General features: G+C 42.2%; 1 protein-coding gene across 2 annotated transcripts; it reads left to right on the forward strand.

Annotated features, from left to right (window-relative positions):
• The first annotated feature begins 1,917 nt into the window (after positions 1-1,917).
• LOC106575067 (nuclear factor erythroid 2-related factor 2) lies at positions 1,918-55,169 on the forward strand. 2 transcript variants are annotated; one of them, XM_014151214.2, is made up of 5 exons: positions 1,918-2,198; positions 38,358-38,627; positions 43,406-43,501; positions 43,611-43,832; positions 53,620-55,169. In XM_014151214.2, exons 1-5 carry the CDS (start codon positions 2,157-2,159, stop codon positions 54,823-54,825), a joined length of 1,836 nt encoding a protein of 611 aa, XP_014006689.1. In that variant the 5' UTR covers positions 1,918-2,156; the 3' UTR covers positions 54,826-55,169. The 2 variants fall into 2 exon arrangements, with proteins under 2 accessions (XP_014006689.1, XP_014006690.1); XM_014151215.2 differs by having other exon boundaries at positions 53,623-55,169.
• The last annotated feature ends 16,920 nt before the right edge of the window (positions 55,170-72,089 follow it).

Below are 72,089 nucleotides of genomic sequence, written 5' to 3' on the forward strand. Positions count from 1 at the left end.
CTTTATGATGGTGTTGGAGTCATGCTTGGCCATTCAGTCGTGGGAAAATAGGGTTTACAGGAGGGAACTAAGCACTCACCCCTGAGGGGTCCCGGTGTTGAGGATCAGCGTGGCAGATGTGTTGTTGCCTACCCTTACCACCTGGGTGCGGCCCGTCAGGAAGTCCAGGATCCAGTTGCAGAGGGGGGTGTTTAGTTCTAGGGTCCTTAGCTTAGTGATGAGCTTTGTGGGCACTATGGTGTTGAACACTGAGCTGTAGTCAATTAACAGCATTCTCACATATATATTTTTTTGTCCAGGGCAGTGTGGAGTGCGATTGAGATTGCGTGATCTGTTGGGGCAGTATGCGAATTGAAGTAGGTCTAGGGTTTCCGGGAACGATGTTGATGTGAGCCATGACCAGCCTTTTAAAGCACTTCATGCTACCGACGTGAGTGCTACGAGGCCATAGTCATTTAAGCAGATTACCTTCACTTTCTTGGGCACAGGGACTATGGTGGATTGCTTGAAACATGTAGGTATTCACTGTAGTGTTTTGCAGACTATAGTCCGTAACAGTGAATACTACAGTAAAGTCAGCAAAAACACTACAGTGGACTCACTCTGTATGCAATAATAGTGTTTAACATTCTTTTTGAATGACTACCTCATCTCCTTACCCAACACATACAATTATTGTATCTATAAGATCCCTCAGTTGAGCAGTGAATTTCAAACACAGATTCAACCACAAAGATCAGGGAGGTTTTCCAAAACCTCGCAAAGAAGGGCACCTATTGGTAGATGGGTAAACTCAGTTGCCAGAGAGGAAGGAAACTGCTCAGGGATTTTACCATGAGGCCAATGGTGACTTTAAAACAGTTACAGAGTTTAATGGCTGTGATAAGAGAAAATTGAGAATGGATCAACAACATTGTACAATAGTTACTCCACAATACTAACCTCATTGACAGAGTGAAAAGAAGGAAGCCAGTACAGAATAAAAATATTCCAACACAGTAGGCCTTCTGGAAAACCCTAGAAAGGTGTGCCAAAGATGAAGAACGGATCTTTAATGTCCTACGGCACATAGAACGCATTTACTCACAAATAAAATAAGCCCGCAGACCACCAGTTGGCCCTCTATTTATTTTTTACACCCCGTTTTTCACCCCAATTTCGTGGTATCCAATTAGTAGTTACAGTCTTGTCTCATCACTGCAACTCCTGTATGGACTCGGGAGAGGTGAAGGTCGAGAGCCGTGCGTCCTCCGAAACACAACCAAAACAAGCCACACTGCTTCTTGACACAATGGCCACTTAACACGGAAGCCAGCCGCACCAATGTGTCGGAGGAAACACCGTGCACCTGGCAACCGCCAATTTAGGCTACTTACATACAGGTGCATATGCTAATAATTGTGCATTCTGTAGGTTTAGATAGATTAGAAAACTTTTTTAAAATTACACCAAATGGAAAATTGCATTTGGCGCTCTGGCTTACATTAAAGGGATAAAAACAGACATAAAACATACACATTACACACATTGAGCATTTCCGTGTCAGATCATCAGTCTTATTTGGGATAAAATACTTTTTAGGCCATTCTTCCCGAGGGAGTGGCACCTTTAGTCTCTCACCAGATGGAAGCATTTGGAAGGATGCGTGAGGGGGGGGGGGGATGAGTTGTTGTTGGATACTTGGAAAGCTTTTTTGTGAGGTGTTGTTTGTACAGTTCATGAAGTGGTGTTGGCCTGATTTACAAAATTGTGTATTTATAAAAGTGTCTTAAACTAGGCCTATTTCGTTGTATTGCCTACAAGCTTATGGGATACAACTAATAGACTATACCCACTAGATGTCACTGAATGAAAAGGAAACATTCTGGGTGTATTTTTATGGTGAGCTCTCAGTGTCCAGACAGCGCCAGGGGCCGTTACCACCTTGTCAGTCAGGCTGCCGCTGCTAGTGGGCAGGGCCGTTTAGCGGCTGGGGTTTCTTTACGCTTTCATTATTTCTAGACCTCATTTTTTATTTCTATACAAGTGAACTATGTTCATATTCAGGACGCTGTTCGGTAAGATTTCATTTGATTTGTGTTAGTGTAAGGGACTTTAAAGATAATTGCGGCTCTGGGCGTTTAAGAGCAAATTCACAAGGGAATATCAACTGCGCAATGATGGAGGTAGAATTGTCAAGTGCACATCGAAGTCAACAGGTAAGAGAAGAGGCTGAATAACATGCTTCATAGGCGGCCTAACAAATTTGTTTCTGACTCAAGAGAAACGCTTAGACTATAGAAATTGTGTCATAAGCCATTGTTGTTATCCTGTGGTAGGCTACTTAAAATGTTGCAGTATAGGCAACAGTATAGTAGTTTGAGGAGGAGGCTAAGAAACTGCATCATAAAGTAGACTAGGCAAACTGGATTAGGCTATTTTGTGTTATATGGAACAAATGAAATGTAGCATAAATAAAGCCTAATAAATAAATGTGGATTGAAATGATTTCAATAGGCATAGAATCTCACCTTTTCCAACATTTACTTGTTGTGAACCGTTTCTCATACATCTGTAGAAAAATCTGCAAAGTCATTGGACAGCCTCATACTTGAGTTCTTTACCACAGCTGCAGCCTATAACACAGTTTCAACCTGTTTCATAAAGATTCAAATCCACGTTTAAGGTTGAATTTCGAAACCAGGATGTCTTTGAATTGGTCCGGAAAAGAAACATTTTATACATCTGATTCTTCCCCAAAAATAATGCCATCCAGTTTATTGTTTGTCGAGAGCCCCCTCCAGGACTGTGGTGGTACCCTGTAGCGTGTGATCTCTGTATCGATGGCATATCATCAGAGGCCACCTTCGCTCAGTCCACTAGGTCCACAATTGTAGGCAGTCTCATAGAGGAATGTTTGTTTGTAAAAGCTTATGTTTTGAAGTTCTATGAATTAAATATATTATAGGAAGAGATGGGCAAAGATAAATGTATCTTGATACAACTACAATATACTCCAAAGATGTATCAAACAAAAATATTTTAGCAAAGCATTGTATTCAGATAAACATTATCAGTGAAGGTAACAGACATGTTACTTGCTATAACTGTGATATATGTTTGAATGCACTGACTTTAAGTCACTCTACGTAAGTGTCTGCTAAAATGACCAAAATTAAATGTGAAAAAGAACCTGCAAAGCACAGTGGGTATTGTTATAATAAGGGGTGGAGCTCATAAGACTAGTGGCCAGTGTGCTTTGCAAGGGTTCATTTTAACGTTTACATTTTGGTCATTTAGCAGACAATCTTAATACAGCATAGTGCTATCAGATTTCTTATACCAAAGCAGCAAATTTGAGGTGAACCGCTATAAAATTGTGAACCGCTATAAAAAAATGGTATGGAAAAGTATTTTGTATTTTGAGAATACAAATTACAGCTCTGAACGTGTCTTGTTACAAAATACATTGGTTTGTAGTTCAGGCCAGCGAAATAGAAATGACAAACTACTCAAAAGTAATTGAAATACATCCAACATAAATACTGCCCATCTCTGATTATAGGCCTACTGCACTTTATCAAGCTGAGTTGTATGATGTAGTTGGACCTTGTAGGTGGATGAACAGCTCCCTTGTTATGATGGAATGTGTTGTTGTAAACACATCAATGAAGAGCACAGTAGTAAATATTACCCTCTTCATTTAAAGGGTGATATAACCTAGGATACTGATGGTGTGAATACAAAGCATATTTTATTATTTTCTATTCTACTTTATTCTATTCTAAGTCTTTGATCCCTCCTCATGCCATGGGGTGGGGGCTAATTAAAGGGGTATCCGCAGCGTCCTCCCAACCACTGTTTAGGTAAAAAGGTGAAGGATGGAGCTGGAGACATCTAACCACTCTCAAATGTATAGACAGAGCTATAGATGCAAGGACTGACCATCCATTATAATTTTAACCATGTTGTGAGGCTATACGGTGTTTGTTTACATTTACTTCATTTACAAACATTGGAGTAAAATAAGCTTATATTTTGGATTCTAATTCGGTACGACAGTTGAACTAAGCTCATGTCATGAGGCATTTCTAAGTTATATTCTTCAATAATCATTGGGTACAAAAAGTTGATGTAGCCTTTTTAATGTCCTGAGTATATAGATGGTTTGGGCAATAAGGTCAATTGAAATTAATTAATTAGGCCCTAATCTATGGATTTCACATGACTGGGAATACGTACACTAACGTTCTAAAGTTTGGACTCACTTACAAATGTCTGTCACGTCCTGACCATAGAAAGATGTTATTTTCTATGGTAGAGTGGGTCAGGGCGTGACAGTTTTTTTCTCCTCTATGTTTTCTATTTCTAGGTTGTCAGGTTCTAGTTTTGTATTTCTATGTTGGGGTTTTGTTTGGGATGATCTCCAATTAGAGGCAGCTGGTCCTCGTTGTCTCTAATTGGAGATCATACTTAAGTAGGGTTTTATTCCACCTGGGTTTGTGGGAGATTGTTTTTGAGTAGTGTATGGTTCACCTCTTCGTCAAGGTTTGTTGTTTTGTTCTTTAGTTTATGTTTATGTATTGCATAGTTTCACAGTGTCACGGTTGTTGTCGGTGAAGGAGGACCAATACGCAGCAGGTACATGTATGCTCATCTTGAGAATTTATTAACTTCAAAAAATGAACGTACAAAATCACAAAACAAAAAAAGAACGAACGAACAACTACAAACAGTCTGGCTAGCATATGCTCAACACAGAACAATCACCCACCAATCACAAACACAAACACACCCTAATATATGGGACTCTCAATCAAAGGCACCTGCCTTCAACTGAGAGTCCCAACCCCAATTAACCAAACATAGACATACACTCACTAGACTCCACATAGAACTACCTAGACATAAACCAAAACCCGGAAATACTAAACCAAACACCCTTTTAACAAACACACCACCCCGAACCACATAAAACAAATACCCTCTGCCACGCCCTGACCAAACTACAAAACAATTAACTTTATATACTGGCCAGGACGTGACAGTACCCCCCCCTTAAAGGTGCTACCCCGGAAGCACCTTAACAAAAAAAATAACCCCAAACAATACCCAAAAGAAAAATTCCCCCTTACTAAAGGGAGGGAAGGGAGGGTGGCTGCCGTCAACAACGGCACTGTGCTACACCCCCCCTCCCCAACCCACCTATTTTTTTGGAGGTGGCTCCGGCTCAGGCCGTTCCAGGCTGTCTGGGCAGTCTGGCAGCTCGGGACAGTCTGGGCAGTCTGGCAGCTCGGGACAGTCTGGGCAGTCTGGCAGCTCGGGACAGTCTGGGCAGTCTGGCAACTCGGGACAGTCTGGGCAGTCTGGCAACTCGGGACAGTCTGGGCAGTCTGGCAACTCGGGACAGTCTGGGCAGTCTGGCAGCTCGGGACAGTCTGGGCAGTCTGGCAGCTCGGGACAGTCTGGGCAGTCTGGCAACTCGGGACAGTCTGGGCAGTCTGGCAACTCGGGACAGTCTGGCAACTCGGGACCGTCTGGGCAGTCTGGCCACTCCGGCAGTTCAGGGCAGTCTGGCCACTCCGGCAGTTCAGGGCAGTCTGGCCACTCCGGCAGTTCAGGGCAGTCTGGCCAATCCGGCAGTTCAGGGCAGTCTGGCCACTCCGGCAGTTCAGGGCAGTCTGGCCACTCCGGCAGTTCAGCGCAGTCTGGCCACTCCGGCAGTTCAGCGCAGTCTGGCCACTCCGGCAGTTCAGCGCAGTCTGGCCACTCCGGCGACTGTTGACTGACGGGCAGCTCCGACGACTGTTGACTGACGGGCAGCTCCGACGACTGTTGACTGACGAGCAGCTCCGACGACTGTTGACTGACGGGCAGCTCCGACGACTGTTGACTGACGGGCAGCTTCGACGACTGTTGACTGGCGGGCAGCTCCGACGACTGTTGACTGGCGGGCAGCTCCGACGACTGTTGACTGGCGGGCAGCTCGCGACTGTTGACTGGCGGGCAGCTCCGACGACTGTTGACTGGCGGGCAGCTCTGATGATGACTGTTGACTGGCGGGCAGCTCTGATGATGACTGTTGACTGGCGAGGCTGGGTTTACGCACTTGCAGTTTAGTGCGGGGAGCGGGAACAGGACGAGTCGGACTGGGTGGACGCACTTCCGGGTCCGCACGAGAGACAGGAGCTGGAAACCCAGGGCTATGGAGGCGCACAGCCGGTCTAGATCTTACCTCCTGCACAACCCGCCTTGGCTGGATGGAACTAGTAGCCCTGTACGAGCGGGGTGCTCGTACAGGGCAGACTGGGCTGTGCAGGGGCCTGATGGTAGCCGTGCGTAGAGCGGGAGTTGGGTAGCCTGGTCCTCGGAGGCGTACCGGCGACCAGATGCGCTGCGCAGGCATCCTCCTACCAGGCTGGATGCCCGCCCTAGCACGGCACCTGCGAGGGGCTGGAATAACTCGCACCGGACTGTGCGTGCGTATGGGTGAGATAGTGCGCTTCTCAGCGAAACATAGCGCTCTCCACCCCATACGCTCCTCCATATAACCACGGGTAGCTGGCTTCCGGCTCTTCTTACGCCTAGCCAAACTACCCGTGTGCCCCCCCCCAACATTTTCTTGGGGGTGCCTCTCGTGCATCTCCTTCAGCGCGTCCACTCTGGCCTCGTACCACCGCCTCTCTGCCTTGGCTGCCTCAATTTCCCACTGCGGGCGGCGATAATCCCCAGCCTGATGCCAGGGTCCGGCCCCGTCCAGAACTTCCTCCCAAGTCCACTTCTCCCGCCAGTCCAACTCGAACTCCGTCTGCTCCTTCCTCTGCTGCTTGGTCCTTTGGTGGTGGGTGATTCTGTCACGGTTGTTGTCGGTGAAGGAGGACCAATACGCAGCAGGTACGTGTATGCTCATCTTGAGAATTTATTAACTTCAAAAAATGAACGTACAAAATCACAAAACAAAAAAAGAACGAACGAACAACTACAAACAGTCTGGCTAGCATAGGCTCAACACAGAACAATCACCCACCAATCACAAACACAAACACACCCTAATATATGGGACTCTCAATCAAAGGCAGATAGACAACACCTGCCTTCAACTGAGAGTCCCAACCCCAATTAACCAAACATAGACATACACTCACTAGACTCCACATAGAACTACCTAGACATAAACCAAAACCCGGAAATACTAAACCAAACACAATTTTAACAAACACACCACCCCGAACCACATAAAACAAATACCCTCTGCCACGCCCTGACCAAACTACAAAACAATTAACTTTATATACTGGCCAGGACGTGACACACAGTGTAAATAAAATGTGGAACGACACACACGCTGCACTTTGGTCTGCATCTCCTTCCTACAACAGCCGTGACAATGTCCTTGTTTTTGAAAGAAATGCAAATTTTTTGGTCCATTAAAATAACATCAAATTGATCAGAAATACAGTGTAGACATTGTTAATGTTGTAAATGACTATTATACCTTCATTTCAACAAGGAACACAGACTGAGACCAAGGTCTCTTTTACAGCTGGGCCCTGCGTATACGTTTACACATACAGTTTAGGTACAATGATTAAGAAACTACACAAGACAAACAAAACGATCACAGATAACACAAAAAAATACAGCAACAGATTACATTTACACATAGGTTATTCCCCTAACAGCACAAGAACTTGCATAACCCGAAACAGTTACAAGCAAAACAAAAATAAATATCCTCCAATAAATATTGGGCAAGAGGGACAAGAGGGATAAGAGTCTCAAGTTTAAGTTTAGTCTGCAGGCTATTCCATAGGCAAGGAGCATAACAGGAAAAGGCAGCCATACCCAACTCTGTGGAAATCGCATGGACCTCAAGTGTAATCCATGCTTGAGACCTGGTTTTAGGAATTATAATTCTAATATTGATGAGTGATGATAAATAAGAAGGTAGCTTATTCAGAAGTGCTTTATAGACAAACACGAGAGCATGTTGTTCTTGTCTCACGGACAGCGAAGTCCAACCCACATTTTGATATAAAACACAGTGATCCTTCTAACCCCCCCCCCCCCCTTAAAAGATTTAGATGCACTATTGTAAAGTGGTTGTTCCACTGGATATCATAAGGTGAATCCACCAATTATAGACAAACACGAGAGCATGTTGTTCTTGTCTCACGGACAGCGAAGTCCAACCCACATTTTGATATAAAACACAGTAATCCTTCTAACCCCCCCCCTAAAAGATTTAGATACACTATTGTAAAGTGGTTGTTCCACTGGATATCATAAGGTGAATCCACCAATTTGTAAGTCGCTCTGGATAAGAGCGTCTGCTAAATGACTTAAATGTAAATGTAAATGTGAGTTCAGTAGCTAGCACCCATAATAAATCTAAGTGCGCATTGATAAGTAGCATCCAGCGATTTAAGTGTTGATGCCGTAGCATGCATGTAAATAATATCCCCATAATCTATAACAGACATGAAAGTAGCTTGCACAATTTGTCTTCTATTTGTAGAGGACAAACATGTCCTGTTTCTATAGAGGAAGCCTAGCTTGATTTTTAGCCGTTTACAATGTTCGTCAATATGCATTTTAAAAGACAGTTTATCATCCAACCATATCCCTAAATATTTATATGCAGAGACCTGATTAATTCGAGAACCATCTAAGCTCATAAGTGCAAGTGTATTTTCAACCAACTTTTTGAACCTATTAAAAATCCTAAAATCTGTTTTCTTTGCATTTAAAACAAGTTTCAGCTGTATAAAAGTCCCTTGTAATATCTTAAAATCTGTCTCCAATAATGATAATGCTTGGTCAGCCGTTGAAGCGATAGAGTACATGACAGTGTCATCAGCATATAAATGAATTTGACACTTATCTCATCACCGATATTGTTTGAAAAGAGAGTGAACAGTAATGGACCAAGTATAGAACCTTGTGGGACCCCAAGGTTACAAATATTGGAGTAAAACTAGAAAGAGAAAAAGGAGTGGGAGGCCCCAGTGCTCAATTGAGCAAGAGTATGAGTACATTAGAGTGTCTACAGTCGTGGCCAAAAGTTTTGAGAATGACAGAAATATTAATTTTCACAAGTCTGCTGCCTCAGTTTGTATGATGGCAATTTGCATATACTCCAGAATGTTATGAAGAGTGATCAGATGAATTGCAATTAATTGCAAGTCCCTTTTTGACATGCAAATGAACGGAATCCCCCAAAAACATTTCCACTTCATTTCAGCCCTGCCACAAAAGGAGCAGCTGACATCATGTCACTGATTCTCTCGTTAACCTGTTATGGCTAGGGGGCAGTATTTTCACGGCTGGATAAAAAAACGTACCCGATTTAATCTGGTTACTACTCCTGCCCAGTAACTAGAATATGCATATAATTATTGGCTTTGGATAGAAAACACCCTAAAGTTTCTAAAACTGTTTGAATGGTGTCTGTGAGTATAACAGAACTCATATGGCAGGCAAAAACCTGAGAAGATTTCATGCAGGAAGTGGCCTGTCTGACAAGGTGTCGTTCTTCTTGTCTCTGTTTATTGAAGAGTGAGGATCTTAGCTGTCCCGTGACACTTCCTACGGCTGCCATAGGTTCTCAGAAGGCGGCAAAAAGCTGGATCGTGGCTTTGCAGGCTCTGGCTGAAACAAAGTAGCGCGTTTGGGTAGTGGCTGGTTACAGTACTGTGAGACTCAGGCTCGTGCCCGCGTCGACCGAAAGGTTTGTTTTCATTCCTCTGTTTAGCTAAATGGACATTCCCGGTCGGAATATTATCGCTTTTTTACGAGAAAAATGGCATAAAAATGGATTTTAAACAGCGGTTGACATGCTTCGAAGTACGGTAATGGAATATTTAGATTTTTTTGTCACGAATTGCGCCATGCGCACGACCCTTCTTTACCATTCGGATAGTGTCTGGGACGCACGAACAAAACGCCGCTATTCGGATATAACGATGGATTATTTTGGACCAAACCAACATTTGTTATTGAAGTAGCAGTCCTGGGAGTGCATTCTGACGAAGACAACAAAAGGTAATCAAACTTTTATAATAGTAAATCTGATATTGGTGAGTGCTAAACTTGCCGGGTGTCTAAATAGCTAGCCCGTGATGCCTGGGCTATGTACTTAGAATATTGCAAAATGTGCTTTCACCAAAAAGCTATTTTAAAATCGGACATATCGAGTGAATAGAGGAGTTATGTATCTATAATTCTTAAAATAATTGTTATGCTTTTTGTGAACGTTTATCGTGAGTAATTTAGTAAATTGTTAGCAAATTCCCCGGAAGTTTGCGGGGGGTATGCTAGTTCTGAACGTCACATGCTAATGTAAAAAGCTGTTTTTTGATATAAATATGAACTTGATTGAACAAAACATGCATGTATTGTATAACATAATGTCCTAGGTGTGTCATCTGATGAAGATCATCAAAGGTTAGTGCTGCATTTAGCTGTCTTCTGGGTTTTTGTGACATTATATGCTAGCTTGAAAAATGGGTGTCTGATTATTTCTGGCTTGGTACTCTGCTGACATAATCTAATGTTTTGCTTTCGCTGTAAAGCCTTTTTGAAATCGGACAGTGTGGTTAGATAAAGGAGAGTCTTATCTTTAAAATGCTGTGAAATAGTCATATGTTTGAAAAATTGAAGTTTTTGTATTTTTGAGGAATTTGTAATTCGCGCCACGCCTATCATTGGATATTGGAGCAGGTGTTCCGCTAGCGGAACGTCTAGATGTAAGAGGTTAACACAGGTGTGAGTGTTGACGAGGATAAGGCTGGAGATCACTCTGTCATACTGATTGAGTTCGAATAACAGACTGGAAGCTTCAAAAGGAGGGTGGTGCTTGGAATCATTGTTCTTCCTCTGTCAACCATGGTTACCTGCAAGGAAACACGTTCCGTCATCATTGCTTTGCACAAAAAGGGCTTCACAGGCAAGGATATTGCTGCCAGTAAGATTGCACCTAAATAGACCATTTATCGGATCATCAAGAACTTCAAGGAGAGCGGTTCAGGGCGCACAGTACTACATAGAGGAAATGCTAAATGGAACTCTATTCCACATCAAGTAACTGACACAAGCAGTACAATTGTATTTTAACAACACCAACATTGGTACAGACACATGCATACACACACACACACACACACACACACACACACACACACACACACACACACACACACACACACACACACACACACACACACGGATTTAGTTATGTAGATACAATGCTTTGCAAAAGTATTAATCCCCCTTGCCGTTTTTCCTATTTTGTTGCATTTTATTTGGATTTCATGTAATGGACATACACAACATAGTCCAAATTGGTGAAGTTTGCTTAGGGTCATTGTCCTGCTGGAAGGTGAACCTCCGTCCCAGTCTCAAATCTCTGGAAGACTGAAACAGGTTGCCCTCAAGAATTGCCCTGTATTTAGCACCATCCATCATTCCTTCAATTCTGACCAGTTTCCCAGTCCCTGCCAATGAAAAACATCCCCACAGCATTATTCTGCCACCACCATGCTTCACTGTGGGGATGGTGTTCTCTGGGTGATGAGAGGTGTTGGGTTTGCGCCAGATATAGCATTTTCTTTGATGGCCAAAAAGCTTAATTTTAGTCTCATCTGACCAGTGGACTTTATTTAACGAATTATGTGACTTCTGAAGGTAATTGGTTGCACCAGATCTTATTTAGAGGCTTCTTAGCAAAGGGGGTGAATACATATGACTGCACTACTTTTCCATTATTTTTTTTTGAATTTTTTGAAACAAGTTATATTTTCCATTTCACTTCACCAATTTGGATTGTGTTGTGTATGTCCATTACATGAAATCCAAAAATCTATTTAAATTACAGGTTGTAATGCAACAAAATAGGAAAATCTCCAAGGGGGATGAATACTCTTGCAAGACACTGTAGCCCACCACATGCACTGTTTTCAAACCATATCTGGATGGATCCATAATGAATTACTATGGGAATAAATATCAATGAGTTACAGAAATATTGGAATAAAGTAGATGATAGGCTTTCTTTTAAAAAACATGTTACTGGATTGGGAAAAAAGCTCAAATTCTAGATAGGGTTCCTTTACAGAAACAGGGCTTGTCTGTCCTCTGTAAATAGAAAACAAATTGTGCAGGCTACTTTTATGTCCGTTTTAGATTATGGTGATATTATCTATATGCATGCACCGGCAAACACATTAAAACCACTGGATGCTATTTACCATTGTGCACTCAGGTTTATCACGGGTGATAGTTATGAAACTCATCACTGTATCCTATATCAACATGTGGGTTGGGCCTCTCTATCTGTGAGGCGAGAGCAACATGCTCTCTTGTTTATTTATAAAGCACTTCTTTTAAAATTACCTCCATATATATCATCATTAATTTCCACTAGATATACTAATTTTAAAACCAGATCACAGATGTGGATTACATTAGAGACTCCTGCGGTCTCCACAGAGTTGGGTAGGACTGCCTTTAGTTCCTTTGCACCTTATTTATGGAACAAACTGCAGATCCAACTTAAGTTAGACACTCTGGTGTCCCTTGCCCATTTCAGAAATGTTATGGAGGATCAATATGATGTTGTCTGTGATTGTTTCTGTTGAATTGTGTCTTTGTTTTGTATGTTTGAAATGTTCTTGTCTGTATGCCTAAAACTGTACATGTCAACATGTTTACACAGGGCACAGCCGTAAAAGAGATCCAGGTCTCAGTCTGTTTTCCCTGTTAACCTGTTAGGGCTAGGGGGCAGTATTTAAACGGCCGGATAAAAAACGTACCCGATTTAATCTAGTTATTACTACTGCCCAGAAACTAGAATATGCATATAATTATTGGCTTTGGATAGAAAACACCCTAAAGTTTCTAAAACTGTTTGAATGGTGTCTGTGAGTATAACAGAACTCATATGGCAGGCAAAAACCTGAGAAGATTCTGTACAGGAAGTGCCCTCTCTGAGCATTCCTTGGGCTTCTTGGCTCTGTTTATTGAAAACTTAGGATCTTTGCTGTAACGTGACACTTCCTACGGCTCCCATAGGCTCTCAGAACCCGGGAAAAAGCTGAATGATGTAATTCCAGCTGCTGGCTGAAACACATTAGCGCCTTTGGTAAGTGGTCTATCAGAGGACCATCAGACTGAGGCGCGTGCACGGGGTGACACCATGTTTTTATTTTCTCTCTCTTTGTACTAAAACATGATTTCCCGGTCAGAATATTAGCGCTTTTTTACTAGAAGAATGGCATAAAAATAGATTTTAAACAGCGGTTGACATGCTTCGAAGTACGGTAATGGAATATTTCGAATTTTTTTGTCACGAAACGCGTCGGGCGCGTCACCCTTCTTTACCCTTTCGGATAGTGTCTTGAACGCACGAACAAAACGCCGCTATTTGGATATAACTATGGATTATTTTGAACCAAACCAACATTTGTTATTGAAGTAGCAGTCCTGGGAGTGCATTCTGACGAAGAACAGCAAAGGTAATAACATTTTTCTTATAGTAAATCTGACTTTGGTGAGGGCTAAACTTGCTGGGTGTCTAAATAGCTAGCCCTGTGATGCCGGCTATCTACTTAGAATATTGCAAAATGTGCTTTCACCGAAAAGCTATTTTAAAATCGGACATATCGAGTGCATAGAGGAGTTCTGTATCTATAATTCTTAAAATAATTGTTATGTTTTTTGTGAACGTTTATCGTGAGTAATTTAGTAAATTCACCGGAAGTTTGCGGGGGGTATGCTAGTACTGAACGTCACATGCTAATGTAAAAAGCTGTTTTTTGATATAAATATGAACTTGATTGAACAAAACATGCATGTATTGTATAACATAATGTCCTAGGGGTGTCATCTGATGAAGATCATCAAAGGTTAGTGCTGCATTTAGCTGTGATTTGGGTTTATGTGACATTCTTTGCTAGCATGAAAAATGGGTGTCTGATTATTTCTGGCTGGGTACTCTGCTGACAGACATAATCTAATGTTTTTCTTTCGCGGTAAAGCCTTTGAAATCAGACAGTGTGGTTAGATGAATGAGAGTCTTGTCTTTAAAATGGTGTAAAATAGTCATATGTTTGAGAAATTGAAGTAATAGCATTTCTAAGGTATTTGAATAACGCGCCACGGGATTCCACTGGCTGTTACGTAGGTGGGACGATTTCGTCCCACTGGCCCTAGAAAAGTTAAAATAAAGATTTAAAAAATAATTTTAAAAAAAGTAGTCTAATGCAATTGAAGGCAACAAATTGTTGCTTACTGAAACACCCAAAGTCATCCAATGTGTTATCATAGGATCTACCTGCGTGTGGTCAACAATTTCAGCACCGTTTCGTGCTGCTTTCAGACAAGCATGGGGAATTGTCTTGATAAATCAATCATATTTTTATTTTCACTGAATCTTCGTTTGGGTAGTGGTTAGCCTACAATTCGGGTGTGGAAATGTTAGAATTATTCTGCTCTTCACTCGCAGTCGCTTAGTAGCCTAGGCCTACTCCCAACTGGTCACATTGTACAGCGTCATATTTTCCTACCGGAAACCCTGAGGCCTACATAGGCTACTGTAAAATGCATTTGAATGTTTCTTGGAATAGAAACTGTCACGTTATCTGATGATTGGAGACAGGCACAGGAATACGTAATAGCGGGTTTTATCCAAACAGAGAGTAAAGGTGTAAACCTCTAAATAATACAAAGGACGAGACCCGTAAAACAAGTGCACAAATACATGCAGCATGGCAGACGATACAAGAGCATAGGTACTCACAGGACCAACGGAAATGGTAAAAATAACCAACAAGGACAATGGGGAACAGAGGGCACATATATAACATACTAATCAGAGGGAATGGCAACCAGGTGTGCGTAATGAGACAAGACAGTCTGGGGTTGGTGGTAATGAATCTAGTTCAGTGATGTCTAGAAGGCCGATGACGTAGACCTGGGCTGGTGAACGGAATGAGCAGCAGTACTGGGGGGATCCGTGACAGTACCCCCCGCTGCAATAGCAGTGGGACAACACCGACCTCGTTGACGACCAGAGGGACGCGAGGTGGGTCGATCAGGGCGCCGAAGGTGAAAATCCCTGGTCAGCGAAGCGTCCAGGATGTAGGAAGTGTCCAGGAACCCAGCACTGCTCCTCTGGGCCGTTGCCCTCCCAGTTGATGAGGTAATAGAGACGCCCCGCTCTACATCTCGAATCCAGGACTTCACGGACCGAGTACGCCGGACCTCCCTCGATATCCAGAGGAGGAGGCGGGGCGTCACTGGGTCCAGTCTCAGCGAGGGGACCAGGCACCACTGGCCTGAGGAGAGACACATGAAAAGTCGGTTTAATGCGGTAATCAGCAGGGAGTTGCAAAGGGTACGTTACCACATTTGTATTTGTATTTATTATGGATCCCCATTAGCTGCTGCCAAAGCAGCAGCTACTCTTCCTGGGGTCCAGCAAAATTGAGGCAGTTCATGCAATTTTAAAACTTTGCAATACATTCACAGATTTCACAACACACTGTGTGCCCTCAGGCCCCTACTCCACCACTACCACATATCTACAGTACTAAATCCATGTGTATGTATAGTGTGTGTGTGTGTGTGTGTGTGTGTGTGTGTGTGTGCGTGCGTGCGTGCGTGCGTGCATGCGTGTGTGTGTGTGTGTGCATGTGTCTGTGCCAATGTTTGTGTTGCTTCACAGACCCCGCTGTTCCATAATTTTACTGCTTGTGTCAGTTACTTGATGTGGAGTGTGGTGTAGTCATGGCTCTATGTAGTACTGTGCGCCTCCCATAGTCTGTTCTGGACTTGGGGACTGTGAAGAGACCTCTTGTGGCATGTCTTGTGGGCTGTGCATGGGTGTCCGAGCTGTGTGCCAGTAGTTTAGACATGTATAGTGTTGAGTCATCCACATACATAGCAACTCTGGCTTTACTCAAAGTCAGTGGCATGTCGTTAATTAAAATTGAAAAAAGCAAGGGGCCTAATTAGCTACCCTGGGGAATTCCTGATTCTAACTGGATTATATTTGATAGGCTTCCATTAACTTCTATGGGCAAGGTGGGACGTAAGCGTCCCACCCCTGGTGCACCCAATCAACAACAGGTGAAATATCAAGACCGCCAAATTTGAAAACAATTAAATGTCATAATTCAGATTTCTCAAACATACAACTATCTTACACCCTTTGAAAGATAAACATCTCCTTAATCTAACCATGTTGTCCGATTTCAAAAAGGCTTTACGGCAAAAGCATAAAGTTAGATTATGTTAGGAGAGTACATTGACAATAGCTGTGTGTAATGTTTTGTCAATTCAAAGAAAGGCGTCACCAAAAGCAGAAAACCAGCTAAAATGATGCACTAACCTTTGACAATCTCCATCAGATGACACTCCTAGGACATTATGTTAGACAATGCATGCATTTTTTGTTCTATCAAGTTCATATTTATATCCAAAAACAGCGTTTTACTATGGCGTTGATGTTGAGGAAATCGTTTCCCTCCAACAACCGCCAGTCAATCAGCACAAGAAATTAAATAATTACTATTCGAAAACATTGGTAAAATATTATATTGTCATTCAAAGAATTATAGATTTACATCTCTTGAACGCAACCGGATTGCCAGATTTAAAAATAACCTTACTGGGAAATCACACTTTGCAATAATCTGAGCACTGCGCCCAGAAAAATACGCTTTGCGATACAGACTAACCGCCATGTTGGAGAGATCTAAAATCGAAAATACTATGTAAATAATCCATTACCTTTGATTCTCTTCATCAGATGTCACTTCCAGGAATCCCAGGTCCATAACAAATGTAGTTTTGTTCGAAAAAGCTCATAATTTATGTCCAAAAAGCTCCGTGTTGTTAGCACATGATCTATGCCAGCCGGACTTCTCATCATGAACGAGGGGAAAAAAAATATTTACGTTCGTTCAAACATGTCAAACGTTGTATAGCATAAATCATTAGTGCCTTTTTTAACCAGAACATGAATAATATTCAAGGCGGACGTTTGCATTCTCTTTTAAAACGTTTTGGAACGAGAGTACCAAACATGAACTCGCGCGCCAGAGTCTAATTGGCCACCACCGTTCCAAGGCTCTTGTTCGTTCAGTTCTCACAGTATAAGACTCAAAACACTTTCTAAAGACTGGTGACATCTAGTGGAAGCCATAGGAAGTGCTCAAAAATTAATAAGCCCCTGTGTGTTTCAATGGCATAGGCTTAAAGGTAATTCAACACATCAGGTATCCACTTCCTGTCAGAATTTGTCTCAGGGTTTTGACTGCCATATGAGTTCTGTTATACTTACAGACAACATTCATACCGTTTTAGAAAATTCAGAGTGTTTTCTATCCAAACCTGAACAATAATATGCATATTCTAGCTTCTGAGTTGGTGTAATAGGCAGTTAAAAATGGGCACATATTTTTTTCAAAATTCTCAATACTGCCCCCTAGCCCCAAGAGGTTAATCTAACCACATTGTCCGATTTCAAAAACATTAGATTATGTCAGGAGAGTACCTTGCCAAAAATAATCACACAGCCATTTTCAAAGCAAGCATATATGTCACAAAAACCAAAACCACAGCTAAATGCAGCACTAACCTTTGATGATCTTCATCAGATTACACTCCAAGGACATTATGTTATACAATACATGCATGTTTTGTTCAATCAAGTTCATATTTATATCAAAAACCAGGTTTTTACATTAGCATGTTATGTTCAGAACTAGCATACCCACTGAAAACTTCCGGTGAATTTACTAAATTACTCATGATAAACGTTCACAAAATACATAACAATTATTTTAAGAATTATAGATACAGAACTCCTTCATGCAATTGCGGTGTCAGATTTTAAAATAGCTTTTCGGTGAAAGCACATTTTGCAATATTCTGAGTACATAGCTCGGCCATCACGGCTAGCTATTTTGACACCCACCAAGTTTGGGGCTCACTAATCTCAGAATTACTATTAGAAAAATTGGATTACCTTCGCTGTTCTTCGTCAGAATGCACTCCCAGGACTTCTACTTCAACAACAAATGTTGTTTTGGTTCCAAATAATTCATAGTTATATTCAAATATCTCCGTTTTGTTTGTGCGTTCAGGTCACTATCCGAAGGGTGACGCACGAGCGCATTTCGTGACAAAAAATTCAAAATATTCCATTACTGTACTTAGAAGCATGTCAAACGCTGTTTAACGAGAGTCTTGTCTTTAAATAGCTGTAAAATAGTCATATGTTTGAGAAATTGAAGTAATAGCATTTCTAAGGTATTTTGAAAATCGCGCCACAGGATTCAACTGGCTGTTACGTAGGTGGGACGATTTGGTGCCACCTAGCCCAGAGAGGTTAAAATCAATTTTTATGCTATTTTTCTCGTAAAATAGCGATAATATTCCAACTCGGCAACGTTCTATTCATTCAGAGGCTGAAAGAAAAAAATTGAGTAGTCTCGTGAAGGCGCATCTCAGTCTCACTGTCCCCAGGCTGACCACTCACAAACTCTGCTGCTGTTCTTTGCCCAGAGACAGCAGACACCCCATTCCACTTTCTGGTGGCTTTAGAGAGCTAATGGAAGCCTTAGAAAATGTCACGTTACAGCACAGATGCTGTATTTTCGATAGAGATGCAACAGAAGGACAACAAATTGTCAGACAGGGCACTTCCTGTATGGAATCTTCTCAGGTTTTGGCCTGCCATATGAGTTCTGTTATACTCACAGACACCATTCAAACAGTTTTAGAAACTTTAGAGTGTTTCCTATCCAGATCTACTAATTATATGCGTATTCTAGTTTCTGGGCAAGAGTAGTAACCAGTTTAAATCGGGTACGTTTTTTATCCGGCCGTGCAAATACTGCCCCCTAGCCCCAACAGGTTTTAAAGAACACCCTCTGTGTTCTGTTAGACAAGTAACTCTTTATCCAGATTATAGCAGGAGGTGTAAAGCCGTAACACATATGCTTTTCCAGCAGTAGATTATGCTCAATATTGTCAAAAGCTCAATAGCTGCACTGAAGTCTAACAAGACAGCTCCCACAATCATTTTATCATCAGTTTCTCTCAGCCAATCATCAGTCATTTGTGTAAGTGTTGTGCTTGTTGAGTGTCCTTCCCCATAAGCATGCTGAAATTCTGTTGGCAATTTGTTTACTGTAAAATAGCATTGTATCTGATCAAACACAATTAAGGACATTACATCAAAGTTGGATCAGCCTATAGTGTGGTTTTCCACTTTAATTTTGAGTGTGACTCCAAATCCAGACCTCCATGGGTTGATAAATTGGATTTCCATTGATTATTTTTGTGTGATTTTGTTGTCAGCACATTCAACTATGTAAAGAAAAAAGTATTTAATAAGATTATTTAATTCATTCAGATCTAGGATGTGTTATTTTAGTGTTCCCTTTATTTTTTTGAGCAGTGTATTTTGATTTGTTTAACACTTTTTTGGTTACTGCATGATTCCATATGTGTTTTTCATTATGTTGATGTCTTCACTATTATTGTAGAAGAATAGTAAAAATAAAGAAAAACCCTTGAATGAGTAGGTGTGTCCAAACTTTTGACTGGGACTGTATTTATATTGTATCATAAAAGGTGCTTTGAAAAAGAAACCTAGGTCTCTGTGTTCCCTGTTGAAAAAACACACAGCCTGGTCCAGGCCAATTGATGAAAGCCTCTGAATAAGTAATGAGTGAGCCACAGTGTCGAAGGCTTTAGACAAGTTAATTTCTGCAAATGTTCATACTGTATCTAGCTACTTCTGCTCACAGAATGAATAGCAGGATTTGGTTCTGGGTTCCGAAATTATTTGAAACTAAGCCTGAAACTCTGTTTTTCTAATTTATATTATCTGCAGCTGAAATGAACCCATTGTAATCAATGAGACATGCTACACTGGCCACAGAAGCAGCACATCAGTGAATTTTAATGTGTATAATTTTTTTAACCAGGCAAGTCAGTTAAGAACAAATTCTTATTTACAATGACAGCCTACCCTAGCCAAGCCCTAACCCAGATGGCGCTGGGCCAATTGTGCATCACCCTATGGGACTACTAATCACAGCCAATTGTGATACAGCCTGGAATTGAACCAGGTCTGTAGTGACACCTCTAGCACTGAGATGCAGTGCCTTAGACCGCTGCGCCACTCGGGAGCCCAAGTGAATGTTCTTAAGCTTCAAGTCTATTTCAAGAACAGAGACCCGTGTCTGTGAAGCGTATCCAACTGACATTTGGATTATAGTTTTGGCATATACTATACCCTTTTTGCACTACTGAGCCAAACTGAGCTGAGCCAAGCCAAGCTGTACTGGGCTTTCCTGATTATGCATTCATCAGGTTTGCTGGAAACGTGCTGGAAAGGAAAACGTGAATCAGGCACCCACATTATTTTGGCCAGTAGCAGATGTTGTTATCCAGAGTGACTTACAGGAGGAATTAGGGTTAAGTGCCTTGCTCAAGGACACATTGACAGATTTTTCACTTAGCCAGCTCAGAGATTCGAACCAGCAACCTTTCAGTTACTGGCCCAACTTGGAAATGGAAAAAATCATGAATATTTGTCATTTGAGTGACCTATACCTTTATTAATGGTGGAATGTAAGTTTCTTTAGCTGTATGTCGCTCAGGATACAAAAAGTTCAAAAAGTTATACAGCTGCACCATTGTGAGCATCTTTACTGGATACATCACTGCTTGGAATAGCAACTGCTTGGCATCTGACCACAAGGCGCTACAGAGAGTAGTGTGCATGGCCCAGTACATCACTGGGGCTGAGCTCCCTGCCATCCAGGACCACTTTACCAGGCCGGGTCATTGATCCTTCTTGCACAAACTTCTTTGACTCATCACATACGCTGCTGATACTGTTTACTATCTGTCACTTTATTTGTAGTTACTGTATATGTACAGTTGAAGTCGGAAGTTTACATACACCTTAGCCAAATACAGTTAAACTCAGTTTTTCACAATTCCTGACGTTTAATCCTTGTAAAAATTCCCTATCTTTCGTCAGTTAGGATCAGAACTTTATTTTAAGAATGTGAAATTATTTATTTCAGCTTTTATTTCTTTCATCACATTCCCAGTGGGTCAGAAGTTTACATACATCAATTAGTATTTGGTAACATTGCCTTTAAATTGTTTAACTTGGGTCAAACGTTTCGGGCAGCCTTCCACAAGCTTCCCACAATAAATTGGGTGAATGTTGGCCCATTCCTCTTGACAGAGCTGGTGTAACTGAGTCAGGTTCCTAGGCCTCCTTGCTCGCACATGCTTTTTCAGTTCTACCCACAAATTTTCTATGGGATTGAGGTCAGGGCTTTGTGATGGCCACTCCAATGCTTGGGGTCATTGTCCATTTGGAAGACCCATTTGCGACCAAGCTTTAACTTCCTGACTGATGTCTTGAGATGTTGCTTCAATATATCCACATAATTTTCTGTCCTCATGATGCCATCTATTTGGTGAGCACCAGTCCCTCCTGCAGCAAAGCACCGCCACAACATGATGCTGCCACCCCCGTGCTTCACGGTTGGGATGGTATTCTTCGGCATGCAAGCCTCTCCCTATTTCCTCCAAACATAACGATGGTCATTATGGCCAAACAGTTCTATTTTTGTTTCATCAGACATTTCTCCAAAAAGAATGATCTTTGTCCCCATGTGTTAAGAGTGTGTATCGGAGGCGAAGTCAGGTGCAGGAGAGCAGAGTGTAGTGAACAGGCACACTTTTTATTCCAGTCAAAATGACAGCACAAAATAACATAAAATGTGCCCAAAACACAGAACATAGACAAAAAGTAATGCGCGTAACAATATCCACAAAATACATATGAAAAAAATACATATGAATTGATTGGTGAATGAAAACCAAGTGTGCAGGGAACAAGACAAAACAAATGGATACATGAAAAATGGAGCGGCGATGGCTAGAAAGCCAGTGACGTCGACCGCTGAACGCTGCCTGAACAAGGAGAGGGGCCGACTTCGGCGGAAGTCGTGACACCATGTGATGTTGCAAACCGTAGTCTGGCTTTATTATGGTGGTTTTGGAGCAGTGGCTTCTTCCTTGCTGAACAGCATTTCAGGTTATGTCGATATAGGACTCGTTTTACTGTGGATATAGATACATTTGTACCTGTTTCCTCCAGCATCTTCACAAGGTCCTTTGCTGTTGTTCTGGGATTGATTTGCACTTTTCGCACCAAAGTACATTCATCTCTCGGAGACAGAACGCGTCTCCTCCCTGAGAGGTATGACGGCTGCGTGGTTCCATGGTGTTTATACTTGCGTACTATTGTTTGTACAGATGAACGTGGTACCTTCAGGCATTTGGAAATTCCTTCCAAGGATGAACCAGACTTGAGGTCTACAAAAAAATGGAGGTATTTGGCTGATTTCTTTTGATTTTCCCATGATGTCAAGCAAAGAGGCACTGAGTTTGAAGGTAGGCCTTGAAATACGTCCACAGGTACACCTCTAATTGACATAAATTATTTCAATTAGCCTATCAGAAGCTTCTAAAGCCATGATATAATTTTCTGTAATTTTCCAAGCTGTTTAAATGCACAGTCAACTTAGTGTATGTAAACTTCTGACCCACTGGAATTGTGATACAGTGAATTACAAGTGAAATAGTCTGTCTTTTAGCAATTCTTGGAAAACGACTTGTGTCGTGCACAAAGTAGATGTCCTAACCGACTTGCCAAAATGTTAACAAGAAATTATTAACAAGAAATTTGTGGAGTGGTTGAAAACGAGTTTTAATGACTCCAACATAAGTGCATGTAAACTTTCGACTTCAACTGTATCTACCTAAATTAACCCATACCCTTGCACAGTGACTCGGTACCTATACCGATTTTAATTTAGCCAAGTTATTATTACTCATTTTGCATCTATTATTACGTGTTTTACTTTTCCATTTATTCTCAAAAAATGTTTCTCTGCATTGTTGGAAAGGACCCATAAGTAAGCGTTTCACTGTTAGTCCACACCTGTTGTTTAAGAAGCATGTGTAAAATACAAATTGATTTTAAACGAGCATCTGCCAACTGACTAAAATGTGAAAAGAATGGCCTCTAGTTTAACCTGTTATGGCTAGGGGGCAGTATTTTCACGGCCGGATAAAAAACGTACCCGATTTAATCTGATTATTACTCCTGCCCAGAAACTAGAATATGCATATAATTATTAGCTTTGGATAGAAAACACTCCAAAGGTTCTAAAACTGTTTGAATGGTGTCTGTAAGTATAAGAGAACTCATTTGGCAGGCCAAAACCTGAGAAGATTCCTTACAGGAAGTGCCCTGTCTGACCATTTCTTGCCCTTCTTGATTATCTCTATCCAATACAGGGGATCTCTGCTGTTACGTGACACTTCCTACGGCTCCCATGGGCTCTCAGAAGGCGGCAAAAAGCTGAATCGTGGCTTTGCAGGCTCTGGCTGAAAAAAAGTAGCGCGTTTGGATAGTGGCCGGTCACAGTACTATGAAACTCAGGCTCGTGCACGAGGGGATCCCATGATTTTATTTTCTCTCTCTTTGTACGTATACACGCTTTCCCGGTCGGGATATATTATTGCTTTTTTACGAGAAAAATGGCAGAAAAATGTATTTTAAACAGCGGTTGACATGCTTCGAAGTACGGTAATGGAATATTTAGAATTTTTTTGTCACGAAATGCGTCATGCTCGTGACCCTTATTTACACTTCGGATAGTGTCTTGAACGCACGAACAAAACGCCGCTATTTGGATATAACAATGGATTATTTTGAACCAAACCAACATTTGTTATTGAAGTAGCAGTCCTGGGAGTGCATTCTGACGAAGAACACCAAAGGTAATCAAACTTTTCTAATAGTAAATCGGAGTTTGGTCAGGGCTAAACTTGGTGGGTGTCTAAATAGCTAGCCGTGATGGCTGGGCTATCTACTCAGAATATTGCAAAATGTGCTTTCACCGAAAAGCTATTTTAAAATCGGACACCTCGATTGCACAAAGGAGTTCTGTATCTATAATTCTTAAAATAATTGTTATGTTTTTTGTGAACGTTTATCGTAAGTAATTTAATAAATTCACCGGAGGTTTGCGGGGGGTATGCTAGTTCTGAACGTCACATGCTAATGTAAAAATCTGGTTTTTGATATAAATATGAACTTGATTGAACAAAACATGCATGTATTGTATAACATAATGTCCTAGGAGTGTCATCTGATGAAGATCATCAAAGGTTAGTACTGCATTTAGCTGTGGTTTTGTTTTTGTGACATTATATGCTAGCTTGAAAAATGGGTGTCTGATTATTTCTGGCTGGGTACTCTGCTGACATAATCTAATGTTTTGCTTTCGCTGTAAAGCCTTTTTGAAATCGGACAGTGTGGTTAGATAAAGGAGAGTCTTGTCTTTAAAATGCTGTAAAATAGTGATATGTTTGAAAAATGAAAGTTTTTGTATTTTTGAGGAATTTGTAATTCGCGCCACGCCTATCATTGGATATTGGAGCAGGTGTTCCGCTAGCGGAACGTCTAGATGTAAGAGGTTAAAAAGAGATGTGGAGTGTCTGATTTTTTTACAAGATTTTGCCTGCTCAATGTGTACATTTATGTTATTAAACTGTAGTACTTTGTTTTTTATGTTGTAAATGTGTTTTTGCATAAAATGTAGTGTGCTGCTATTTTGGCCAGGTCAGAGATTTTTAATCTCAATAAAGTGAACATTTTAAACATTAAAATAAAGATCAGCCTGAGGTTAGCCTCTAGTCAGGCTGCTTTAACAGGTTCCAATACTGGCTGATTGATGGGCCTGCTAATATAACTATGCATGTAGCTGTGTTCACCTCTCACTTTCTTTTGTTAGTTGATAAATGGGTTTGCGTGGGCCTAAAGTGAAAGCTATATTGTGTAGTCATTTGAGATAAGATTGACAAATGAGCCTTTACCTTACTTTTGTCATGCTCACAGGGCCAGGTGAGTCTCACCCAACTCTCACATTAGTTTTCCTTTCATACTATTGACCTAGTCAACTGACACCACAAGACATTGTATTTCAAGGCATTTAGACACATGAAAATGCATTCCATTGTGTTGTGGGATGGTCATGCTGCCATGTTATCTGCACAATCCGCACGCTAAACAGGAAAGTGCACATGCAGTTACATCACCCTCTCTGCTGTAATCTTTTCCCAGGTGGTGAAAGGTGGCGTGCCTCTAAGTAGGTTTCAGAGGGCCAGACCGTCACTGCAACAGAATACATATTATACTGGAAACAGAGTTTCAATTACATTTTGGCACAATACTACAGTGCCTTCAGAAAGTATTCACACCCATTGACTTTTTCCACACTTTGTTGTGTTACACCCTGAATATAAACTTGATTACATTTCCATTTTGTGTCACTGATCTACACACAATACCCCATAATATCAAAGTGGAATTTTTGTCTTTAGATTTTTTTGGAAATGAATAAAAATATGTTTTAGATACGTTCAGGAGTAAAACAAAAGTACTTAATAAGTGTCATAATAAGTTGCATGGACTCTGTGTGCAATAATAGGGGTTAACATGCTTTTTGAATGACTACCCGATCTCTGCACCACACACATACAATTGTCTGTTTTGTCTCTCAGTCGAGAAGTGAATTTCAAGCAGAGATTCAACCACAAAGACCAGGTAGGTTTCCCCATGCCTTGCAAAGACGTGCACATATTGGTAGATGGGTAAAAAATAAAAGAAAGCATTTCCTTTTGAGCATGCTGAAGTTATCAATTATGCTTTGGATTGTGTATCAATAAACTCAGTCACTACAAAGATGCAGGCGTTTGCCGGAGAGGAAGGAAACCGCTCAGGGATTTTACCATGAGGCCAATGGTGATTTTTAAACAGTTCGAGTTAAATGGCTGTGATAGGAGAAAACTGAGGATGAATTAACAACATTGTAGTTACTCCACAATACTAACCCAAATTGATTAAAAAGAAGGAAGCTTGTACAGAATAAAATTATTCCAAAACGTGCAACCTGTTTGCAATAAGGCACTAAAGTAATACGGAAAATACTGTGGCCAGGAAATTAACTTTTTATCCGTAATACAAAGCGTTATGTTTGGGGAAAATCTAACACAACACATCACTGAATACCACTTTCCATATTTTCAAGCATGGTGTTGGCTGCATCATGTTATGGGTATACTTGTCATCGGCAAGGACGTGGGAGTTATTTAAGATAAATATAAACTTAATAGAGCTAAGTGCAGGCAAAATCCTAGAGGTAAAACTGGTTCAGTCTGCTTTCAAACAGTCACTGGGAGACAAATTCACCTTTTTAGCAAAAAAATTACCTAAAACACAAGGGCAAATATACACTGGAGTTGCTTACCAAGACAACATTGAATGTTCCTGAGTGACAGAGTTACAGTTTTGACTTTAATCGGCTTGAAGATCTATGGCAAGACTTGTAAAAATCTGTCTAGCAAGCAATTGACAGAGCTTTGACTTAGGGGATTGAATGCTTATCTAATCAAGATATAATGGTGTTTTATTTTTCATTAATTAAAAGAAAATCATATAGTTTTTTCCCCACTTTGACATTACAGAGCATTGTGTGTGTGTGGATCATTCACAAAAAATAACCAATTAAATTCATTTTAATCCAACTTTGTAACCTAACAAAAATGTGTAAAAAGTAAGAAGCTGTGAATACTTTCTTAAGGCACTGTGTATTTCAAAAAAAGCAATGTGACAGCTTTACACACTCATTGGCATTCTCTCAAACAGCTTCATGAGGAATGCTTTTCCAAAAGTCTTGAAGGAGTTCCCACATATGCCGAGCACTTGTTGGCTACTTTTCCTTCGCTCTGCGGTCCAACTCATCCCAAACCATCTCACTTGGGTTGAGGTTAGGTGGTTGTGCAGGCCAGGTCATCTGATGCAGCACTCCATCACTCTCCTTGGTCAAATAGACAGCCTTGAGGTGTGTTGGGTCATTGTCCTGTTGAAACAAATGATAGTCCCACTAAGCGCAAACCAGATGGAATGGCGTATTGCTGCAGTATGCTGTGGTAGCCATGCTGGTTAAGTGTGTCTTGAATTGTAAATGAATCCCTGATTTACCAGCAATAAAATCCTCTAAATTAACTGAAGTTCTACATGGTTGTCAGGAGGTCTATGTGTAGCTGGTGTATAGGAGGCAGGCGCAGGACAGCAGATATGAGTAAATAGATGTACTCCAGATTGCGGAGGTCAGTCCAGATGAGACAGGGTGTTTAGCCCCCTCAATCCAATGTCTCCACGCCTTCAGAGCCTTGACAACAGCCAACAGCTCCCGGTCCCCCACATAGTTTCGCTCCGCCAGGCTGAGCTTCTTCGAAAAGAAAGCACAGGGGCGGAGCTTTGGTGGCGTGCCTGAGCGCTGAGATAGCACGGCTCCTATCCCAGCCTCGGACGCGTCCACCTCCACTATGAACGCCAAAGAGGGATCCGGATGAGCCAGCATGGGAGCCGAGGTAAACAGAGCCTTCAGGTGACCAAAAGCCCTGTCCGCCTCAGCAGACCACTGCAGCCACACCGGTCCCCCCCTTCAGCAGTGAGGTAATGGGAACTGCTACCTGACCAAAACCCCGGAGGTTTTCCGGTAGTAGTTGGCAAACCCTAAAAACCACTGCACTTCCTTTACCGTGGTGGGAGTTGGCCAATTACGCACGGCTGAAATGCGGTCACTCTCCATCTCCACCCCTGAAGTGGAAATGCGGTACCCTAGGAAGGAGACGGACTGTTGGAAGCACAGACATTTCTCAGCCTTGATGTACAGGTCATGCTCCAATAGTCGACCAAGCACCCTGCGCACCAGGGACACATGCTCGGCGCGTGTAGCGGAGTATATCAGAATGTCGTCGATATACACCACTACACCCTGCCCGTGCAGGTTCCGGAAAATCTCGTCAACAAAGGCCTGGAAGACTGATGGAGCATTCATCAACCCGTACGGCATGATGAGGTACTCATAGTGCCCAGAGGTGGTACTAAATGCTGTCTTCCACTCGTCCCCCTCCCGGATACGCACCAGGTTGTAAGCGCTCCTGAGATCCAATTTTGTGAAGAAGCGCGCCCCATGCATTGACTCAATCGCACTGGCGATGAGAGGCAGCGGGTAGCTGTACCTCACGGTGATCTGATTGATACCTCGATAGTCAATACACAGGCGCAGACCCCCATCCTTCTTCTTCACAAAAAATAAACTTGAGGAGGCAGGTGAAGTGGAGGGCCAAATGTATCCCTGCCCCAGGGATTCGGAGACAAATGTTTCCATAGCCACCATCTCCTCCTGTGACAGAGGATACATGTGACTCCTGGGAAGTGCTGCGTCTACCAGGAGATTTATCGCACAATCCCCTCGTCGATGAGGTGGTAATTTAGTCAGCCTCTTCTTACAGAAGGTGAGAGCCAAATCGGCATATTCTGAGGGGATGCGCACGGTGGAGACCTGGTCTGGACTTTCCACCGTCGTCGCACCGATGGAAACCCCCACACACCTCCCTGAGCACTCTCGTGACCACCCCTTGAGAGCCCTCTGTTGCCACGAAATAGTGGGGTCATGACAGGCCAACCAGGGTAGGCCCAGCACCACGGGAAACACAGGAGAATCAATAAGGAAGAGACTGATTCTCTCCTTATGACCCTCCTGCGTAACCATGTCTAGTGGAGCGGTGGCCTCCCTAATCAGCCCTGACCCTAATGGTCGACTATCTAGGGCATGCACAGGGAAGGGCATATCCACAGGAACAAGGGGGAACCCTAAGCTAAGGGCAAAATAACGGTCAATAAAACTCCCAGCTGCGCCTGAATCTAGGAGCGCCTTATGTTGGGAATGCGGAGAAAACTCAGGAAATGAAATAAACACACACATGTGAGCAACAGGGGGCTCTGGGTGAGCCTGGTGCCGACTCACCTGGGATGACACAATAGTGCCCTGCCTGCTGCCTCGACTCCCTGAGGAACCCCCCCAGCACCGACCAGCAGTGTGCCCTCTGCGGCCACAGATGGTGCAGGGAATGGCCCCTCCTCCGGTCGCCCTAAGTGCAGCACCTCCCAGCTTCATGGGCGTTGGAGCGGAGGTGCTGGGGGATGGAACTGACAGGCCCCGATCCGGACGTCCGCGAGCAGTCAGCAGGTTGTCCAGCCAGATGGACATGTCCACCAGCTGGTCCAATGTGAGGGTGGTGTCTCGGCAGGCCAACTCCCAACGGACGTCCTTGTGTAGACAGCACCGGTAGTGATCGATCAGGGCTCTGTCGTTACATCCCACGCTGGCAGCCAGGGTCCGGAAGTCCAATGAAAAATCCTGTGCGCTCCTCATCCCCTGCCTTAGGTGGAACAGTCGTTGACCTGTCTGAGGGTCAACGACCACCCTCAGGCAGGTGGTCGAACACTGCCCGAAAGCGGTGAACTCTGCGTAATGGTCCAACGCCGCGTCTCCCTCACTCCATACGGCGTTGGCCCACTCCAGGGCTTTGTCTGAGAGGCAGGAGACGAGGGCGGACACGCTGTCACGTCCCGAAGGAGCCAGGTGGACGGTCGCCAGGTAGAGCTCAAGCTGGAGTAGGAACCCCTGGCATCCGGCAGCCGTCCCATCATACTCCCTCGGGAGCGCAAGCCGGATCCCGCTAGAACCAGGTGAAGGAGGGGTGGAGAGTGGGACCTGCTGTAGTGGGGCTGGTGGAGGCGCTGGACGACCTCCTCCTCTCTCCCAACGATCCATCTTCTGCCGCACGTGATCCATGGCGGTGCCCAGATGTTGCAATATGGTCGCGTGCTGCTGGACGCGCTCCTCTATCTCTGAAGGGAGGGCGTCTGGTCCTGCTGACTCCATTCTATGGGATGAGTGATTCTGTCAGGACGTCTATGTGTAGCTGGTGTATAGGAGTCAGGTGCTGGACAGCAGATATGAGTAAATAAACGTATTTTACTCAACATAATAAAAATGCAATACAAAAACAGAACCCACAATAACGGACCTTCCTACATAGAAACAATCACTCACAAACAAACATGGGGGAACAGAGGGTTAAATAATGAACAGGTAATTGGGGGATTGAAACCAGGTGTGTAAGACAAAACAAATGGAAAATGAAAAGTGGATCGGCGATGGCTAGAAGGCCGGTGACGTCGACCGCCGAACTCTGCCCGGACAAGGAGAGGGACCGACTTCAGCGGAAGTCGTGACAATGGTTCGCTCTGAATTTGTTTAGAGTACAGTATACTGACATCCACTTGGTATAAATCCATAGTAAATCCCATTACCAAATCATAAAAAAATTACCCGAGAGTGCCACTGAACTGGATTGGCATAAGTTTACTAGGTACAGTCTATAAATTATATTCATCCATCCTCAACAGTAGGTTAATGCATCTATTATTACGCGTTTTACTTTTCAATTTTTTCTAAAAAAAAATTCTCTGCATTGTTAGGAAGGACCCATAAGTAGGCGTTTCACTGTTAGTCCACACCTGTTGTTTACGAAGCATGTGACAAATACAAATTGTTTTTATCAGAGCGTCTGCCAATTGACTAAAATGTGAAATGAATGGCCTCTAGTTTAGAGAGAGATGTGGATCTGAGTGATTGCAATTAACTTGGAAGATTTTGCCTGCTCAATGTGTACATTTATGTTTTTAAACTGTAGTACTTTGTGTTTTATGTTGTAAATGTGTTTTTGCATGACATTTTGTGTGTTGCTATTTTGGCCAGGTCAGAGATTTTTAATCTCAATGAGACTAACCTGGTAAAATAAAGTGAACATTTTAAACATTCAAATAAAGATCAGCCTGAGGTTAGCCTCTAGTCAGGCTGCATTATCAGGTTCCAATACTGGCTGATTGATAGCTCTGCTAATATAACTATGCCTGTTGCTGTGTTCACCTCTCCCTTTCTTTTGTTAGTTGATAAACAGGTTTGCGTGGGCCTGAAGTGAAAGCTGTATTGTGTAGTCATTTGAGATAAGATTGACAAATGAGCCTTTACCTTACTTTTGTCATGCTCACAGGGCCAGGTGAGTCTCACCCAACTCTCACATTAGTTTTCCTTTCATACTATTGACCTAGTCAACTGACACCACAAGACATTGTATTTCAAGGCATTTAGACACATGAAAATGCATTCCATTGTGTTGTGGGATGGTCATGCTGCCATGTTATCTGCACAATCCGCACGCTAAACAGGAAAGTGCACATGCAGTTACATCACCCTCTCTGCTGTAATCTTTTCCCAGGTGGTGAAAGGTGGCGTGCCTCTAAGTAGGTTTCAGAGTGCCAGACCGTCACTGCAACAGAATACATATTATACTGGAGACATAGATTCAATTACATTTTGGCACAATACTACAGTGCCTTCAGAAAGTATTCACACCCATTGACTTTTTCCACATTTGGTTGTGTTACACCCTGAATATAAAATTGATTACATTGATTTTTTTGCAAATGAATACAAATATGAAAAGATGTAATGTCTTGAGTTAAGTATTTTAAACCCTTTTGTTATGGCAAAGCTAAATACGTTCAGGAGTAAAAAAAAAAAGTGCTTAATAAGTGTCATAATAAGTTGCATAGACTCAGTCGGTGTGCAATAATAGGTGTTAACATGCTTTTTGAATGACTACCCGATCTCTGCACCACATACATACAATTGTGTTATGTCCCTCAGTCGAGAAGTGAATTTCAAGCAGAGATTCAACCACAAAGACCAGGGAGGTTTTCCCATGCCTTGCAAAGAAAGGCACCTATTGGTAGATGGGTAAAAATAAAAGAAAGCGTTTCCCTTTGAGCATGCTGAAGTTATCAATTACGCTTTGGATGGTGTATCAATACACTCAGTCACTACAAAGATGCAGGCATCCTTCCTAACTCATTTGCCGGAGAGAAAGGAAACCGCTCAGGGATTTTACCATGAAGCCAATGGTGATTTTAAAACAGTTCGAGTTAAATGGCTGTGATAGGAGAAAACTGAGGATGAATTAACAACATTGTAGTTACGCCACAATACTAACTTAAATAGATTAAAAAGAAGGAAGCTTGTACAGAATAAAAATATTCCAAAACGTGCAACCTGTTTGTAATAAGGCACTAAAGTAATACGGAAAATAATGTGGCCAAGAAATTAAATTTTGTCCGGAATACAAAGCGTTATGTTTGGGGGAAATCTAACACAACACATCACTGAGTACCACTCTCCATATTTTCAAGCATGGTGTTGGCTCCATCATGTTATGGGTATACTTGTCATCGGCAAGGACGCGGGAGTTATTTATGATAAATATCAATTTAATAGAGCTAAGCGCAGGCAAAATCCTAGAGGAAAAACTGGTTCAGTCTGCTTTCAAACAGTCACTGGGAGACAAATTCACCTTTTTAGCAACAAAATAACCTAAAACACAAGGGCAAATATACACTGGAGTTGATTACCAAGACGACATTGAATGTTCCTGATTGACAGAGTTAGTTTTGACTTAAATCGGCTTGAAGATCTATGGCAAGACTTGTAAAAATCTGTCTAGCAAGCTATATAATGGTGTTTTATTTTTCATTAATTAAAAGAAAATCATATAATTTTTTTCCCACTTTGACATTACAGAGCATTGTGTGTGTGGATCATTTACAAAAAATAACCAGTTAAATTTATTTTAATCCAACTTTGTAACATAACAAATTGTGTAAAATGTAAGGAGCTGTGAATACTTTCTGAAGGCACTGTGTATTTTAAGCAATGTGACAGCTTTACACACTCATTGGCATTCTCTCAAACAGCTTAATGAGTAATGCTTTTCCAAAAGTCTTGAAGGAGTTCCCACAAATGCCGAGCACTTGTTGGCTACTTTTCCTTCACTCTGCGGTTCAACTCATCTCAAACCATCTCACTTGGGTTGAGGTCGGGTGGTTGTGCAGGCCAGGTCATCCGATGTAGCACTCCATCACTCTCCTTCTTGGTCAAATGGCACTTACACAGCCTTGAGGTGTGTTGGGTCATTGTCCTGTTGAAAACAAATGATAGTCCCACTAAGTGCAAACCAGATGGGATGGCGTATCGCTGCAGAATGCTGTGGTAGCCATGCTGGTTAAGTGTGCCTTGAATTCCAAATAAATCACTGATTTACCAGCAAAATCACCCCCAACCATCTCACTTTCTCCTCCATGCTTCACGGTGGGAACCACACATAAGGAGATCATCCGTTCACCTACTGTGCATGTCACAAAGACACAGTGATTGTAACCAAAAATCTCAAATTTTGCCTCATCAGACCACAGGACAGATTTCCACCCGTATAATGTCCATTGCTAGTGTTTCTTTGCCCAAGCAAGTCTATTCTTATTATTGGTGTCCTTTAGAAGTGGTTTCTTTGTAGCAATTCGACCATTAAGGCCTGATTTACGCAGTCTCTTCTGAACAGTTAATGTTCAGATGTGTCTGTTACTTGAATTTTGTGAAGCGTTTATGTAGGCTGCAATCTGAGGTGCAGCCCACATGAACATATCCTCTGCAGCAGACGTAACTCTAGGTCTTCCTTTCCTTTGAGCCAGTTTCATCATAGCACTTGATGGTTTTTGAAACTGCACTTTAAGAAACTTTCAAAGTTCTTGAAATTTTCCACATTGACTGACCATGTCTTAAAGTAATGATATACTGTCGTTGCTCTTTGCATATTTGAGCTGTTCTTGCCATAATATGGACTTGGTTTTTTAGAAAATAAGGTCATCTTCTGTATACCACTCCTACCTTGTCACAACACAACTGATTGGCTCAAACACATTAAGAAGGAAAGAATATTCCACAAATTAATTTTTAACAAGGCACATCTGTTAATTGAAATGCATTCCAGGTGACTACCTCATGAAGCTTGTTGAGAGAATGCCAACAGTGTGCAAAGCTGTCATCAAGGCAAAGGGTGGCTACTTTGAAGAATCTCAAATATAAAATATATTTTGATTTGTTTAATACTTTTTTGGTTACTACATGACTATTTCCTAGTTTTGATGTTTTCACTACAATGTAGAAAATAGTAAAACTAAAGAAAAACACTGGAATGAGTAGGTGTGTCCAAAGTTTTGACTGGTACTATATATATATAATTTAAATACAGCGTTGATGTCTTCTGGTTATTTTTGTCAAATAGCTATAATAAAATGTATGATAACTCCCAGTGTCAATCATTGCTAATGTCTTCCTTCACGTTGTCATACACATGTAGTTGTCATTATATCATATTTTAATTATGCATGTATGTATATTGAAAAATAGTGAGGAATCGAAATGTGACACCTGAAAGACGTGTATTTGTATTTGTATTTATTATGGATCCCCATTTTGGCAGCAGCTACTCTTCCTGGAGTCCAGCAAAATTAAGGCATTTTCTACAATTTTAAAACGTTGCAATACATTCACAGATTTCAAAACACACTGTGTGCCCTCAGGCCCCTACTCCACCACTACCACATATCTACAGTACTAAACCCATGTGCATGTATAGTGTGTATGTATGTGTGAAGTTGCAATGCCTGATATTGTCTGATATTACATTTATTTCTGTACCCCATTCACTCATCTAACTTTAAAGGGGAAAACAGTAGTTGCTACATCCATTTTAGGACTTAAAAATGTATATTATGTACCCATAGATTTTTGAAAAATATAACTTTTTTATAAATGCCTCTTGAACTTAGTTGAATTATCGTACCCCACCAGAACCAAAATACAAGCTTGTTTTACGCCAATGATTTTAAACAAACACTGTATTGCCTCAAAACATAGTTACAACTATAATGATTATATCATATATAGATGGTAAGTCCTTGCATCCAAAGCTCTGTCTGAATTTGAGAGTGATTACATTTCTCCATCCCCATCCGTCAGCTTTTTACCGAAACAGTGGCATGAAGAACGCTTTGTTATTGTTTCAACTGCTAATTGGTCCATTAAAGGAGATGTGATTCCTGAGAATGGACAGACACATACTCAGTCATTTACTTATGGCCAATTCAAGTTATTGCATGCATTTTATTCGGAATTGTCGGTAATTTTATTTAGAAGAGTAGTCCCTGTGATGCTGTATGGGGAAAAACCTCTAAAGCTGCCCTGATTTTACACATTAGTGGAAAGACTATAGTGTGACCGCCTAGTCATAAAGCAGGGAATAATCATTCAAAACCTGCCCCAATACAGTGGCAATAACGCTATCACAACAGCCGTCTAGCCATAAATATGAAGTTAATGGCCGATTGTATTGTTTAATGGGGGGGGGGGGTAAAACAACTGATACGGGAGGAAAATGTGTACTTTACCAGAATAGTTTTCTTGTTAAGTTATCTACTGAGCCAAAGGGTTGATGTTGGTTGAGTCAAGGTCACTGTCTGTCCTTTTGATCCTCGCCTTGCTTTCCTTTGAAACTCTTTTGTAATGGATGTTTAGCTTGTTACTGAGTCAACACCACACACTCTTGAAGCTTCATGGCCACATAATGAGCTGCATGTGTTTGTGAAAAGAACCTTTGATACCCAGAGATACCCACTTGGACCCAGAACCGAGATTAAGCTTTTTAAGCCTATGCTTAATCTGGGTCCAGGAAACAGCCCCACAATGTCTGTGGCTCCTATTGTCATCTTGAAAATAAATGAGTTGGGACAAATCTTCTAAAATTTGTGCCTTGCTAGCAGGTGTATTCATCAAATGCATTTTGCATGATGATTGTAGAGGTGAACAGCCTAGAGCAGTTACTGCAACATTCCAGTGGCAGTCCTATGAATGAAACTGTCCAAACACATGTTTGGCAGTCTACCAGCCAAATATTAGGTGTTACGTTCTTTGTCATAATCATCAAAGTTTAATATTCAGTGTAAAAACTGTAGACAATAGAATATAATAGAAATCTTATGAAACAACCAATGATATAATAACTGTGAGAGGTTCTTATATGGGTTCAGCTTTATCAAACATAACTCATTTGTCTTGTTACCTATTGGTCAGATTAGATTTGGTCCAGTGCCAGCATGTTTGCGATTGGACTAAAATCCAAGCCTGATGAATAATAATTACCAATCAGAGAGTATCTCGGCCAATGGCTTATTATTGAGTTGAGCAGCGTCTTTCACCCTCACTGTGTGCTGCTCTTGCATATAGAAACAAAGGCTGATCAAGGACATAAAAAAAATTCTGTTTTTGTAAGCTGTGCAATATGCATGTAGTACTTGTATTTTACTCTGCGCTCTTTAGTGGATCTTGCTCAGTCATTCCTGATGGTATTTGGTGGTTTAGCTAGATGCTGGTGTTGGAGGTTGCTGAAATGTACACGTGGGTGTGGAGCCATACTGCTTTAAGAATGAGGAGAACAGCATGTATTATTCATACATCCTCGTCACACATCTCATCTGATTGAGTTGTGTTATGGCTAAAGGTGGGGGTAAGGGACAGCTGTCCACAGGGAGGGGAACAGGGGATACAATACGTGGCACAGAAGCATTCTGGGTATTGTCGACACACCCTTTTTGATCCCACTTGTCTGCCTTCTGTTTGTTCGTGATGGGTGAGCATACAATATCCATCTTATCCTAACATTTTGTCAAATACTTCAGGATCCCTGCATTAAAAGGGGTTCTTTAACCTCTTACATCTAGACGTTCCGCTAGCGGAACACCTGCTCCAATATCCAATGATGGGCGTGGCGCGAAATACAAACTCCTCTAAAATCCGAAAACTTCAATTTTTCAAACAAGACTCTCGTTAATCTAACCACACTGTCCGATTTCAAAAAGGCTTTACAGCGAAAGCAAAACATTAGATTATGTCAGCAGAGTACCCTGCCAGAAATAATCAGACACCCATTTTTCAAGCTAGCATATAATGTCACAAAAAACAAAACCACAGCTAAATGCAGCACTAACCTTTGATGATCTTCATCAGATGACAACCCTAGGACATTATGTTATACAATGCATGCATGTTTTGTTCAATCAAGTTCATATTTATATCAAAAAACAGCTTTTTACATTAGCATGTGACGTTCAGAACTAGCATACCCCCCGCAAACCTCCGGTGAATTTACTAAATTACTCACGATAAACGTTCACAAAAAATATAACAATTATTTTAAGAATTATAGATACAGAACTCCTCTATGCACTCGATATGTCCGATTTTAAAATAGCTTTTCGGTGAAAGCACATTTTGCAATATTCTCAGTAGATAGCCCAGCCATCACGGCTAGCTATTTAGACACCCACCAAGTTTAGCCCTGACCAAACTCCGATTTACTATTATAAAAGTTTGATTACCTTTGTTGTCTTTGTCAGAATGCACTCCCAGGACTGCTACTTCAATAACAAATGTTGGTTTGGTCCAAAATAATCCATCGTTATATCCAAATAGCGGCGTTTTGTTTGTGCGTTCAAGAAACTATCCGAAGTGTAAATAAGGGTCACGAGCATGGCGCAATTTGTGACAAAAGATTTCTAAATATTCCATTACTGTACTTCGAAGCATGTCAACCGCTGTTTAAAATCAACTTTTATGCCATTTGTCTCGTAAAAAAGCGATAATATTCTGACCGGGAATCTGCGTTTAGGTAAACAGACGAAAGAAAACATAGCATGGGGTCGACGTGGGCACGCGCCTGAGTCTCACAGTACTATAACCAGCCACTACCCAAACGTGCTACTTTTTGCAACCAGAGCCTGCAAAGCCACGATTCAGCTTTTTGCCGCCTTCTGAGAGCCCATGGGAGCCGTAGGAAGTGTCACGTAACAGCAGAGATCCTCTGTAATGGATAGAGATAATCAAGAAGGGCAAGAAATTGTCAGACAGGCCACTTCCTGCATGGAATCTTCTCAGGTTTTGGCCTGCCAAATGAGTTCTGTTATAATCACAGACACCATTCAAACAGTTTTAGAAACTTTGGAGTGTTTTCTATCCAAAGCTAATAATTATATGCATATTCTAGTTTCTGGGCAGGAGTAATAATCAGATTAAATCGGGTATGTTTTTTATCCGGCTGTGAAAATACTGCCCCCTAGCCATAACAGGTTAAAGAACCCTGCCTTCAAATCAAATCAAATCAAATTCCATTTGTCACATGCGCCGAATCCAACAGGTGTAGATGTTACAGTGAAATGCTTACTTACAAGCCCTTAACCAACAGTGCAGTTTTAAGAAAATACCAACAACAAAAAAGTAAGAAATAAGAATAACAAATAATTAAAGAGCAGCTAAGAATAGTTGCAGTAGCAGTGGTGTTGGCTGTATTGTTGTCCTGCTATCCTCCTATCTTACTCACTATGGTCGTTGTTCTCCTGCCAGGATATGAACTTGATTGACATCCTGTGGAGGCAGGACATTGATCTGGGTGCCGAGCGGGAGGTGTTTGACCTGAGCCTGCGGCAGAAGGAGGATGAGCTGCGCAGGCAGAGGGAACTGGAGGAGGGGAAGAGGCTGCACCTGCTGAGGGAGCAGGATAAGGCCTTGCTGGAACAGCTGGAGCTGGACAAGGAGACTGGGGAGTTCATGCCCTGCCTGCTACCCAGTGAACCAGAGCTGCCCAACACAGATACAGCCCCAGAGGGATACCAGGTATCTGTCTGTCTGTCTGTCTGTCTGTCTGTCTGTCTGTCTGTCTGTCTGTCTGTCTGTCTGTCTGTCTGTCTGTCTGTCTGTCTGTCTGTCTGTCTGTCTGTCTGTCTGTCTGTCTGTCTGTCTGTCTGTCTGTCACACCAGAGAGTGGTCTCCCTCTGGAATAGAAAAGAGAAACGAGATTAGCATTTATGCTAGGGAAATGCATGTGTATGTGTTCTGTGTCTTGTTTTTTAAATATTAATTTTGAGGGTGGTATACAAAAGTATCTACATCCACAGTAAAACGAGTCCTATATCGACAAAACCTGAAAGGCCGCTCAGCAAGGAAGAAGCCACTGCTCCAAAACTTCCCAAAAAAGCCAGACTACGGTTTGCAACTGCACATGGGGACAAAGATCGTACTTTTGGGAGAAATGTCCTCTGATCTGATGAAACAAAAATATAACTGTTTGGCCGTAATGACCATCGTTATGTTATGAGGAAAAAAGGGGAGGCTTGCAAGCCGAAAAACACCATCCCAACAGTGAAGCATGGGGGTGGCAGCATCATGTTGTGGGGTTGCTTTGCTGCAGGAGGGACTGGTGAACTTCACAAAATAGATAGCATCATGAGGACGGAAATTAGGTGAATATATTGAAGCAACATCTCAAGACATCAGTCAGGAAGTGTCACAGCTGCCTTCAGAAATGGACCAAAATGCAGCAGAGTTAGTATTCATCCTTCAATTTAATTAGAACGAACACTATACAAAAACAAGGAAACTGACAGCCAACAGTCCTGTCAGGTCACACCACACTAAACAAGAAACAATTACCCACAACCCCAAAGAAAAACACACACTACTATACAGGACTCCCAATCAAAGGCAACTCAACACACCTGCCTTCAATTGGGAGTCCAATCACCAACACAACACTTAACACACAAAAACCCTGCCACGTCCTGACCAAAACTAATACAATTGCTCCCTCTGCTGGTCAGGACGTGACAGTACCCCCCCCCCCCTCAAGGTGCAGACCCCATAATGCACCTTAACCTGTTAGGGCTAGGGGGCAGTATTGACACGGCTGGATAATAAACATACCCAATTTAATCTGGTTACCACTCCTACCCAGTAACTAGAATATGCATATACTTATTACATATGGATAGAAAACACCCTAAAGTTTCTAAAACTGTTTGAATGGTGTCTGTGAGTATAACAGAACTCAAATGGCAGGTCAAAACCTGAGAGATTCCTTTACAGGAAGTGGCCTGTCTGACCATTTCTTGAACTTCTTTTCCATCTCTATCTTTTACTAAGGATCTCTGCTCTAACGTGACACTTCCTACGTCGTCCATAGGCGCTCAGAGCCCGGGAAAAAACAGAATGTCGTCATTCCAGCCCCAGGCTGAAACACATTATCGCCTTTCTCAAGTGGCCGATCAAGGGACTCTGGGCTTATGCGCGTGACCCGACCGCCCCCGCCTTTGTGATTTTTTCCTCTGTTTGCCGAAAAGGAGATTCCCTGTCGGAATATTATCGCTTTTCTACGAGAAAAATGGCGTAAAAATTGATTTTAAACAGCGGTTGACATGCTTCGAAGTACGGTAATGGAATATTTAGAATTTTATTGTCACGAATTGCGCCATGCGCGCGACACTTCTTTACCATTTCGGATAGTGTCTGGAACGCATACGAACAAAACGCCGCTATTCGGATATAACGATGGATTATTTTGGACCAAACCAACATTTGTTATTGAAGTAGCAGTCCTGGGAGTGCATTCTGACGAAGACAACAAAAGGTAATCAAACTTTTATAATAGTAAATATGGTTATGGTGAGTGCTAAACTTGCCGGGTGTCTAAATAGCGAGCCCGTGATGCCTGGGCTATGTACTTAGAATATTGCAAAATGTGCTTTCACCAAAAAGCTATTTTAAAATCGGACATATCGAGTGCATAGAGGAGGTCTGTATCTATAATTCTTAAAATAATTGTTATGCTTTTTGTGAACGTTTATCGTGAGTAATTTAGTAAAATGTTAGCAAATTCCCCGGAAGTTTGCGGGGGGTATGCTAGTTCTGAACGTCACATGCTAATGTAAAAAAGCTGGTTTTTGATATAAATATGAACTTGATTGAACAAAACATGCATGTATTGTATAACATAATGTCCTAGGGTTGTCATCTGATGAAGATCATCAAAGGTGAGTGCTGCATTTAGCTGTCTTCTGGGTTTTGGTGACATTATATGCTGGCTTGAAAAATGGGTGTCTGATTATTTCTGGCTTGGTACTCTGCTGACATAATCTAATGTTTTGCTTTCGTTGTAAAGCCTTTTTGAAATCGGACAGTGTGGTTAGATTAACGAGAGTCTTGTCTTTAAATAGCTGTAAAATAGTCATATGTTTGAGAAATTGAAGTAATAGGATTTTTAAGGTTTTGAAAATCGCGCCACAGGCTGCAAGTGGCTGTTACGTAGGTGGGACGATTTCGTCCCACCTAGCCCATAGAGGTTAAAAAAGAAAACACAACAAAAAATCCCCAATACCCCAACAAAACCAATAACCAATAACCCCTAAACAATAAGGGAGGGAAGGGAGGGTGGCTGCCGTCAACGACGGCACTGTGCTACACCCTCCCTCCCCAACCCACCTATCCTGGAGGTGGCTCATGTGCGAGACGTGGACCCCTCTCCACCTTTGGCGTCGCCCATTTTGGTGGTGCCGATAGCTGCGCCGGGCAGACGGGCCACTCGGGCTGACCCTGGCAGACGGACCACTCGGGCTGGGCCGGAGGACAGGCGGGCCACTCGGGCTGGTCCGGAGGACAGGCGGGCCACTCGGGCGGCTCCGGGAAGTCGGGCCACTCGGGCGGCTCCGGGAAGTCGGGCCACTCGGGCGGCTCCGGGCAGTCGGGCCACTCGGGCGGCTCCGGGCAGCCGGGCCACTCTGGCGGCTCCGGGCAGTCGGGCCTCTCTGGCGGCTCCGGGATCGGGCCGCTCTGGCGGCTCCGGGCAGTCGGGCGGCTCTGGCGACTCCTGACTGGTGGGCGGCTCTGGCGACTCCTGACTGGCGGGCGGCTCTGGCGACCCCTGACTGGCGGGCGGCTCTGGCGACTCATGATTGGCGGGCGGCTCTGGCGACTCATGACTGGCGGGCGGCTCTGGCGACTCATGACTGGCGGGCAGCTCTGGCGACTCATGACTGGCGGGCAGCTCTGGCGACTCATGACTGGCGGGCAGCTCTGGCGACTGATGACTGGCGGGCAGCTCTGGCGACTCATGACTGGCGGGCAGCTCTGGCGACTCATGACTGGCGGGCAGCTCTGGCGACTCATGACGGGCGGGCAGCTCTGGCAGCTCCGGACTGGCGAGGCTGGGCTGACGCACTAGACGCCTGATGCGTGGGGCTGGTACTGGATGTGCCAGCCTGGAGACACGCACCTCCATGCTAGTGCGTATAGCGGGAAACACCGGACCGTAAAGGCGCACTGGCGGTCTTGAGCACAGGGTTGGCATCACCCCTTCAGGCTCGACGCCCACTTCGCCCTGGCACAAGCGGGGCGCTGGTATTGTGCCTACCGGCCTGAAAATCCCAGGCCTCACCACAGCCCCAACCCCAAAGCACGGGACCTGTCCAGTCTGTTTCAGCCTAAACAGGGTACGGGGAGCTGGCCTGGGACTCCATCCTCGCCCCGTCAAACAGCCCTTGTGCCCCCCCAAAAAAATTATTGGGGCTGCCTCTCGGGTTCCCTTACCCGCTGTGTTCCCCAGTCCTCGCCAGCATTCCTCCGCTGCTTGGTCCTGTTGTGGTGGGTAATTCTGTCACAGCTGCCTTCAGAAATGGACCAAAATGCAGCAGAGTTAGTATTCATCCTTCAATTTAATTAGAACGAACACTATACAAAAACAAAAACAAGGAAACTGACAGCCAACAGTCCTGTCAGGTGCAACCACACTAAACAAGAAACAATTACCCACAACCCCAAAGAAAAACACACACTACTATATAGGACTCCCAATCAAAGGCAACTCAACACACCTGCCATCAATTGGGAGTCCAATCACCAACACAACACTTAACACACAAAAACCCTGCCACGTCCTGACCAAAACTAATACAATTGCTCCCTCTGCTGGTCAGGACGTGACAGGAAGTTAAAGCTTGGTCGCAAATGGGTCTTCCAAATGAACAACGATTCCAAGCATACTTCCAAAGTTGTGGCAAAATGGCTTAAGGACAACAAAGTCAAAGTATTGGAGTGGCCATCACAAAGCCCTGACCTCAATCCTATAGAACATTTGTGGGCAGAACTGAAAAAGTGTGTGTGAGCAAGGAGGCCTAGAAATCTGACTCAGTTTCACCAGTTCTGTCAGGAGGAATGGGCCAACATTCACCCAACTTATTGTGGGAAGCTTGTGGAAGGCTACCCAAAATGTTTGACCCAAGTTAAACAATTTAAAGGCAATGCTACCAAATACTAATTGAGTGTATGTAAACTTCTGACCTACTGGGAATGTAATGAAAGAAATAAAAGCTGAAATAAATCATTCTCTCTACTATTATTCTGACATTTCACATTCTTAAAATAAAGTGGTGATCCTAACTGATCTAAGACAGGGAATGCTAAAGGGATTAATTGTCAGGAATTGTGAAAAACCGAGTTTCAATATATTTGGCTAAGGTATATGCAAACTTACGATTTCAACTGTACATTATGTTTAAAAGAAATTCAAATAACTTTATCGCTCATACAGCCAGTAATTTATATCTGTGTGTCTGTTTTTGTAGAACACCATTTTTTCCAGAGTGGATGGGGATGCACTTTCATTTGATGAGTGCATGCAGCTTCTCGCAGAGACATTCCCTTTAGTAGAAACCATTGAGGTAAGAGAATACACTACCAATACCTACAAACCAGTAACATAATTCCAATCTGTTTCTCCTCTTATCAATGCATCCCCTCTAATTTCCAGTATTTTTCTGTGTATTCTAGCTCCCCCATCCTCCTCCTGCTCATATCATGCCCTCCCCTTCCATTGGCAACAGTAGGCCAGATATGCTGACCTCCCAGCAGTCACCTGTGGCCCAGAACCCCATGCTCTCTGCTCTGCTGGCCCCCCACAAGGCTCCCACTGCTGTGCCTGCGTCTCTGGATCCAGCCCCTGCGGATGTGGAGCAGGGCTGGATGGAGCTGCTCTCCCTGCATGAGCTCCAGGTATGTATGACACAATGGTACAATTCATAAGGCCACAACAAGCCCTGTTCAGCTAGGTAATGGACACCTAAAGAATGCACGAGTGGCTGCTGCAGAAGGGCGGACGAGGACACAGCACAAGCACGCCTTTGTTAGAACAAATTTGAAAAGTAGACTTCCTGATAATTCTCTTTTATTTATGTCCTTTTCTGTTGGCATGAACTTTCTCAAACAGGTATTATTGTGCATCACACAAAATATACGTACCCCGCATAGGCCTAAATGCAAGAAAATACATTTGCCAAATGAGTTTCTATGTTCTGAAATAGCACGCACATTAGAACTCATCGAACTCAAGTCCAGGAAAGTTTACAAGCCGAACAAGCCTTATTGGATTGATGAGTTAATGTACCTATGATCTGTACACTGCAAGGCTGAACACTTATTTCTACAGTGTAAAGATAGGAATACAAGATAACATTTTAGCAAGGATTTTAAGAAAAAACAGCATGTGTTTGATTAAAGACTGAGCCAATGAGGAGCCTTGAGGAGATACAGAAAATAAATTCTCAACAGTTCTGGAACCAAATAAGGTAGGACCAAAACGACATAAGAAAATTCCAATGGAAGTCAGTGAAGAGCAGGGGGGGCTGAAGTTCGATATTACACGGGTACTTAATGAGTGGGAGAAGGGGTTTGCAAGTTTGTTCTCGGGTAATGAAAATGTGGCATATTTTGAGGAAGAATTTTATAAAGACACATGTTCCCTGAAAACTGAACTAGGAAATGGCAGGTAGCGGCAGCAGGTAGCCTAGTGGTTAGAGCGTTGGACTAGTAACCAAAAGGTTGCAATATCAAATCCCCGAGCTGACAAGGTAAAAATCTGTTGTTCTGCCCCTGAACAAGGCAGTTAACCCCTGTGCGGCCGCATACGGGACGGACATCCAGCGAAAAATCATATCGCCATTAGCATAACAATATTTAATACTTTTTTTTTTTCAAATTTTTTTTCAAATTATATCGTTTTATAGATACACCTCTCCTGAATCGAACCACGTTGTCAGATTTCAAAAAGGCTTTACAGCAAAAGCAAAACATTAGATTATGTTAGAGGAGTATATCGTAAAAGTAGCCACATAGCCATTTTCCGACCAACCACATGCATCACAAATAACCAAAAAACAGCTAAATGCAGCACTAACCTTTGACAATCTTCATCAGATGACACACCTAGGACATCATGTTACACAATACATGCATTCTTTTGTTCGATAAAGTTCATATTTATATATAAAAACAGCATTTTACATCGGTGCGTAATGTTGACTAACTATTTTCCCTCAAATGCATCCGATGAAACAGAGCTACAATTTACTAAATTACTATTCGAAAACATTTTTAAAATGTAATATTGTCATTCTAAGATTTATAGATGAATATCTCTTGAAAGCACCTGTAATGCCAGATTTAAAAATAACTTTACTGGGTAATCACACTTTGCGATAAAAGGGGATGCGATACTCAGAACAATAGGCTAGCAATAGCAATAGGCTAGCCATCTTGGAACAATCGCATATCACATCTAGTCTTGTATACTATTGTCAATAATCCCTTACCTTTGGCTGTCTTCATCAGAAAGCACTTCCAGGCATCCCAGGTCCACAACAAATGTATTTTCGTTCGAAAAAATGACTCCTTTATGTTCCAAGAGCTTGTTCTTGTTAGCGCGTCTGAAGGCTGATCCAAATGCTTCGTCGGCCACGGGACAGCCATTTCGAGAAAATGCATTTTTTTCCCATTTAGGTTCGTTCAAACATGTCAAACGTTGCATAACATAAATCTTCAGGGCGTTTTTCAACAAGAGAGCCAATAAGATTCGAGGGGGACGATTGCATTGTGTTTCAAAACGTTTCGAAAGGGGAGGGTAACCAGGGGCGCCGACATCATAATGGTGATGGCCCTCTCCGTGTGACCACGTTCCACAGCGTCTCATTCATTCAATTTTTACAGTAGAAGGCTCAAACAAATTTGTGAAGACTGGGGACATCTAGTGGAAGCAATAGGAAGTGCTCAATGAACCATAGCTCACGGTGTGATTAATAGGCAACGTGATGAAGTTGAGTTCGCAATTCAGAATTCCACTTCCTGTTTCCATCTGTCTCGGGGTTTTGACTGCCATATGAGTTCTGTTATACTCACAGACACCATTCAAACAGTTTTAGAAACTTTAGGGTGTTTTCTATCCACAAGTATTAATTATATGCATATCCTAGCTTCTGAGTTTGAGTAGGAGGCCGTTTAAAATGGGCACGAATTATTTTCAAAAATCGCTTTAGCACCCCCTATCCTAGGGGAACGCCAAGAGGTTAACCCACTGTACGTAGGCCGTCATTGAAAATAAGAATTTGTTCTTAATTGACTTGCCTAGTTAAATATAGGTAACAACAACAAAAAAACACAACGTCAAACTCAGAACCCTCTTATATACTGTATTGAAATGTCAGAATGATAGTAGATAGAATAATTAATTTCAGCTTTCATTTCTTTCATCACATTCCCAGTGGGTCAGAAGTTTACATACACTCAATTAGTATTTGGTAGCGTTGCCTTTAAATAGTTTCACTTGGGTCAAACATTTTGGGTAGCCTTCCACAAGCTTCCCACAATAAGTTGGGTGAATTTTTGGCCAATTCCTCCTGACAGAACTAGTGTAACTGAGTCAGGTTTCTAGGCCTCCTTGCTCGCACATGCTTTTTCAGTTCTGCCCACACATTATCTATAGGATTGAGGTCAGGGCTTTGTGATGGCCACTCCAATACTTTGACTTTGTTGTCCTTAAGCCATTTTGCCACAACTTTGGAAGTATGCTTGGAATCATTGTTCATTTGGAAGACCCATTTGCGACCAAGCTTTAACTTCTGACTGATGTCTTGAGATGTTGCTTCAATATATCCACATAATTTTCTGTCCTCATGATGCCATCTACACTGCTCAAAAAAATAAAGGGAACACTTAAACAACACAATGTAACTCCAAGTCAATCACACTTCTGTGAAATCAAACTGTCCACTTAGGAAGCAACACTGATTGACAATACATTTCACATGCTGTTGTGCAAATGGAATAACAACAGGTGGAAATTATAGGCAATTAGCAAGACACCCCCAATAAAGGAGTGGTTCTGCAGGTGGTGACCACAGACCATTTCTCAGTTCCTATGCTTCCTGGCTGATGTTTTGGTCACTTTTGAATGCTGGCGGTGCTTTCACTCTAGTGGTAGCATGAGACGGAGTCTACAACCCACACAAGTGGCTCAGGTAGTGCAGCTCATCCAGGATGGCACATCAATGTGAGCTGTGGCAAGAAGGTTTGCTGTGTCTGTCAGCATAATGTTCAGAGCATGGAGGCGCTACCAGGAGGCAGGCCAGTACATCAGGAGACGTGGAGGAGGCCGTAGGAGGGCAACAACCCAGCAGCAGGACCGCTACCTCCGCCTTTGTGCAAGGAGGAGCAGGAGGAGCACTGCCAGAGCCCTGCAAAATGACATCCAGCAGGCCACAAATGTGCATGTGTCTGCTCAAATGGTCAGAAACAGACTCCATGAGGGTGGTGTGGGGGCTCGATGTCCACAGGTGGGGGTTGTGCTTACAGCCCAACACCGTGCAGGACATTTGGCATTTGCCAGAGAACACCAAGATTGGCAAATTCGCCACTGGCGCCCTGTGCTCTTCACAGATGAAAGCAGGTTCACACTGAGCACATGTGACAGACGTGACAGAGTCTGGAGACGCCGTGGAAAACGTTCTGCTGCCTGTAACATCCTCCAGAATGACCGGTTTGGCGGTGGGTCAGTCATGGTGTGGGTTGGCATTTCTTTGGGGGGACGCACAGCCCTCCATGTGCTCGCCAGAGGTAGCCTGACTGCCATTAGGTACCGAGATGAGATCCTCAGACCCCTTGTGAGACCATATGCTGGTGCGGTTGGCCCTGGGTTCCTCCTAATGCAAGACAATGCTAGATCTCATGTGGCTGGAGTGTGTCAGCAGTTCCTGCAAGAGGAAGGCATTGATGCTATGGACTGGCCCGCCCATTCCCCAGACCTGAATCCAATTGAGCACATCTGCGACATCATGTCTCGCTCCATCCACCAACGCCATGTTGCACCACAGACTGTCCAGGAGTTGGCGGATGCTTTAGTCCAGGTCTGGGAGGAGATCCCTCAGGAGACCATCCGCTACCTCATCAGGAGCATGCCTAGGCGTTGTAGGGAGGTCATACAGGCACGTGGAGGCTACACACACTACTGAGCCTCATTTTGACTTGTTTTAAGGACATTACATCAAAGTTGGATCAGCCTGTAGTGTGGTTTTCCACTTTAATTTTGAGTGTGACTCCAAATCCAGACGTCCATGGGTTGATAAATTGGATTTCCATTGATTATTTTTGTGTGATTTTGTTGTCAGCACATTCAACTATGTAAAGAAAAAAGTATTTAATAAGATTATTTCATTCATTCAGATCTAGGATGTGTTATTTCAGTTTTCCCTTTATTTTTTTGAGCAGTGTATTTTGTGAAGTTCACCAGTCCCTCCTGCAGCAAAGCACCCCCACAACATGATGCTGCCACCCCCATGCTTCACGGTTGGGATAGTGTTCTTCGGCTTGCTAGCCTCACCCTTTTTCCTCCAAACATGACGATGGTCATTATGGCCAAACAGTTCTATTTTTGTTTCATCAGACCAGAGGACATTTCTCCAAAAAGTACAATCTTTGTCCCCATGTGCAGTTGCAAACTGTAGTCTAGCTTTTTTATAGTGGTTTTGGAGCAGTGGTTTCTTCCTTGTTGAGTGACCTTTCAGGTTATGTCGATATAGGACTTGTTTTACTGTGTATATAGATACATTTGTACCTGTTTCCTCCAGCATCTTCACAGGGTCCTTTTCTGTGTTTCTGGGATTGATTTGCACATTTCGCACCAAAGTACGTTCATCTCTCGGAGACAGAATGAGTCTCCTTCCTGAGCGGTATGACGGCTGCGTGGTTGTTTATACTTTCGTACTATTGTTTGTAAAGATGAACGTGGTACCTTCAGGTGTTTGGAAATTGCTCCCAAGGATGAACCAGACTTGTGGACGTCTACCATTTTTTTCTGAGGTCTTGGCGGATTTCTTTTGATTTTCCCATGATGTCAAGCAAAGAGGCACTGAGTTTGAAGGTAGGCCTTGAAATACATCCACAGGTACACCTCTAAATGACTCAAATTATGTCAATTAGCCTATCAGAAGCATCTGAAGCCATGACCAGATTTTCTGGAATTTTCCAAGCACAGTCAACTTCGTACGTAAACTTCTGACCCCCTGGAATTGTGATACAGTGAATTATAAGTGAAATAATCTGTTTGTAAACAATTGTTGGAAAAGTTTCTTGTGTCATGCACGAAGTAGATGTTCTAACCGACTTGCCAAAACGATAGTTTGTTAACCTGTTAGGGCTAGGTGGCAGTATTGACACGGCCGGATAAAAAACGTACCCAATTTAATCTGGTTACTACTCCTGCACAGTAACTAGAATATGCATATAATTATTGGCTTTGGATAGAAAATACCCTAAAGTTTCTAAAACTGTTTGAATGGTGTCTGTGAGTATAACAGAACTCATATGGCAGGCAAAAACCTGAGAGAATTCTATATGGGAAGTGGCCTGTCTGACAAGTTGTTGTTCATCTGGGCTCTTTTTATTGAAGACTGAGGATCTTTGCTCTAACGTGACACTTCCTACGGCTCCCATAGGCTCTCAGAGCCCGGGAAAAAGCTGAACGATATCGAGGCAGCCTCTGGCTGAAACACATTATCGCTTTTGGCAAGTGGCCGATCTGAGTACTATGTGCTTAGGCGCGTGCACGAGTCGACCCCTTGCTTTATTTTCTTTCGTCTGTTTACCTAAATGCAGATTCCCGGTTAGAATATTATCGCTTTTTTACGAAAAAAATTGCATAAAAATGGATTTTAAACAGCGGTTGACATGCTTCGAAGTACGGTAATGGAATATTTCAAAAAAAATTGTCATGAAATGCGCCATGCTCGTAACCCTTATTTACCCTTTCGGATAGTGTCTTGAACGCACGAACAAAACGCCGCTATTTGGATATAACTATGGATTATTTTGAACCAAACCAACATTTGTTATTGAAGTAGAAGTCCTGGGAGTGCATTCTGACGAAGAACAGCAAAGGTAATAACATTTATCTTATAGTAGCCCTGTGATGCCGGGCTATCTACTGAGAATATTGCAAAATGTGCTTTCACCGAAAAGCTATTTTAAAATCGGACATATCGAGTGCATAGAGGAGTTCTGTATCTATAATTCTTAAAATAATTGTTATGCTTTTTGTGAACGTTTATCGTGAGTAATTTAGTAAATTCCCCGGAAGTTTGCGGGGGGTATGCTAGTTCTGAACGTCACATGCTAATGTAAAAAGCTGGTTTTTGATATAAATATGAACTTGATTGAACAAAACATGCATGTATTGAATAACATAATGTCCTAGGTGTGTCATCTGATGAAGATCATCAAAGGTTAGTGCCGCATTTAGCTGTCTTCTGGGTTTTTGTGACATTATATGCGAGCTTGAAAAATGGGTGTCTGATTATTTCTGGCTGGGTACTCTGCTGACATAATCTAATGTTTTGCTTTCGTTGTAAAGCCTTTTTGAAATCGGACAGTGTGGTTAGATTAACGAGAGTCTTGTCTTTAAAATGCTGTAAAATAGTCATATGTTTGAGAAATTGAAGTAATAGCATTTCTAAGGTATTTGAATAACGCGCCACAGGATTCCACTGGCTGTTACGTAGGTGGGACGATTTCGTCCCGCCGGCCCTAGAGAGGTTAACAAGAAATTTGTGGAGTGGTTGGAAAATGAGTTTTAATGACTCCACCCTAAGTGTATGTAAACTTCCGACTTCAACTGTAACCTGTACCTAAATGAGGAGTTGTCCGTGGCAGAAGTTAAGAAGGTGATTGTTACAGCAAAAAATGGGAAAGCATTTGGCATTGATGAACTTCTTAATGAAGTCTTAAAATCCTCTGAATTAATTGAAGTTCTACATGGTTTGCTTTGAATTTGTTTAGCGTACAGTGTACTGCCATCCACTTCGAATAAGTCCATAGTCAGTCCCATTACCAAATCTTTCAAAAATTACCCGGGAGTGCCACTGAACTGGAGAGGCATACGTTTACTAGGTACGGTCTATAAAGGATATTCATCCACCCTCAACAGTAGGTTAATGCATCTATTATTACGTGTTTTACTTTTCCATTTTTTCTCTATGCATTGTTGGGAAGGACCCATAAAAGTAGGCGTTTCACTGTTAGTCCACGCCTGTTGTTTACAAAGCATGTGACAAATACAAATGTATTTGATAAGAGCATCTGCCAACTGACTAAAATGTGAAATGAATGGCCTCTAGTTTAGAGAGAGAAGTGGATCTGAGTGTCAGCAATTAACTTGCAAGATCTTGCCTGCTCAATGTGTAAATTGATGTTCAGTGCCACTGAACTGGAGAGGCATAAGTTTACTAGGTACGATATATAAATTATATTCATCCATCCTCAACAGTAGGGTAATGACCTTTTTGGAGGATCAAAACATTCTGGTGGAAAAACAAAATAGTTTTCGTAAATCCAGAGACTGTATCGATCATATCTACTCAGAGTGTACAATAGCCAGTATACAAACATTAATAACACCTTCCTAATTGTGAGTTGCACCCCCCCTTTTGCCCTCAGAACAGCCTCAATGCATCGGGGCATGGACTCTTCAAGGTATTGAAAGCATTCCACAGGGATGCTGGCTCATGTTGTGTCAAGTTGGCTGAATGTCAACTGGCGATTTGACACATAAAGTGTCATTCATTCATTAATTGTATTAATTCACTCTGTGATCAAGTTTCACTGAATAGGGTTTTCATACCTGCTATGGAGCTGTATATAGTTCCACCACAGGATAGCACTGATACAAATACAGTGAGAGAAAAAAGTATTTGATCCCGTGCTGATCCCGTGCTGAAATGATCAGTCTATAATTTTAATGGTACGTTTATTTGAACAGTGAGAGACAGAATAACAACAACAAAAATCCAGAAAAACGCATGTCAAAAATGTTATAAATTGATTTGCATTTTAATCAGGGAAATAAGTATTTCACCCCCTCTCAGTCAGAAAGATTTCTGGCTCCCAGGTGTCTTTTATACAGGTAACAAACTGAGATTAGGAGCACACTCTTAAAGGGAGTGCTCCTAATCTCAGTTTGTTACCTGTATAAAAGATCCCTGTCCACAGAAGCAATCAATCAATCAGATTCCAAACTCTCCACCATGGCCAAGACCAAAGAGCTCTCCAAGGATGTCAGGGACAAGATTGTAGACCTACACAAGGCTGGAATGGGCTACAAGACCATCGCCAAGCAGCTTGGTGAGAAGGTGACAACAGTTGGTGCGATTATTCGCAAATGGAAGAAACACAAAAGAACTGTCAATCTCCCTCGGCCTGGGGCTCCATGCAAGATCTCACCTCGTGGAGTTGCAATGATCATGAGAACGGTGAGGAATCAGCCCAGAACTACACGGGAGGATCTTGTCAATGATCTCAAGGCAGCTGGGACCATAGTCACCAAGAAAACAATTGGTAACACACTACGCCGTGAAGGACTGAAATCCTGCAGTGCCTGCAAGGTCCCCATGCTGAAGAAAGCACATATACATGCCCGTCTGAAGTTTTCCAATAAACATCTGAATGATTCAGAGGACAACTGGGTGAAAGTGTTGTGGTCAGATGAGACCAAAATGGAGCTCTTTGGCATCAACTCAACTTGCCGTGTTTGGAGGAAGAGGAATGTTGCCTATGACCCCAAGAACACCATCCCGACCGTCAAACATGGAGGTGGAAACATTATGCTTTGGGGGTGTTTTTCTGCTAAGGGGACAGGACAACTTCACCGCATCAAAGGGACGATGGACGGGGCCATGTACTGTCAAATCTTGGGTGAGAACCTCCTTCCCTCAGCCAGGGCATTGAAAATGGGTCGTGGCAACAAAGGAGTGGCTCAAGAAGAAGCACATTAAGGTCCTGGAGTGACCTAGCCAGTCTCCAGACCTTAATCCCATAGAAAATCTGTGGAGGGAGCTGAAGGTTCGAGTTGCCAAACGTCAGCCTCGAAACCTTAATGACTTGGAGAAGATCTGCAAAGAGGAGTGGGACAAAATGCCTCCTGAGATGTGTGCAAACCTGGTGGCCAACTACAATATACATCTGACCTCTGTGATTGCCAACAAAGGTTTTGCCACCAAGTACTAAGTAATGTTTTTCAGAGGGGTCAAATACTTATTTCCCTCATTAAAATGCAAATCATTTTATAACATTTTTGACATGCGTTTTTCAGGATTTTTTGGTTGTAATTCTCTCTCACTGTTCAAATAAACCTACCATTAAAATGATAGACTGATCATTTCTTTGTCAGTGGGCAAACGTACAAAATCAGCAGGGGATCAAATACTTTTTTCCCTCACTGTAGAAAGCAATTTTCTGCAATGACTGTACATAGTCTTGAACTACAATGGCAATGCTATCTAATTTTAGATAGTCATTTTACCCAATGTTTATAAGGGTTGCCCACTGGAGATACAAGTCTCTTGTTTTTCACTATGATAATAAAGACATGAAAATAACAGTCTCACCTTTCAATAAAATATTTTACAATGTATATAGGTCACTGACTGTTTTCTAATTCTTTGATTTCCTCTATTTTCAACAGCAGTACTTAAAAATGCAAGTGTCAGATATCCTGGATCAGAATGGCTATACCAGCACAAGCATGCCCCTAGAGGTGCAGGACCCTAACTACAGCTTCTACTTGCCTGAGCTCCCAGACTTGGTCACAAACATAGAAATTACACCACCCGTCCCACTCATCAACAACTTCAAAGGGATGGTTCCCCCTGACAACCTCAACCAAATGACTCTGAAAGCCCCGGAGCTCAACACAACCTACACCACAGACAGTCTCTGTAAGCTGTTCTACACTGACCCCTCAAACACAAAACCAAGCTCCCCCATGTTATCCTATAATTCCAATGAGGGGTACCCACAGGAGGAGGTGAGACACAAACCACTGGAACCGTCAGAAATAAATCTCCCCCAATTTTCCCTGACAGATGGACACAAGACTGCTACAGAGTTCCCTGACTCTGACTCAGGTCTGTCAATGGACAATGTCAGCTCGCCTAAGAAATCTCATCAGGATGATAGTTCTATGGGATACAGCGACTCAGACCTGGAGGAGATGGACAGCAACCGGTCCGAGTACAGAGAGATGTTCTTACTGTCTCTCCATGGAGAGGAACAACAGTCCTCCCCTTACAACACTGGTACAGTATCCCATCTTCCGGCAGACAGCCTACCCTACCCAAAAAGTGAGCTCGTAGAGGGCAACGGCCATAACCAGCGCCCATTCACCAAAGACAAGCCGAGAAGGCGCTCTGCAGGCTGCCAGTCCCGTCTGTCCAGAGACGAACAGCGGGCCAAGGCCCTGGGGATCCCCTTTGCTGTGGAGCTCATTATCAACCTGCCTGTGGACGACTTCAATGAGCTCATGTCCAAGCACCAGCTTAACGAGGTCCAGCTATTCCTGATCCGAGACATCCGCCGACGGGGCAAGAACAAGGCGGCAGCCCAGAACTGCCGCAAGCGCAAGATGGAGAGCATCTCAGGCCTGGAGGGGGAGCTTGAAGCCCTGTGCAAGAAGAAGGCGCACTTGCTCAGGGAGAGTGCCCAGAGGAACGGCAGTCTGAAGGAGCTAAAGGAGCAGCTGGGGAGTCTGTACCTGGAGGTGTTCAGTCGGCTGAGAGATGAGGAGGGGAAGCCCTACTCTCCCAGTGACTACTCCTTCCAGCAGACCTCCGACGGCAGCATGTTCCTTGTGCCTCGTGTTAAAAAGACACTCAAGGGTGAAGACAAATAGTCTCTTCCATTGCACTGTTTTCATTACTTTTGTTCATACATACTCTACAAGACTACCATGCTCAAAGTTCTATGCTAGACTATCAATTTTATATATGTTGCTTAAGGAGTAGTGAAACAGGAGTGTTATTTAACTTAATTCCACTTGGTTAATGCAATAATATTGACAATGTTGAAATCTCTTCTTATTTTGTACAGCAATACTTTTTTTGTTCATGTAATCATAGCTATGCAAATAGATTTCTACCCTATTTGTAATTGAGACATGATGACATGTGTGTATGTACAGTTGAAGTGAGAAGTTTACATACACTTAGGTTGGAGTCATTAAAACTTGTTTTTCAACCACTCCACAAATTTCTTGTAAACAAACTAAAGTTTTGGCAAGTCAGTTAGGACATCTACTTTGTGCATGACACAAGTCATTTTTCCAACAATTGTTTACAGACAGATTATTTAACTTATAATTCACTGTATCACAATTCCAGTGGGTCAGAAGTTTACATACTCTAAGTTGACTGTGCCTTTAAACAGCTTGGAAAATTCCAGAAAATGATGTCATGGCTTTAGAAGCTTCATCATTTGAGTCAATTGGAGGTGTACCTGTGGATGAATTTCAAGGCCTACCTTCAAACTCAGTGCCTCTTTGCTTGACATCATGGGAAAATCAAAATAAATCAGCCAAGACCTCAGAAAAAAATGCTAGACCTCCACAAGTCTGGTTCATCCTTGGGAGCAATTTCCAAACACCTGAAGGTACCACGTTCATCTGCACAAACAATAGTACGCAAGTATAAACACCATGGGACCACGCAGCCATCATACCGCTCAGGAAGGAGACGCATATTGTCTCCTGGAGATGAACGTATTTTGGTGTGAAAAGTGCAAATCAATCCCTTTTGAAGATGCTTGAGGAAACAGGTGCTAAAGTATCAATATACACAGTAAAATTTGTCCTATATCGACATAACCTGAAAGGCCGCTCAGCAAGGAAGAAGCCACTGCTCCAATACCGCCATTAAAAAGCCAGACTACGGTTTGCAACTGCACATGGGGACAAAGATTGTACTTTTTGGAGAAATGTCCTCTGGTCTGATGAAACAAAAATAGAACTGTTTGGCCATAATGACCATCGTTATGTTATGAGGAAAAAGGGTGATGCTTGCAAGCCGAAGAACACCATCCCAACGGTGAAGCATGGGGGTGGCAGCATCATGTTGTGGGGGTGCTTTGCTGCAGGAGGGACTGGTGCACTTCACAAAACAGATGGCACCGTGAGGATGGAAAATTATGTGGATATATTGAAGCAACATCTCAAGACATCAGTCAGGAAGTTAAAGCTTGGTCGCAAATGGTCTTCCAAATAAACAATGACCCCAAGCATACTTCCAAAGTTGTGGCAAAATGGCTTAAGGACAACAAAGTCAAGGTATTGGAGTGGCCATCACAAAGCCCTGACCACAATCCCATGGAAAATGTGTGGGCAGAACTGAAAAAGCATGTGCGAGCAAGGAGGCCTCCAAAACCTGACCCAGTTACACCAGCATACTATTTAATGAATCTGCCAGTTGAGGACATGTAAGGCATCTGTTTCTCAAACTAGAGACTCTAATGTACTTGTCCTCTTGCTCAGTTGTGCACTGGGGCCTCTCACTACTCTTTCTATTCTGTTAGAGTCAGTTTGCGCTGTTCTGTGAAGGGGAGTGGTACACAGCGTTGTACGAGATCTTCAGTTTCTTGGCAATTTCTCGCATGGAATAGTCTTCATTTCTTAGAACAAGAATAGACTGACGAGTTTCAGAAAAAGTCTTTGTTCCTGGCAAATTTTGAGCCTGTAATCGAACCCACAAATGCTGATGCTCCAGATACTCAACTAGTCTAAAGAAGGCCAGTTTTATTGCTTCTTTAATCAGCACAACAGTTTTCATAATTGCAAAAGGGTTTTCTAATGATCAGTTAGCCTTTTAAAATTATAAACTTGGATTAGCTAACACAACGTGCCAATGGAACACAGGAGTTATGGTTGCTGATAATGGGCCTCTATACGCCTTTGTAGATATTCCATAAATCTGCCGTATCAAGCTACAATAGTCATTTACAACATTAACAATGTCTACACTGTATTTCTGATCAATTTGATGTTATTTTAATGGACAAAAAATTAGCTTTTCTTTCAAAAACAAGGACATTTCTAAGTGACCCCAAACTTTTGAATGGTAGTGTACATAGTATTGGTAACCATCTATACGCAATATAAAAATTAACATTTGTATAGTGAAGTGTTACACATTTATGTGTTACACACATATATTACACATTTTAATGAAATTCAAATTCTGCTTCCTGTAAGACATGTCCAATTCAAATTAAATTCAAATTCAAGAGTTTATTTGAAATTCAAGAGCAATTCGTAACTAAATTCTGAATCAACCCCAACCATGCTAACTAGGGGAGGATGCCCCATGTTCTTGAAGTATACAACAGATAAAAATTACAGGGGTGTTTGTTGAAATTTGTGCAAATAAAGGTTGAAAGATCATCTCCACCCCATTTCTATTGTTCTCCTCCTTTCATGTCTAAGTGGAGGTTCATTACCCTTACAGAAAAACAGGCTTCTGGCAAACAGTTGTGGCAAACCTTTGGCCAATTTACCATCAATTTGTGACAAGCTCATATTTTCACATGCAAATTAGTTTTGTTGCAAACTGTTGCGGTGAATTTGCAGAACTTTCTGTTTGCTGCAAACTCAGTATGAATATGCACATTAGACCAGGTTTTTTGGTTACTGTGTGTTAAACATTGAAATGTTTGTACATAAACCAAATCACATAACTTTAAATGAACTTACTACACAGAGAAATAAATGAAACATCTAAATATAGTAAATATACTAAACAACATGTATTCAATGTCTTTAACAGATAAAAAATGTATCCAATACAACTTGAAATCATCAGCATGGTAATGAAGAAAATAGCAAAGATTGGATATTTCAAAAATAAATAGTTTAATCTTTTTATGTAGCTACAACATTTACATGACAAAATTGAAACACTATGAGGATGTTGACCTAAAGGGACAACTACAAAATGATTTACATGAGCCAAATGATAACTGAGCAATAGATTAACCAATGGAAGTTTAAAATATATTAACAAACATTTATAATTAAAACAACAAAAACGAAATCAGACCCAGTTCCGAAATATTGCCTTTTTGAGTGAACTTTTTAGATGGTGGCCCTGTGGAAGTCCTTCGTCCAAAGCTTATTAAATGCGTGCACTAAAACAATCAGAATACGTAACAAAATTAAGATACTGAAAATGTTTACTGAAAACAATTAACATTTTGGCCTCTTATAAGGTAGAAATTGAGTTATGCCTAATATGGCAATGTCCATGTGTTTATGGGTAATTCCTATTTCATTAATCTCGGCAAGGCCAAACAAAATGAAATGAAAAGTTTTATATTTTTTCTACATTACGAAAATTGGATATCAAATCTTTTTCTCGTTTATGGTTTCTAAATTGGGCATCGAGTAACAGAAAACAGATAAAGACAACATGTATCAAATGTGTATTTCTTATTTTTGTTCATACCTGTAAGTACACGCCCCTTAATATAATATTCCCGGCGCATAGCTGGTGTGTTTACAGCTTGAGTTGAGCTGCAGTGTCGGCTCCCGAGTAGCGTAGCGGTCTAAGGCACTGCATCTCAGTGCAAGAGGTGTCACTACAGACCCTGGTTTGATTCCACGCTGTATCACAACCGGCCGTGATTGGGAGTCCCATAGGGTGGCACATAATTGGCCCAGTGTCATCCGGGTTTGGCCGGGGTAGGCTGTCATTGTAAATAAGAATCTTAACTGACTTGCCTAGTTAAATAAAGGTTAAATAAATTTAAAAAAAATAATAATATAAACAGTCTGTCACCACTATAGGCCATATCAATATGTACTGTCACAGCATTGATATCACTTGTAGATATGTGACCGACCAACACGATTTGGTCTTATGTAGCAACGTTTGAAATTATGTTTTTTACATTGGATAAAAGTCAGTGATGGAAAAAGTACCCAGTTGTCATACTTGAGTAGAAGTAAAGATACCTTAATAGAAAATGACTCAAGTGAAAGTCACCCAGTAAAATACTACTCCAGTAAAACTCGAAAAGTATTTGGTTTTAAATATATTTAAGTATCAAAAGTAAATGTAATTGCTGAAATATACTTTACTATAAAAAGTAAAAATGTCTTATATTCAGCAAAGCAGACGGCAGAATTTTCTTGTTTTTTAAATGTATGGATAGTAAGGGGCACTCCAACATTTGTGTTTAGTGAGTGCCAGATCAGAGGCATTAGAGATGACCAGGGATATTCTCTTGATAAGTGTGTGAATTGGACCATTTTCTGGCCAGACTCGGTAGGCTCGGCAGGCTCCATGCCACAGCTGGCTTGCTAGGCTCTGGTCGGTGTACTGCGGTTGGAGCCGTACATCGGAGAGTGGGTGCTGTTTCTCTGCTCCTTCTTTGGCACTCTAGGTCACCGGCTCCAGCGCCCCAACCGGTGCGACAGCTTCCCGCGCTTCGGCAGAGGTGGCCGGTTCGCTCCTGTTCCCCGGGATCGTCCCTGTTGTCGGCGTCCTGCGGCTGGGGCCGCGCATCAGGGAGGGGGTACTGACATGTATACCCCCTCTCTGGCCTCTAGGTCACCAGACTGCTGATTATTACACGCACCTGTTACCATCGTCACTCGCACCAGCTCTTATTGACACTCACCTGGACTCCATCATCTCCTTGATTACCTACCCTATTTATGTCACTCCCTTTGGTTCCTTCCCCAGGCATTATTGTTTCTGTGTCTGTTTCATGTCAGTGCGCTGTTCGTGTTTCTTGTTTTCCTCATGTTCATTTATTTATTAAATGTATTCACTCCCTGAACTTGCTTCCTGACTCTCAGCGTACATCATTACAAGTACATTATTTTCTTTAGGAATGTAGTGGAGTAAAAGTTGTCAAAAATATAAATAGTAAAGTACAGATACCCCCCCCAAAAAAACTTAAGTAGTACTTTAAAGTATTGGTGCAGTACCCACTGGAGAGCTCATCTTTGTCTATAGCCATTCAGCATCGTTCACACCTTCTTAAGTTTTAGCCCCACCCATCTCTTTAAGGATTCACCTGTGAGGCTATGTACTGATCAACCAAAGATTTTAAGACTAAAGGCTGGCTTATACTACAGGTGTGTTTGTAAATTTAATCTGGAGTGCCAGAGTGTGCTCTGGGTGTTCGTAAACTCAGAGTGTTGTCAGATTGTCTGTTCCTGAATTCAGAGCGTTTCGGTCTCGGAGCGTTCAGAGCGCACACTAGATTCTCTGAGGAGTAGGGTTGATCCGAGCGTTCTAACCTAACAACAGCAGTCAAGCACCCAAGCTAACTGGCTAATGTTGGCTAGCTTGCTAGGTATTTCCAGACACAAATGAGAGAAAAGCTCACTCTGACCATTTTATTCACCCTAGCAGAGCTGTTTAGGCTGTTTTTATGTTATCCAGAGTGTTGGTGACTGCAACTGTGCTGCTGGCAACAATTTAATCACGTTTTTTTTGGCCAATGTTTCCTGACACCGGCAATATTCAACGGGTGTTGAGCGTTTGTAAATTCGTCAGTTATTCTGCACTCTGGCACACTCAGATGAGAGTGCTCTGAAATCGACAGTTGTCGCAATGACATCAAAAATTATTTTGAAATAGTTACTTGCGTAGTGGAGTATTTTGTTTAGGCATGTAGCTAGCTAAACAGTGAACTATAATCCCAACTCATAATGTTACTACCCGGCATGAATCTACAGGTAGCTAACCAACCAGGTTCAATGTTAGCTAGCTAACATTAGGCTATAACTAGCAATGCAAATGGTTATGAGATACGAATAATATTACACAGATTATACATGTAACGTTAGCTAGCCAGCCAGCTAATGTTAGCTAGCTAGCTAACAGTACACTTTAACTTAAAATGAAACCGACTTTCTGACAAAATTAGAAACGTGTAATATCTGAAAATGTAGCTAGCTAGACTCTCTTACCCATATACATGGATGGACGCTCTCTGTCACAGATGCCATGGTTGCCCTTAATTTGACGATGTAATCCGGAGATAGGTGTTTTATACAATAGCCTTCTGTGTGTTCTCTTTTTGACTCCGTCTGCATATTTGCAATCAAACGCCAGAAATGTCTCCATCTTCTTAGCAATCATACTAAAAATAATCTCTAATACCACTGATTTCAAAATGTTATCCTCCAGAAAGTGAAGAACAACACTTATGCAGTTATACAATGTGATATCATTCAAAAAAGCCGCATTAGAAAGGATTACCTACACATACTGACCATCTCATGTTTTTGACAGAAGCGTGCTACATGGCAGACCAATTCGAAGTCATTACTCGGCATGTCCAGCCCACTCATTATCTCAGCCAATCATGGCTGTTGCTGTCTTTTTCCGTGGCTAAACACACTAGGCTCATAATTTAACATTTTTATTTGAATTTACAGATGGCATACAAGTTTGTTATTAAGGCACATCAAAGTTCACATATTCCAGAAGGCATTTCTGCCAAAAAAGGCATTTTTATAAAAAAAAAAGTTTACGCTCCTGTGAAGTAATGACGTGCGACATACGCTTAGTTTCCTGAAATGAGTCACGTATTTGTATTTATCAGGGTGCATGCTGGAATAAGAAATGTCATAAATGTGTCAAGTGCAGCGTCTGGTTGCTCCTCATTACACACCATAGACCAACAAATATTCTTTACATCATCAAAAAATGAATCACTACAAAACTTATTGAATGACTTATATGCTATATTAGGCCCAGCCTTTGGAACTATGGTTTACCTAGATATGGCTACAAAACTCAGCAAAAAAAGAAACGTCCTCTCACTGACAACTGTGTTTATTTTCAGCAAACCTAACATGTGTAAATATTTGTATGAACATTCAACAACTGAGACATGTGTTCCACAGACATGTGACTGTGACTGACAGAAATGAAATAATGAGTCCCTGACCAAAGGGGGGGGGGTCAAAATCTGATGTGGCCACCAGCTGCATTAAGTACTGCAGTGCATCTCCTCTTCATGGACTGCACCAGATTTTCCCGTTCTTGCTGTGAGATGTTACCCCGCTTTTCCACCAGTACCAACAATGGTACTGGACCTGAAATTATTGCCAATTTTTTTGAGTCTTTTAATGCTAAAATCAGTTCTTTAAAATCAATTTTCAGATGTTCCGAGCTATCCCTCCTGATGTCGTTTGACCCCACAAGGACTAAGACAGCATCAGCTCCTTGCATCTGTTGTATAACAGTCAGAAGCAGCCTTGTGAGGTACTATACCAGTGTTGTGTTGGATAGTCATCGCCAGCTAGCTAACATAGCATCCCTCTGTTTGAGCAGGGTGTTTCATTAGGCTGAACTAGCTAGATGCTTTTGCTAGTTAAGTATGTGAAACTGAAAGTGTATAAAAGGACGAAATGTCTCTCTCTCTATATATTTCTCTCTGGCTTCTCCTTCATTTAGGAAGAAATTAATTTGTTCAAAACTGTTCAACGATTGTCTTTCTCTCTCTTTGTGTCTACTACTCACCACATTTTATGCAGTGCTAGCTAGCTATAGCTTATGCTTTGAGTACTAGATTCATTCTCTGATCCTTTGATTGGTTGGATAACATGTCGTTCATGCTGCAAGAGCTCTGATAGGTTGGAGGACGACCTCCGGAAGTTGTCATAATTACTGTGTAAGTCTATGGAAGGGGGTGAGAACCATGAGCCTCCTAGGTTTTGTATTGAAGACAATGTACCCAGAGGAGGACGGGAGTTAGCTGTTCTCCGGCTACACCATGGTGCTACCATGCAGAGTACTGCGGAGGCTACTGTAGACCTTTTTTTCCAAAATAATGTGTTTCAATCAATTATTTTGTGACAAGTGATTCTATTTAGTATAGTTTTATCTAAAGGCTCACTTTTTAAATGTATAACAAAAAAATTAGGAGCCTCCAATGCTCTACATACACGTACACATGGATTTTATATTGTAGATATGTGATAGTAGAGTAGTGGCCTGTGGGAACACACTTAATGTGTTGTGAAAAATGTTATGAAATGTAATGTCATATAATTGTATGTAACTGCCTTAATGTTGCTGGACCCCAGGAAGAGTAGTTGCTGCCTTGGCATCAACTAATGGGGATCCTTAATAAATACAAATACCATCTCACAAAATGTATTTTGTATATTTCATATTCCATTTACATCAACCAACACCCAATCCATGTTTGATGCCTTCATCTTCCATTAATTTGGGGCGGGGGATAATATGTTCATTTACACAACACTTACCACATTTCCAGCCAACCATTTAATGCGGATGAAATACCTGAAAAAAAGTCACGACTAGGCTGATGAAAACATGAAATCCCAGTACAATTGTATAAATGCCTACAGACAATTTGTTCGTTTGACAGGGTGGGATCTTGTTCTGTTGTTAAAATGAATTATGCGAGAAATAGCGGTGGAAATATTGGTATAATAACCACCATGTCAAAGTAAACTTTGAGTCACGTGTTGGTATGTTGTGTGGTCCTCCCAATACAACTCGGGAAAGCATGCAGTTTAATAAGCTACATATTAAACAAATTATGATGAACTTCACAGGATGGGGAATGCAAGCTTGAAGCTCCTTTCAAGTAAATATTGAGGGTCTTATTCTGGTGACATGATGTTTGAGCTTTGCTGCCGTTTGACAAATACAAATAAAATCTTATAATGTAGATAGCCTACCCCCACTGTCTGTGCGAGCTGTTGGCTAGAGTGCATGTGCCAAGACCAGAGTGGGCATATTTGCTATATAAAGCAACAGTTTGTGACAAAACCATCAGTAGAGTTGAAAATGTGATGGAAACCCATTTAACTCTTTTTTTATTCAGTACATGGGAATTTAATGGCAAAAGTTATTTTCATGTGCACTACGTCATCCCGCACAGCCATTTACCCACAAAAAGTATGTTTGCTGAAAACATCTCCGGTGGGAAAATGCACATATTGTTTTATGCAGATTTTTTTGTATCTGCATGAAAATATGTCAAATTTGATCCAAATCAAATCAAAAAGAAAACGTCACATGCGCCGAATACAACAGATGTAGACCTGACATGCTTACTTACAAGCCCTTAACCAACAATGCAGTTCAAGAAATAGAGTTAAGAAAATATTTGCTAAATGAACTAAAATGAAAAATCAAATAAAAAAGTAACAAGAAAATGACATAACAATGAGACAATATATACGTTACCAGTACCGAGTCAATGTGAGGGGGTAATTTGTAAAGTGACTATGCATAGACAATAAACAAGTAGCAGCAGTGTAAAAACAGAAGGGGGGGGGGTCAATGTAAATAGTCTGGGTGGCCATTTGATTAATTCAGCAGTCTTATGGCTTGGGGTAAGAAGCTGTTAAGGATCCTTTTGGTTCTAGATTTGGTGCTCCGGTACCGCTTGCAATGCGGTAGCAGAGAGAACAGTCTATGACTTGGGTGACTGGAGTCTTTGACAATTCTTTGGGCCTTCCTCTGACACCGCCTAGTATATAGGTCCTGGATGTCAGGAAGCTTTGCCCCAGTGATGTACTGGGCCGTACGCACTACCCTCTGTAGCGAATTACGGTCAGATGCCGAGCAGTTGCCATACCAGGCGGTGAGGCAACCGGTCAGGAAGCTCTCGATTGTGCATTTGTATAACTTTTGAGGATCTGGGGAACCATGCCAAGTCTCCAGAGGGGTGATGTTGTGTCCTTTTCACAATTGTCTTGGTGTGTTTGGACCATGATAGTTCATTGGTGGTGTGGACACGAAGGAACTTGAAACTCTCGACCTGCTTCACTTCAGCCTGTCGATGTGAATGAGGGCCTGTTCGGCTCTCCTTTTCCCATTGTCCATGATCAGTTCCTTTGTCTTGCCCATGTTGAGGGAGAGGTTAATGTCCTGGCACCACACTGCCAGGTCTCTGACCTCCTCCCTATTGGCTGTCTCATCGTTGTCGGTGATCAAGCCAACCACTGTTTTGTCATCAGAAAACTGAATGATTGTGTTGGAGTCGTGCTTGGCCACACAGTTGTGGGTGAACAGGGAGTACAGGAAAGGACTAAGGGGGTGGCCCAGTTTTGAGGATCAGCGTGGCTAATTTGTTGTTGCCTACTCTTACCACCGCCCGTCAGGAAGTCCAGGATTCAGTTGCAGAGGGAGATGTTTAGTCCCAGGGTCCTTAGCTAGGTGGGCACTATGGTGTTGAACACTGAGCTGTAGTCAATGAACAGCATTCTCACATAGGTGTTCCTTTTGTTCAGGTGGGAAAGGGCAGTGTGGAGTGCGATTGATATTGCTTCATCTATGGATCTGTTGGGGTGGTATGCGAATTGGAGTGGGTCAACACCAGCATGATGGTGTTGATGTGTGTTGATGTGAGCCATGGCCAGCCTTTCAAAAGCACTTCATGGCTACCGAAGTGAGTGCTACGGGGCGGTAATCGCTTTCTTGGGCACATGGATATGGTGGTCTGTTTGAAACATGTAGGTATTACAGACTCGGTCAGGGAGAGGTTGAAAATGTCAGTGAAGACACTTGCCAGTTGGTCCGCGCATGCTTTGAGTACACGTCCTGGCCCCGCGGCTTTGTGAATGTTGACCTGTTTTAAGGTCTTGCTCACATTGGCTACGGAGAGTGTGATCACACAGTCGTCCGGAACATCTGGTGCTCTCATGCATGCTTCAGTGTTACTTGACTCGAAGCGAGCATAAAAGGCATTTAGCTCGTCTGGTAGTCTCGCGTTACCGGGCAGCTCGTGGCTGGGTTTCCCTTTGTAGCCCGTAATATTTTTCATGCCCTGCCTTATCCGATGAGAATCAGAGCCGGTGTAGTAGGATTCAACCTTAGTCCTGAATTGACACTTTGTCTGAGGGCATAGCGGGATTTCTTATATGCGTCTAGATTAGTGTCCCACTCCTTGAAAGCGGCAACTCTAACCTTTATCTTGGTGAGGTTGTTGCCTGTAATCCATGACTTCTGGTTGGGAAATGTACGTACAGCCAGTGTGGGGACGACGTCGTCGATGCACTTATTGATGAAGCCGGTGACTGAGGTGGTACACTCCTCAATACCATTGGATGAATACCGGAACATATTCCAGTCTGTGCTAGCAAAACAGTCCTGTAGCCTAGCATCCGTGTCATCTGAACACTTCCGTATTGAGCGAGTCACTGGTACCCACTGGTACCTAGTTTTTGCTTGTAAGCAGGAATCAGGAGGATAGAATTATGGTCAGATTTGCCAAATGGAGGGTGAGGGAGAACTCTTTGTGTGGAGAAAAGGTGGTCTAGAGTTTTTTTTCCTCTGGTTGCACATGCTGGTAGAAATGAGGTAAATAGGATATAACTTTGCCTGCATTAAAGTACCTGGCCACTAGGAGCACCACTTCTGGATGAATATTTTTTTGTTTGCTTATGGCCTTATCAAGCTCATTGAGTGCGGTCTTAGTGCCAGCATCAGTTTCTGGTGGTAAATAGACGCCTACGAATAATATAGATGAGAACTCTCTTGGTAGATAGTGTGGTCTACAGCTTATATTCTAGTAGTATTCTACCTCAGATGAGCAATACCAAATAGACACACACTCCCACCCCTCATCTTACCAGACGTAGCTGCTCTGTCCTGCCAATGCACGGAGAAGCCAGCCAGCACTATATTATCTGTGTAGTTATTCAGCCACGTCTCAGTGAAACATAATGTATTACAGATTTTAATGTCCCGTTGGTAGGATAGTCTTAATCCTAGAACGTCCAGTTTGTTTTGCAATGATTGCATGTTGGCCAATAATACAGAGGGTTGTGGTGGTTTACCTACTCGTCTGTGAATTCAAACCTCCTTTTCCTCCGTCTTTTCTTCATGCTGATGACGGGAATTTGGGCCTTGTCTTGACAAAGCAGTATATCCTTCACGTCAGACTCATTAAATAAAACATCTTCGTCCAGTTCGAGGTGAGTAATCACTGTTCTGATGTCCAGAAGCTCTTCTCGGGTCACAAGAGACGGCAGCAGCAACATTATATAGAAACAATGGAAAAAAAACTAACAAAATAGCACAGTTGGTTAGGAGCCCATAAAACGGTAGCCATTCCCTCCAGCGCCATTATTATGGAAACCTACCTAATGTCTTAGAGTATGCAGTTATGCGTAACATGTTTTGGAATGCTGTTCCTTTCATTCAATGTTTACAAAATTCCATCATCTAATTTCCCCATCGATCTCCCTATGCCTATCCACTATTTAAACTTACAGGCTGCAAGTCAATGAAGGACTTTCTGGTCTCATTGAAACTGGGTTGGAATGTCTTCCAGACTATCTTGTAGACTGGTGTCGGGAGGACCACTGTCAGAAGTCTTAAAGCGATGTCACCTTGTGTATCTGGAGAGAAGAATGTTTAGTGAATAAGTAGTTAATCACAGCAAACAGAATCATATTCAAGCGTAATGTTTTTGTAAAAAAAATGTTTTTACCCATAGTGCTTGGAGTATCCAGCAGACGCGGATACTTTAGGACTATCTCGATTGTCTTGGCCCCATTCTGTTTGGTCCACTGAGCCCTCTGATTCGTGGTCTCCTTCATGTATTCCGCAACCTGGTTTTCCGGCCAGATGATGTTCAGCCACTTGGTCATCTGGGCTGCCCTCTCACATTTGACTCTGTTGTGAGCACAAAGTATTCAAAGAATTACAAATTCCTTTTAACAATCAGTTTTCAAAATACACAACAAATCTTTCAACATGTACCTGGCAAGACCTGGTTTTGATTTATTTATACTTATTTCACCTTTATTTAATCAGGTAGGCTAGTTGAGAACAAGTTCTCATTTTCAACTGTGACCTGGCCAAGATAAAGCAAAGCCGTTCGACACGTACAACAACACAGAGTTCCACATGGAATAAACAAAAATACAAGCAATAATACAGTACAAAAATGTATATACAGAATGTGCAAATGAGGTAGGATAAGAGAAGTAAGGCAATAAATAGGCCGTCGTGGCGAAGTAATTACGATATGGCAATTAAACACTGGAATGGTGGAATGGCCAGAGGATGAATGTGCAAGTAGAGATACTGGGGTGCAAAGGAGCAAGATAAATAAATAAATACAGTATGGGGATGAGGTAGATTGGATGGGCTATTTAGAGATGAGCTATGTACAGATGCAGTGATCTGTGAGCTGCTCTGACAGCTGGTGCTTAAAGCTAGTGAGGGAGGTAAAAGTCTCCAGCTTTAGTGATTTTTGCAGTTCGTTCCAGCCATTGGCAGCAGAGAACTGGAAGGAGAGACAGCCAAAGGAAGAATTGGCTTTGGGGGTGACCAGTGAGATATACCTGCTGGAGCGTGTGCTACGGGTGGGTGCTGCTATGGTGACCAGTGAGCTGAGATAAGGTGGGGCTTTACCTAGCAGAGACTTGTAGATGACCTGGAGCCAGTGGGTTTGGCGACGAGTATGAAGCAAGGGCCAGCCAACGAGAGCGTATAGCTCGCAGTGGTGGGAAGTATGTGGGGCTTTGGTGACAAAACGAATGGCACTGTGATAGACTGCATCCAATTTGTTGAGTAGAGTGTTGGAGGCTATTTTGTAAATGACATCGCCGAAGTCGAGGATCGGTAGGATAGTCAGTTTTACGAGGGTATGTTTGGCAGCATAAGTGAAGGATGCTTTGTTGCGAAATAGGAAGTCGATTGTAGATTTCATTTTGGATTGGAGTGATTTGGAGTGATTTGGAAAAATTAATCACTAACCTTTGACGATCTTCATCAGATGGCAGTCATAGGACTTCATGTTACACAATACATGTATGTTTTGCTCGATAAAGTTCATATTGATATCTAAAAACCCCATTTTACATTGACGTGTAATGTTCAGAAATGTTTTGCCTCCCAAAACTTCCGGTGAATGAGCACATCAATTTACAGAAATACTCATCATAAACGTTGATAAAATATTCAACAGTTATTCAAAGAATTATAGATACACTTCTCCTTAACCTGTTATGGCTAGGGGGCAGTATTTTCACGGCTGGATAAAAAACGTACCCGATTTAATCTGGTTACTACTCCTGCCCAGTAACTAGAATATGCATATAATTATTGGCTTTGGATAGAAAACACCCTAAAGTTTCTAAAACTGTTTGAATGGTGTCTGTGAGTATAACAGAACTCATATGGCAGGCAAAAACCTGAGAAGATTTCATGCAGGAAGTGGCCTGTCTGACAAGGTGTCGTTCTTCTTGTCTCTGTTTATTGAAGAGTGAGGATCTTAGCTGTCCCGTGACACTTCCTACGGCTGCCATAGGCTCTCAGAAGGCGGCAAAACGCTGAATCGTGGCTTTGCAGGCTCTGGCTGAAACAAAGTAGCGCGTTTGGGTAGTGGCTGGTTACAGTACTGTGAGACTCAGGCTCGTGCCCGCGTCAACCGAAAGCTTTATTTTCTTTCCTCTGTTTAGCTAAATGGACATTCCCGGTCGGAATATTATCGCTTTTTTACGAGAAAAATGGCATAAAAATGGATTTTAAACAGCGGTTGACATGCTTCGAAGTACGGTAATGGAATATTTAGATTTTTTTGGTCACGAATTGCGCCATGCGCACGACCCTGATTTACCATTTCGGATAGTGTCTGGGACGCACGAACAAAACGCCGCTATTCGGATATAACGATGGATTATTTTGGACCAAACCAACATTTGTTATTGAAGTAGCAGTCCTGGGAGTGCATTCTGACGAAGACAACAAAAGGTAATCAAACTTTATAATAGTAAATCTGATATTGGTGAGTGCTAAACTTGCCGGGTGTCTAAATAGCTAGCCCGTGATGGCTGGGCTATGTACTTAGAATATTGCAAAATGTGCTTTCACCAAAAAGCTATTTTAAAATCGGATATATCGAGTGCATAGAGGAGTTCTGTATCTATAATTCTTAAAATAATTGTTATGCTTTTTGTGAACGTTGCAAAGCTGTCATCAAGGCAAAGGGTGGCTACTTTGAATAATCTATTTTGATTTGTTTATCACTTTTTTGGTTACTGCATGATTCCATAAGTGTTATTTTATAGTTTTGATGTCTTCGCTATTATTCTGAAATGTAAAAAATAGTAAAAATATAGAAAAACTCTTGAATGAGTAGTTGTGTCCAACTTTTGACTGGTACTGTACAGTGGGCTCCAAAATCACTGGCACCCCTGACTTGCAATGCACAAACAATACTTTAAAAAAATATATAACCAATATAATTATAGAGAAACTCAAAATACCAACTTGTGAGAAATACTGTACTTTATTCATGTTTCAATGGAACCCACCAAAATCATTTATTCATTTAATTAAAAATCAATGTCCTCCAAATCAAGGTTACACAATTAATGGCACCCTCAAAGATTATTGTAAATAACATCTACCAAAATTAAACCAGGAATTAAATTCCACTTATTTAAGTTTATCTAAGTCTTAAGGAACTATATTGAGCCATTTCATCACTTCCTGTTTTACTAGGGTATAAAAATGAGGTAACATGCATGCAATATCCCTTTGTCATCCAACACCATGAAGAAAACAAAAGAATTGGCAGTTCAAAAGAGACCGATGATCATAGACCTTCATAAATCTGGTAATGGCTACAAGAAGATCCACAAACATTTGAATATACCACAGAACACTGTCAGGGCAATTATAAAACAATTACAAAGATATGGAACAGTTGAAAACCTCATGGGTAGAGGACGCAAATGCATTTTGCCCCCCAGGATAGGGAGGAGGATGGTGAGAAGCAACAAAATCCCCAAGAATCACTGTGAAAGAATTGCAGGCCTTGGTGGCGTCTTGGGGTCACCAGGTTTCAAAAAGCACCAGATGCCACCTCCACAACCACATGCTCTTTGGAAGGGTTGCCAGAAGAATGCCCTTTCTGACCTCAAGACACAGACACAAGCGCTTGGAGTTTGCCAAATGTAATTTAGATTATGACTGGAAAAAGGTGCTCTGGTCAGACGAGACCAAAATTGAACGTTTTGGTCAGATACAGGATCGGCATTTTTGGCGTCGAAACAGAGATGATTACAAGGAGAGGCACCTAATACCCACGGTGAAATATGGTGGTGGGTCAGTGATGTTTTGGGGCTGTTTTAATTCCAGAGGTCCAGGGTTAAGATTGATGGCATAATGAATTTCACCAAGTATCAGCAATTTTGGCTGACAATCTGGTTGCCTCTGCCGTAAGCCTGGCACTTGCCGGATGTGGACTTTCCAACAAGACAATGACCCAAAACATACCTCAAGATCCACACAGAAATGGTTCTGTGACAACAAAATCAATATTCTGCCATGGCCATCTCAGTCGCCGGACATCAATCCAATCGAAAACCTGTGGGCTGAGTTGAAGAGGGCAGTTGATAAGCGCAAACCCAAGAATGTGAAGGATCTTGAAAGGATCTGCATAGAAGAATGGTCCAAAATTCCACCAAATGTGTTCCTTAACCTTGTAAAACATTACAGGAAAAGACTCCATGCTGTTATCCTTGCCAGAGGTGGTTGCACTAAGCACTACAGTGGCAAGAAAAAGTATGTGAACCCTTTGGAAGTACCTGGATTTCTGCATAAATTGGTCATAAAATGTTGATCTGATCGTCATCTAGGTCACAACAATATACAAACACAGTCTGCTTAAACTAATAACACACAAACAATTATAAAAAATTAAAAAAGAAAAAAAGGAAAAAAGAAATGCATGAAATGTATGCATTCACTACTGTAAGTCGCTCTGGATAAGAGCGTCTGCTAAATGACTAAAATGTAAAATGTAAATGTAATACGTTTTCATGTCTTTGTTGAACACACCGTGTAAACATTCACAGCACAGGGTGGGAAAAGTGTGTGAACCCTTGGATGTAATAACTTGTTGACCCTCCTTTGGCAGCAATAACCTCAACCAAACGTTTTCTGTAGCTGCGGATCAGACCTGCACAACGGTCAGGAGGAGTTTTGGACCATTCCTCTTTACAAAACTGTGAACCGCTCTCTTGAGGTCTTGCCACGGCATCTCAGGTTGAGGTCAGGACTCCAGAAGACGTATTTTCTTCTGTTGAAGACATTCTGTTGTTGATTTACTTCTGTTTTGGGTCGTTGTCCTGATGCATCACCC

This window comes from Salmo salar, chromosome ssa17, assembly GCF_905237065.1.
Source record: "Salmo salar chromosome ssa17, Ssal_v3.1, whole genome shotgun sequence".
In the NCBI taxonomy this organism is placed as follows: Eukaryota; Metazoa; Chordata; class Actinopteri; order Salmoniformes; family Salmonidae; genus Salmo; species Salmo salar.

Coding starts and splice junctions, on each gene's coding strand:
- LOC106575067 (XM_014151214.2), top strand. CDS start 2,157: ATGATGGAGGTAGAATTGTCAAGTGCACATCGAAGTCAACAG. Junction 43,502..43,610: donor CTTTAGTAGAAACCATTGAG/GTAAGAGAATAC, acceptor TGTGTATTCTAG/CTCCCCCATCCTCCTCCTGC. Junction 43,833..53,619: donor TCTCCCTGCATGAGCTCCAG/GTATGTATGACA, acceptor TATTTTCAACAG/CAGTACTTAAAAATGCAAGT.